The following is a 60,948-nucleotide window of genomic DNA, read 5'->3' as shown; positions in this document are numbered from 1 at the left end:
ATAGGTGGCTGGAAGCAGATTGGTCTAACTTCAGCCCTTAGCACTTCTAAATGGTTTTGGATATGTGGTTAGCCCAGACCTTTCTGTCTGTTTTTCTGGAAACTCCAATGAAATTTAACCAGGCACCATGGTATTTTTCTTTATGATAGCAGTCATGTAAGCAAGCAGTATTCAAGATCAATTCTAAATTTTTGTGTATACCAGTCAAGGATTTGGGTCTGTAGAGAACAGTTCTTTGGTGTGCAAGAGTTCTGAATCTTTTGCAGTGACTTTTCACTGCCAGTAGTACACAGGACTGTAAAATCTTCTTGCATTTGTTGTCCCCTTGTTACAAACAAAAAAGTAACGGGCAAGGAGGGTAAAGGGCACCAATCAATATTATCATCTTTAAAGGAACAACATTGTATTTCATTATATTCACTAATGTGTTACCACCATCTTGGTGTATTGATTATAGTTCTCCTTGGCTAGTAGTTATCAGATGACATTTTCAGTGTATGCTTGTATAACCCTTAGTTTAAAACTTGTAAGATATTTATTGATTAGTAATCACATACAAACAGTATGAAAATTAATGTCAATTGCTACTTTACATATTCAGTCAACATTTTGTTTCTCTGCACATGATTCCAGAGCATTGTGTTCAATGCCATATTTATATGGACATCAGATAATATGCAGTCACCCCTCTCTGCCTTTGTTTTCATCTCAAAAAATGTATTTATTCAATAGCACTTCAAGATCTCTTAGAAGAACTATACCATATGTTGGCAGTGTATTTCTGGCACACACTGCTCCCTCAGGCTACTAGCAGATTGAGGCGAGATGGTAGGTTGCCAGTGTCAAGCGATGATTTCCTAAGGCAGGGACCTAACAACCACCATTTAAAGGGAGGCTAAGGGCACCCTACAATCTCATAAGAACAATATTATTCATGTCACAACAAAGTACCTCACTGCTAGCACTGCTAGTAATTAAGGGCACTGGACTAGTAATAGACTCAGCCTGTCTTGAAATCCTATGCAGTTTCAGTACGTGCTGCATATACCAAATTTAGGTATCCAAACCACAGAGTTCTTAAGTTAAAATCTTGAATGTGGCCCACTGAACCAGTGTAACAATCCTTACAGAAATCCTTTTTCACCTCTTCTCTCACTGGAGCATGACGAAAACCAATATAGATACTAAGGAGTTCCTGACGCTCCAGCCAGCAGAGGGCACTGACGGCACAGGCAGACACTGGCGGGTGCATTGCATAGCTTTCACTGTAAAATTCAATCCAATCTCTCTATTCTCTTTGACAAAGCACCTGCTTGACTCTGGCCTACAAACAGAAAACACAACTAGACTCTCACTAATGCAGTGCCTCATTAGCAGAAAAGATATGTGGCTTATTCTACACGTTTTTTTTCCTCAAACACCTGGTATATTAGGACTGAAAATACCGGAGAGAGGCATCACCTCTTCTCATGATCTCCACTCGGAGGGGATTTCATTCAAGTGAAGGCTTCTTCTTGTTAAGATCTTCAGCTGTCACTGAAATCCCCGCTTAAACTACAGATAATGTGATCTGATCTCTTTGGTACCACTCCAAAGTAGAGACGTGGGTCCCAAACATCTTGTTTCTCTCCAAATGTGGAAATATCTGGATATTCAGTGTTGGTTCAGTCAAGCTTTGCTGAACATGTATTGCATCAACACCATCGTCACCTGAAATGTAAGATACATTGTTATACTTTTTCATAGCATAAATAAGCCTCTGCAATGGAGTATGCTGCCTTACTATCACTTCATCCACAAAGCGCTTGAAAGACTCAGTGACCCCATAACACTGCTGAAGTGTGTAAATCTCTGTAGACAAGACAGGAAAGTGAAATACTTGATCAACTGTCAAATGTTTCCCAGAGATTAAGGGGCTTGTCTACAGTCACACTGAATAGTTAATTGTGGCCTTCTGTGCTCCAGCTCAGGCTTTTAGCTACAAGAACATACATCCTTTGAGCTGCTAGTGGTAGCAAGGTAGCAATATTGTATTTTTACATACAATATTATCAAACTGTCTGCAAAGTAAAGAATTGTCCTTCATAATAATTTAGTTTTGCAAAGGATATATCAGATTTTAGATCAATTTAACAGATCTTTCAACTTGGACAAACCCTCCAAGACTTGTTCATATATTATATGTTGACCTCCTAGATACTGTAAGAGACTTCAGTCAGTGTACAGCTGAATTAATGGTTTAGATTTATCAGCCCATCTTCTGCCGGATACGACAGAAATGTATTTTTTCAGAATATGTTACTGTATCTGCAATATATTGTTTCTTTAAGCTCCCGCCACTAAGAGCCTTCTATTGAAGAATTAAAAACTCTTCAAAAAAGTCTTGCAAAAACAGAGACTGCTCAATTTCATACACGTTTTCCCCCGTTCAGTAATCTGAGCCACTTGATTCCCAGAAACCACTCTCACAAATTGACTGTCTTTATTCTGCACATTGCTATCTGGGTGATATGTGGAGATGGGAGAAATTATTTTATTTTTCATTTTTTAAGGCACCCAGAAACACTTCACCTATTCACTGAAAATCTATACTTGCTTTGGCTGAAACAAGCTTTTAAAAATAACAAGATTGACAAATAATACTGTTTTGCCAGTGAATTATTTCCTGGTCCTTTTACCCCTGCAACCAGAATAATTCATTTCCTCAATGTCAACCTTTTGACCCATGTCTCCAGTGAACCCCCAGTTATATTTACCATAAACAGTAACTGGTGGGTAAACTTGTGACCAGTGCCTGAGGATGTATGTATGTAATGAATGGCCATCTGGCTGCTACAAAGAGGCAAGTAAAAGAGCAGAGTTCTGCTACACTCTCTCTCAATGCAGGATCTGATCAGGTTCTTTTTTCACCATGCCACCCATTTGCAAGAAACTTTGAGAGCTGTACCATGCTCTGAAACTGCTGACGATACCCATCACTCCCTCAGTTTTAACACAGACATTCAAAATTCTGACTCTAACCCAAACCACCAATGCTAGGCTATAACGTTAGGACAAAAGGACTACCTGTGTCAAGAGCAGAATCTTATGAAACTAGGGAAAAAAAAACAACCACCCAATTCCTTTTGTTTGTTTGGGCCTGGCCACTTAGATGTGTCTGCTTTCCTCAAGACTTTGTATTAAGAGAAACAATGAAAAATAACTCCCTTACACTACCTACTGGGTAGCAGGGCCAACTCCAGTGTCCAATTTCCTTCTGGAAATGTTCAATTAAATTTACAAGAGTAAGTAAATGAGTATCTGTAAAAAAAAAAAAAAAATCTTAGCATTACCCTATGAGTCACTTTTACTGTATCTACAACCAGAGCATGAAAAAGCATATAGTTTTTCACCTTTGCAGCTAGCTCAGAACCAATTTCTCTTGACAGCAAAGTCACAAGAGCTTCCAGTTTTTGTGGCCTGACGTAACCAGCTAGGTTTAACACAAATTGCATTCTCCCAAATGCTGAATTATGTCTCTAAAAAGGGCATGAAAAACTAATTTCAAAATGTTTTGATGAATTTGCTTTGTTTCAATAGTACAAGTATCCATACTAAATTTTTGAAGTGCCTTGTTTACACCTCTGTGAAGGTCCTCCACCAAGCAATACCATCAGCATTGTAATCTTCTACAGCATCATGTATAATTTCAGTGATGGATCCAGGTTAAATGCTAGCTCTGCAGTTACAGAGAAACGCAGCCTTTCTCAATGATGTGTGGCAAGACTGTATGCTAAATGCTCTTTATCCAGTAGGTAGAAGATTCCTGGTGAAGTTGCATGTCCTGTCTATACAAAACCACTGTCACAACCATCTCTTGTTGAGGCAAGGAAGCATGCTAATAGAGACTTACCAAAAACTGTTGAAAAAGAACCCAAGTAAAACCACAGTAAACCTTGAATGAAACACTTCTCCTATGAGGAAAGGCTGAGAAAGCTGGGGTTGTTCAGCCTGGAGAAAACTACAGGGAGACCTCATTGTGACTTTTCAGTTCTTAAAAGGGGCCTATTTAGAAAGATGGGGAAAGACTTCTTAGCGGGGCCTGTTGTGACAGCATGAAGGGACAATGATTTTAAACTAGAAGAGGGGAGATTCAGGCTGGAAGAGAGGAAGAAATTTTTACAGTGAAGGGGGTAAAACACTGGAGCAGGTTGGCCAGAGAGGTGATGGATGCACCATTCCCGGAGGCATTCAGGGCCAGGCTGGATGTGGTTCTGGACAACCTGGTCTAGCACAAGATGTCCCTGCTCATTGCAGGCGGTTGGACCAGATGAGCTTTGAACTCCCTTCTGACGCAAACCACTCTGTGATTCTATGATGACCTGTCCCTACACGATAAAACAATTCAAGAGTGTCATAAGAAGAGTGGAGGTCCAGGAGTGTGGGAACGGCCACAACTACAGGTGAAGGACCTACAGCATCGATGCTGTCAAGATGTAAATCCCACCAACTCTCATAAGCCAGCGGTGCACATGTGGCCCTGGCCCACCCGTTGCGCGCATGGTGCTGGACGGACAGCCCACAGCGGCAGACCTATGCCGGGCCACCGCGTCCTGCCACACTCCCGCCAGGCACCAGCTCTTCACCTCACACCGCGCTGCCCTCGTCGCGCTACCGGGAGCCACCCTGCTGCTCCCCGGAGACTGCGGTGCCGCCATACGACCACCTCATGCCCGTAAGGCCCGTGGGATGCCTCAGCGCCCGCTATTCCGTGCGAGAGCTGCCTCACCCGTGAGCACCCCCGTCCCCCGCTGCGGACACGGCCCTATCTCCTCACCCTGCGGACACCGCCCCACCCGGCCCCGGCCACCTCCCGGCCCTGCCTCACGCTCCCCGCCCCCGGCCGGGCCAAACCCCTCCCCCGTCTGCAGCAAGTGGCAGCGGGAAGGGCGGCGGCGCCATCACGTGAGGGTCGTTCCTGCTCCCGGACCCGGCGCAGCCTCGCCGCCGTCGACCCCGGCCCGGTCCCCAGCTCCGCCGCGCCTCGCCCCGCGCTCCCATGCCCAGCAGTGAGGCGGTGCCGCTGGGGCTGGGCGCCTGCCGCAGGTCGGGGGCGCTGGGCGGGATGCTGGCGCTGGTGGCGCGGGTGCTGGAGTGGCTGCGGTCGCTGTTCTGGAAGGAGGAGATGGAGCTCACCCTGGTGGGGCTGCAGTACTCGGGCAAGACCACGCTGCTCACCGTGCTGGCGGTACGCGGCCCCCGGTCGCAGGGGCAAGGCGGGGGGCGCGCAGGGCGGCGGCCCGCGGCGGGGAAGCGGTGGCCGTGGGCGGTGAGGCAACGGCCCGGCGGTGTGGTCTGGCTGGAGGGGGCCGCCCCTCCCGCCTCGCTTCACCTCCCCCGGCAACAGGTGCGGGCTTTGCCCCCGCTGCGATGCTGCCGCCTGTCGTGAGGCCCCGCGGTGCGCTGCGGAGAGGGGGGCGGCGGGCGTGAGGCAGCTCCCGCATCGCTGGCAGCCTCGGGAATTTCACAGCAGGATCGGGTGCGTGTGAAATGGGAGAGACGGGGGGAGAAAGAAAATGTCTCCTCTGCTGACTGCAGAGCGTGCCCGTTCTGGGCATGGGCTCTTGCCTGTGATTGAATTGGCTTTTCACGGCCAGTGTATCCCGGAGTAACTCAGAATGTATCCTGCATCCAAGGCCACAACTCCCTTGTCAACTGAATTCTCCCCTCCCATCAGTTGCATCAAGGTTAATGCCACACACGGTTCCTTGATAGCTCTTTCCCAGCATTCCATGTCTGAATTTGGCATTCCCTACCCCCTGTGGTGATGGCCTTGCAGCCTTGTTCCCCTCTAATGCTGATGCTTGCTATGGCGTTTTCCACTTTATTGCCGTCTTTGTTTCTCATCTTTGTTTACTGTGCTCTCTGACCTTCATTTAGGTCCATCCTGAAGATTTACTTTCCATCGGGAAGTGGAAACAGCTATATATGTCAAGTATGGCTCCTGCTAGTCAGGAAGCTTAGCACCTACTCTTGCTGCACATCTTGTCTGGTGAGATTTGCAGCTTCACCTGCCATGAGATAAAGGTTTCCAGATGTTCTTTAGCCCTTATCCTGAAAAGTTGCTAGATCACAGATCAGACCAAACTGGGATGTGTATGACCTAAAGCCAAAGAGATTGAGGCAATGATGACATGAGTATATGGTATTTGTTGTTTGCTTTTGCAAACGATTCTGAGTTAAGGGAAAAAACAGAAGATTGTAACTCAGCGGGAGTGAAGAGGTGGAGGCAGAGTAGGAGATGAAGCGGAGTAGGGAAAGTGTACAGTAAAAGTATGTTCTGGGGAGCATCAGCAATCAATAAGCAGAAAATACCTGGATTTAGTATGTTAGTTTGTTAGACACTCAGCACAGGCCTCATCACTCTTTGCGCCCACTGGAAGCGTTCCTCTCCAAAGGACGGGCTTTGCTGAGTAAGGGGGAAAAGGCATGATAAGTTGCATTACTTCTTGGATTGATTTCATAAACGGAGCAAAAAATACAGCACTTCAGAGACCTTGGTTCAGTTGTGTGTGGTGTTAGATTTTGTGCCTATAACTGCTTGTCCACTCACTTATGCTAGACCACCAGTGGTATGGCATCGTATGTTTGTGTCTCTCTCATGCTAATACCTTTAATAGCAAAGCACTGCTGTTACTAGAGGTCTGATTTTGCCAGTATATGTATTGTTTAAGAGTATTCTGCCAGGCATCCATGTTCTGTGACTAGAGTGTCACAGACTGCAGGTTTTGTAGCTTTTGTATTTTTCAGTCTAGAGATGACACACCATGATAATCAACAAAGAAAGATGGTTAAAGAATTTGTGAGTAAACAGTTTAAGATATGGCAGATATTACGCTTGAATACAGTTTTACGGGGATGGCAAATTGACTGGGAAATCTGTGTTTGTGTCTATGTGGCTAGAATGTGACAAGATGAAACTAACCGTTACAAAACAGTGGATACTTAAAATGCAAACTGCAATGGATCATATAAACAAGTGTTAAGAAAATACTGTATTTTTCCACTTTGCAAGTGTATTCAGGGATCTTATCAGACTAACATTGAATAAATACCCTTTGAGACAGCCTCCTCTCTTAAGAATTTGAAGATTATGTAGTAATCCTTTGTTACTAGTGGAAACCTTGGATAATGTCCCTGTGTGGTACTATGGCTCTGCACTAATATAATTGAGTAGAATCTGGCCCATGGCTATGGATGTGGTAGGGGATAATGACAGTGTTCATTGTCAAATCAATATTCAGCAACATTGAAAGAGGACAGCATGTTGTAGCATCAGTTACTTTCATCTGTGTCAGGATGTAATCTTTTTTACTGAGATACAACCCTAAACTTGTTTGCACATCTTGGATATTCTCAAAATAGGTAATTTGTCATGTAAAACTTCCTTAGCAAGCAAAATGGAACAGATTTCTTACTTTATGGTGCTTATAGCACTTGAAACAAAACACAGTAATTAGAGCTTTTGTACTAATGTCGGCAAAAGATTTGACATATTACTTTGTTTCCTTCATTGTGTGAGGAAAATAAAGAACTGTAAACATAATACTTTCTTTGTTGCTGTTTTCATTCAACCAGAATGGAAAATTTGTAGAAGACTAAAGACCAGTAAAGGGGACACTAATTCTTTGCATTCTGTTGCTGATACCAGAGCAGTTATGAAGGATTTGGTTTTTTTTTTCTGATGTCTGTCTTCCAGTTTAGCATGTTACATATGGTGTATAATTTGCTGGCAAAGTGTAATCCTGACTTTCTATGAGTTTGTTTAAACAATAGCCTTCTGAGTTGACCGGCTGTTTTTTGAGGCATTCTTGTGCTTGAGTAATGATGCTACATTCTCAGGGTTTATGTATTTCTATGTGTTTATACATCCGGCCTTCACAAATAAACGTGCTTTATATTTTAAGAAATTAAACCAGTACGTGCTACAGGAGATAGTTACTGACTGTCTTTGTTTTACTCCATCCAATTAAGAAGTTGTGTCACTGATGGCTGCTTATATCTGTATGAGGCTGCAGGTGCATTTGTCTTCACTGTTTTTTTATATTGCTGTTGACAAGTCACTGAAGCAAGGAAAGAGGAAGGAAAAAAAAAAAAGACTTTCAGAAACAAAAGACGGGGAGTATTGTACAGAATAGCAAGAAGGTTCCCATAGGTGAGGTTGAACAAGTAACTGATGGAAGAATCTAATTCCAGACTCCAAAATCTTTGGGGGGGGGGGGGGGGGGGTAAGTACCTGTCAAAGGTTGTACAGCTTTTAAAATCCCAGATTAAAAATAATTAATCTTAGTTTGTGAAGACAAGCTAGAGGCATCGTGTGTTCTCACTCTGCCATGAACAGGGAAAATTTGCAGAAAGTATATAGCAATAGCACCAGGGCGAATTGGTGGCAGTGTGTGCTCTGTGAGGCACGTAGCTGCTGCAGTGCACTGTGAAGCTATGATCACCCACTCTCAGATGGGAGAGATGTATTGGAGCATGCCCATATTTTCTTCCAAGAAAACACAAAGCCATGGCATACGGGATGATGAGGTGGCTGAAGGGAATATGGCCAGATATAGATGGAAGAATGCACCGTGCCTGGGAGACACAATACTTTGTTAACAATACTTTTTGAAAAGAAAGAATGAATTATCCGCTAAGGTCTGAATTTCACCTTTCTTCTCAAAAGCTGTCTCCTGTAGTGGGTACATGTGTGTAAGGTTCCCGTTATCGTGATGACAAGCATCTGTCTTGTAAAAACATTTCTTGAAACTGGGGGAGGAGGTAGCAATTTGATTTTATCTTTTGGGTTTATGCTGTGCTGCGTTAGTACCTTGTATTTTTCTATCTTTATGGCATTCTCTTAGCTTCCACAGCAGGATTCCTCTGCTGGCATCTACTCAGAAGGAAAGGGTCTGCACGTAATACTTTCTACAAAGTACTCCTTTGTCGTTTATTACATTTGGAGTTGAACCATTCGTAACAGTAGTGAGAAACTGTAAGGAAAAATCCTGCTATAATCAGTTTTATCATGTTTTATCATACTGGGGGCTGGACTAGATGACCTTTAAAGTTCCTTTTCAAGCCAAACTATTCAATGGTTCTGTGATTCTCCGTTTTGACCATGCTGCTTTCTGGCTTGCTGAAGGAGCAGATGAATTATCCAAGGTCTTATGGTTTCTGGGCTGACCTTTGTCACTGAGGAGAATAAAAGATCATTTGAAGGGCTGATATGAACAGTCTTTCTTGGCGTGACAATGCATTAATGTCAGTGCTGGCCGGTGCTCTTGCAGAAAATTAATGTGATATTTTACAGTGTTGTAAGATAAAAATTCTAGATTGCAAATGAGAAACTTATCTGCTGTGTATCAACTGTTTTATAATACTTTGTTCTTTTTTTTGTTTGTTTGTTTGTTTGTATTCTAGTCAGGGCAGTTCACAGAAGATATGATTCCTACAGTAGGCTTCAATATGAGAAAAATAACGAAAGGAAACGTTACCATAAAGGTAGGTGTGCATGTTTGAAATAAATCCAGAGTGACTAACTAATAGAGAAAGTGATTTCAATTTGGAATGTGAAAGGACAGGAAATTTCTTTTAAGATGGTGGGATTCTTTATCTGTTTTTCTAGCTCAGAACTTTTAAATAGTTGTATATTTCTGTGTTACATGAATCTAGAAATAATGAATTTTGATTTCATTATATCCATGCCAGGCAGAAACTTTGTTGCACTCTTTTGGGTTAGAAAGGTCAGAACATTCTGGGATATTAAAGGGTTGGAGTTGACTCCTGCAAGTGCCTTCTTCTCTCTCTCCCCTTCACAACTCTTAACTGAAATCTGAAGCAGCTTCACTCCCAACTTACGCATCTCAGCAGAGAGTGCAGTTCAGCTCACGTAATGTTGGCTGTATGGGAATCGAACATCTAATGTAATTCGGTTGTCAGGGAACCATCTCTTAGGCGTCTAGAGAAAAGCAGATGATGCCAGTTTGATTGTGATTCATGCCATAGGCATCAAAATAGAGATAAGTAACTCCTGTAGTGTTAAGGCTCTGTGTTGTTTGGTTGTGAAGGGAGCCTGGTTGGTTAGTCCAGATCTTCATAACTTCTATCTAAAATGATGTAAAGGATATATAGGTTTTTGCCTCTACCTTGACTTTTCTCTCAAAAGGGAAAGTAATTTTCTCTTCTTTCTCTCTCAGTTCTAAAGATAGAATTTTTCGTCTGGTTTGGTGTGGCTCCTAAATCTAGGGAGGACTTTCTGAAATGACCTGTAATGTGAATATAAGCAGTTGTTAACTGTTTGTGCATTATCTCTAAAAACGTTAACAGGTAAAGGGTGGTAAAAGGGATCATTTACTTCTGTTGGTTGGGAGATGTTAAAGCTGAACTAGAAAACCCTAAACCTAAAGTTACCATAATGGTGTAAGTGCTGTGAGTGCCTGTTATTTCTGGTTTTAGTATCCTGCTATACTTTTTCAAACTCCCACATGACCATAGGGCCTTCCACTGTACATTCCAATTGTGTGTCTACTTCCTGTTACAAGCTTGCAGAGTAATCAATGGCTTCCTCTATGTCTGTTTGTATGTTACAGTGCCAAGCAGAATCTTCCTTGTAAGGGGCAATAAAACCAGCCCCTCTTACAAAAAAGTCGCAAAATAAACTTCTAATGCATCCACTTTTCTGCCTGTAGTAGCACTTCTAAACTTCCATATAATGTTCCTCATGTAAGGGGCATACTAGATTTACCTTCTGGGAAACCAAGAGAGAATCAGGCAAGTCTAATGCGGGTGGTAGAGACTTAAGGTCAGCTTTTACAATCGGCTGAAGTACATCATAGTGTGAGGTTTTACATTCTGCTTTGAACACCCTGCGCCCTTGCACCCCTTTTCTGTCTGCACCAGTGATCACATGGTAGATCAGCCAAATTATTTAGATGAAAGCAACGCCTAAATAAACTCACCCACCAACCAAACCAAACCTGCCCCCACCATGCTAGTTTCTCCGCAGTCAGTGCCCAAGTAGTGTGCTCCTCAAACAGCTGTGTGATTACTGGTGCCACCACTGTGTGGGAAAGTGGGATAAAGACATGGGCAGAATGATGCATTTTGGGGGCAGCCTGGATAGATTGACTTAGATAGCTGCAAACCACCATATTTAGAGTGCAAAATCTGGACAGGGAGAAAGCAGTCTCTCCATTTGGTGAGAAAAATTAAATTTTCCTTCATCCTTCCACTCTGGTAGCTGCAAACTCTTAGGCAGAACTAACACTGCATGTTGCTAGAGGGCTGCCAGAATTACATGGTCAGTACACACCACAGACTGCTTGTGGCTTCAGATGGATCAGTGACAGTATTTAAAAAAGATAAATATTTAGTGCTATATTGTTAGAATTTACAAATTTTGGATGGTGTTATGTGTTCTAGTCCTTATGGTTAATTAATGATTCGTATTAGTTATGAAAGAGAATTTATGGCATTGATATCAAAAGAGCATTCTGATTGATGTGGTAATTGTATAGGTATTCACCCCCAAGATTCTGTTTGTTACAACTAATTAACATGTACACTAGATATGACAGCAAATCAAATAGTGTATTTATAACAAGAATTTTAGAGGTACTGCCTCTGATAGTATAGCGCTCTACAAATGCAAATGCACCCTAAGGCCATCCCATGCTTTTTTGACCTCTTGCACATCAGCGGCAGATGTGTAGAACAGGAGCAGTGACAAATTTGTGATAGGACACCTCAAATGCAGACTTACAAGCAGAAGCTGTTTGTTTCACATTAAGTAGTCAAACTGTCTTAAGTTTCCACTTCTTCAAAGATGTATTTCTTTCCTACTGTTCTTTCAGGCATGCAGGTGTTCTTTGTTCTCCTACCTGAGCCTTACTGTCTCTTTCAGAGGAGTACATTTGTACTGAAGCAGTACCTTCCACTTGAGCTTTAGTAGTGCTTCCTAATTAATCAGGAGAGGATTCTATTTTAATTATTTCTAAATGTCAGTTTCATAAACTTTTCATCTCATCTGCCTTAGATCAAAGAAGATCTGTCAATGATCAAAGAAATCCATATATGCAACAGTCAATAAAAAGTTACTGCATTCAACCATAGCTAATAAATAATACACAGGAATAGGATTTTCCTTTCAGTTCCCTTGTTTTCTGTCTTGCATAGGAACAATAAGGCCATATAGAGGAAGCATAAGGCTAACTGATCGCTGTACTGATGCTGTGACAGAATTGTCAGATGTGGAAGAAAATGAGAAAGTTGTTAATGGTTCATTCGACTAGAGAAGCAAATCATTTACAAGTAGGCAGTATTCAAAATAAAGTAGTTTTTGAGCCAAGATAGTTCAGGTAAGTGAAGGAAATGACTAATAAGTTTGTACTCCAGTTGTCTGCGCAAATGGTACTTCAAGATCACATTCATATAGGGAGGAGGTATGTTAGTTTCTGTGGTACTGTGCTTTTTTATCCTTTGATCTCAAAAGTCATGTTACATATAGTTATTATAATAAGGTTGTAAGAATAAGGAAATAATACTAAAGTTATTTATATGTTTACTAGTTTCAAAAACGATACTTGGTTTGGAAGCCAGTCTGCACAGGAAACCAGTTCTTGTGATCTCTCTCCTATGACAGCATACAATGAAAGTAAGAGGTGTAGCAAGTATGGCTCTTATGTATACTTATTTCCTTAAAAGCCCGTCAAGATGAAGTACTTGCGCATTGCTATTCCAGTATCTAGGTAAGCTGTTAAAATCTTACAGCCAATTGCTAGATATGGTTTCCAAAATTATTTTACTGTGAGAATAATGACATCAGTTGTTGATAAGTTGATGGCTGAAGAATGGTGAGGGGGATGCCTCGTACTAGAATCATTTGATGAGCTATTTGCAGCCTATTCAACAAGGATTCAAGAATGGAATTTTCTTTAACCTGTTCATCCCAACAAAGCAGGTTACCTTTCTCATAAAAAATACTATGATATCCAACTGTCGGCTATTATTAAAATTCCTGGATAAAGCATTATGTTACTAACTCTATGAAGTCTTTCAAACATGGTAGGAAGGATCTTCATAGTAAGCAGATAGGCCTTGTGTCTGACTTTTTTCAAAGGTCTCAGGCGACACTGCAAAACAGAAACAATTAAACTTACTGTAACAGTGCGGCTGAGAAACCATCTGGTCAAAAAGTCATCAAGTGAAAAAAAAGGCATTCTGGAAATGTAAGACTGATCACGTTAGGCAAAGTGAGCTGCAACACCAACAAGTAAGCGATACTAGTTTCTAGCTGTTTGGTTGTTTTTTTTTTCTGTATTTTGGGGCAGGCCGCTAAGAGGAAGCACTGTGCTAATGCAGTGTCACTGCCTGGTTTCTTCACTACAGCTCTCTCTGTAGGTTCCATACCGTTTCGGCAGGCAACAAGAACTAAGGAGCCCCTGCTCTTTATTTTCTTATGATTTTGGCAGGCATTCCTGGAAGCCAGTAGATTTGTTCTCATACTTAGTCTCTAATCCTAGTGTGTGAAAATATGGTCACCGGCATGCCTGTATGTATGAGTAGTTATCTGAACCACACTGAAAGGAAAACGATTTATGCAAGGAGAAACATTTTGTCCGAAGATGCCAATTTCATGTGCATTTCAGTCCAAGCTGAGGATTAGCAGAAATGTAAAGCTGTCCGCTTTAACCATGAATTGTCAAATTTTGGCTTGTGTGTTTAATAAAACCTGTCGCCTGTTATTTCCAACAAAAGAAGAGGCAAAGAAGAAGGATTGTTGTACTGGCCAGTATTTGAAATCTAAACAGGAAGTTTTATGGATTTTGAGGTTGTGGTTGAGGTATTAAATTACGGGATGGTATCTAGCATTGAAATACCTAATGTACAACAGCTTAGAGATTTGTTAAAACTAATTTGATGAAGTTCATAACAAACCTAATGACTTACCACTTTTTTTCTGACCAAAAAAAAAAAAAATTATTACTGAATCAATTTGGGGGTTTAATTCCAAGCAGGTTTTTTTTTGCTGAGTGATTTGATTTTATGGAATCTGTTTTTTAATCAGCTCAGTTTCCCTAGTCTTTTTGCTTTGGTGGGATTTACTGTTCAATAACCTGGACAGTAGCTAAAAACTTTATTTGAACAAACTCAGATTTTGAGAGCCTGAGAAGATGTGCACGCAAACTGTTGTTTTAAATGACTGAAGCTCCAGCTAACCAATGTTTCATTCTTACAGTGATAGAGTAGACTCAGGTATAAAAAAGGAAGGGAGCAACACAAGCCATCTATACGCACAGGCAATGCAGCAGCTTCATTTTCAGTGTTCTTGCAGTTGGTTTTCTTGACGTAGCACCATCAGACAGTCTGTGTACCCCGTGGACATCGAGGCTGGAGCCGGCCGCCCTGGGCCGTGCTCGGGGGCTGGAGCTGCGGAGGGTGGCTGGACTGCGGTCCTCCAGCTGTCACCACTAGAGGCCAGCGTCCTTCCACGGGAGCTGCAGCCCTGTCTGCTGGAGGGCGAGGCCAAGTTTGCTGCTTGCTGTGTGCTCTGATGTCAGAGAGGGAGGAGGAGGATCCGTGCTCTGTGCGTTCTTCCAGCTTCCGTAGTTCCAGCACTCCTACGTTCTCTGGAGAGTTGCCAAGTGTCCAAACATCCTCACAGAAACAGAATCCTTCTGCTTTTCAGTAGCAATTAAAAACCACCTTACCTGTCATCATGTGTCATTCAGTATTACCAGCCTCTGTGTGTACTGCCTGTATAACGCTAGCAGTGTTGTACAGGCTATTCTGCATGGCTTGGGTAACTTTGGAAAGGCTGTGCTGTATCTGGGCTGATTTCAAGTCAAAATGGTCATTTCTATAAAGAAGAATTTCTGTGAGATGTCCCAGTGATTTGTGATAGTTGTGTGTAAGGAAAATGTACTGCTGGACTCAAAAGGGCTATGATCCACAGCAGAAAGCCCAGTTACTAGTGATACGTGCCAGGGATTGTTTAGCCTATTCCCTTGGATGATGGGGCAGGTGCTGATGATACAAAACTGGGAGGAGTGGCTGGATAACAGCAGAAAGTTATGCTGCCATCTAGAGGGATTTTAACAGGCATGGGCTGACGTGACCTATGTGAAGTTAGAGACATGAAAGTACAAAGTCCACCGCAGGCTGACTGACTGAAAAGCACCTTTGCAGAAAGGAACATGGAACAGGTTGCCCAAGGAAAATGTGAATGCTTCATCCCTGGCAGTGTTCAAGGCCGGGTTAGACAGGCCTTTGAATAATCTGGTCCAGTGGGAGGTGTCCCCCCCACAGCAGGGGGCTTGGAACTAAATGATCTTAAGATCCTTTCCAACCTAAACCATGCTATGACTCTGTGATCTGGGGGTCCTGGTGGATACCAAGTTGGCCATTGGCAAGCACTGTATCTTTGCAACAGAGACCAGCAAGCATCCTGGGCTACATTAGGAGAAGCTTTGACCACTGGTCAAGGGAGGTAATTAATCCCTCCCTTTTACTCAGCACTGATAAGGCCATACCTGAAGTACAAGAGGGATGTGGAGCTACTGGAGAGTACAGCAAAGAGCCATGAAGATAATTAAGGGACTGGATCATCTCTCATGTGGAGATGCTGAGACACCTGAAACTGTTTAGCCTAGAGGAAGAGAAGGTTCAGGGAGATCTCATCAATGCATCCAAAAAATGTAGTCAAACTTCTCAGTGGTGCTCAGTGACAGGACAAGTGGCAATGGGCACAAACTGAACTATGAAAAATTCAATTTAAACCATAAGAAAAAGTATTTTTACTGTGAGGGCAACCAAACACTGAAACAGGTTGACCAGCCAAGTTCTGGAATCTCCATCCTTGGAGCACTCTGTTGTAGGTGATGCTGCTTTGACCAGAGTGAGTTGGACTATACAGTCTCCAAAGGCCCCCGCTAGCCTCAATGGTGTTGTGATTCTGTGAAAAGGAGTTAAATAAGGGTTAGAAAGTGTCTCAGAGAATGAGTATGGAGCATACTCAGAATTACTCAGTGGTCAGCTAAGAAGGAAAAGTATGAAAGCACTGTTCCATCTCACAGTTTGGGAAGAGAAGCCTTGGAGACTGTATCTGTGCTGTGAGTTCTGTGCTGCAGAGTATGAGTCAGCATCATAACTTTGATAGGAACCTCTGCAGTGGTTGGGGCAAACACGTGGAGCCCCCAGACACGTGGGCAATGTCCTGAGTCAGAACAGGCAGTGATGAATGTCTCACCAGTGATTCAGAGTAACTGTTAGGACTGCTGAAAATGAGGACCAAAAGTTGATCTCAGGGAATCATCTAAACCAAACTTGTGTTTTGAGGTGAATCAGATATTTACCCAAATATCTTGGGTAACTGTTTCTTAAAATCTGTTCTTCCATGAAGAAGGTTGTACAATGTCGGTTGTTTTGTACAGTGTTCTTTCACTCTAAGTGTTGGAAAGCTTTTTTCTAATGTCTGATATGGGTTGCAGTCATCACAAATTGAGCTGTTTTTCTTCTTCTATATGTGGCAGCCATTTTCTGGAAAGCATGATGGGTTTGCTCCCCCATCCCCTCTTTATAGGTCATATTTTCAAAATCTTTTTTCACCCTTTCTTTTCTCATCTGGACTTTTATGTCTGCTCTATAGACTGATGCTCTGAGACACTGAGGACAGGGCAGTACATACTTCTAAAATCATACATAACATGCTTCTGCTCTAGTACAGGCTGATTTAAGGTTTGCAACACTGTTGAAAATCTAGTTTGTGAACAGCTTAAGCTTTTTCTCCTTCACCTCTGCTTGCCTGCTTCCACTTCGTGCTGGTGCACTTGGTTCCCTCTATCCAAATGGACAATTCTGAACTTGCGTGTGTTGAATTTCAGCCGCCTTATTTCAGACCACTCCTCTAGTTGCTCTGGATACTTCAGGATTCTGATATTTTCTTTTTATCCACTCTCAGCATAAAATTACCTGTAGTTCATATAAAGATATGTTCTATTCAACATCCTGTTAGGACACCTGGGAACCATAAATGCTGCCCCTGGTTAGCACTGTTCTCAGCAACTTTGTCTGATTAATGCTGGGAATCTGTCGGGATTCCTCAGACTTGAGAGGCAGCGGCAAGGAGAACACATGAGGAGAATGCCAGAAAGTTGCTCTGTGGGTTTAAATCTGTCATGAGAGAATGTCCTTCTACCAGTATGAAAGAATGTCTAATCTACCAGTATTAGATTAATTTTGCTTGTCCTTGAAGAACGTACAGCAATGAAAGCAAAAATTACTATTTGCTCAACAGCACAGAAAAGTCAGGAAGATGTGCAACAGTGTATATGCTGTGAAAAAGTAATCACTACATTAGTATTGATCATCTCTTTTGAGATATCAGAGTCCTTGCTTCTGGTCTCATTGCCATCAGTCTTCCAAGTGCAAGTTCTGCCTATAACTTACATGCCTACTTTCACCAGAATATCTTGGATTTCGGTGTCTGTAGACTATGTGAAAAGAGGGTACAAAGGACTGTACATGGTCATGCAGAATTAAGGCTTTCTGCTTTAGGGACAACACAATATTGAGGATAGGATGGGTTGGCTCTTCTGCTTAGATGTGTGCTACATCTTGATTGAGAGGATTGCAGTCTTCCCTCTAAAGCTGCATTCCCTGGAACTCTCCTGCCTTAGAACACAACATGGAAGTAAGCAGCATGAGGTTCAAAAAGCAGTTTCTGAGGACAGACTTTGCTTTTGTGTCCTGTTTAAAGTCCACATGTTGATCCTTCCAACATTGTATCTTGTATCTCTGATAAAATGTCAAATACACCCTGATCATTGAGAAATACCCCTTCCCATTAAAAATGCCTCCGTGCTTGTTCTCAGGAGTTGAAGATATTCAACCATTTTGTGTTGCAAGTCGAAGTCTATTTCCAGTTCTTCAGTGAAAGTGCTATGATTAAATTAACAAATTATAAGATGTGAAACATGCATATAGGGGTTTGTTTGGTTTTTATTTTTTGCTGTCTGATGCTACTAAAATAAAACACCCAGTTGAAAAAAAAAATGCTTAAAACTTGGACTTTATCACCAGTGAGGAGTAACAACAGGGTTCTTAAAGGACCAAGACTGATTTCAAAGAACACGGTATTCTGGGAACAATTGCCCACAGAAAATGTAGCCATGTGGCTTTTTTTTTTTTTTTTTTCAGCTTTAAGGGGAACTGTAAAGGCATTTCTGAAATACAAGGTAGTAGGTGGATGGTAAGTATTCTAAGGAAGTAAGGTATTCTAGCTTCCATAATAGGTTACATGGCTGGTACTCCTAGTAAGGCTCTAGAGTTATGTGTCCACAAGGCAATTTATTAAAAACTTTAGGGTTATTTGGTTTAGCTTTTTATTTTTTCCCTTTATTAGATGAGGAAGCTGAACATTACTGATTGAAGACTCTAGTCTAGTATAAATGACTGTTTCAGGTTTGTCTCCCTGGAATTTAGCCAGTTGAAAGAGGAGAATGCCAGCCTGAGCCAGATTATCTGAACTCAGTGGAGAGCAGTGGGTGCTTTGCAGGAATGCTTCATCTAGTAGGCAAGGTAAGACAGATGCAATCATTAGAATTTCCTCACTTCTTTGTTCAGGTTAGGTTTTATGGCTGATATTTTCTGAATACTTCCAAGCAGAAAGATACATGTGAGTTCCAAGTATTTGTAGTGTTGGATTCATCTTGTAAGTAAAGATGTCTGAATGTAAATAGCTATACATCTGCAGTGAGGGTTAAGCTCCTTTAACAGTAGTCAGAGGAGCTCTAGTCAGTACTGTCAAGCCTAGAGCGTAATTTTGTCATCCTAACAAAGATGTTGCGTCTGGTCAGCTGAATGGCTGTCTAGTCTTCACTGACTGCCATGAGATCCTGGGTACTGAACCCATTGAGATACATGTCGTTGTACACATCTCTGCCCATAAGAAATACCTACCCAGCATGGCTGAAAAAAGCTATGTGAACTGACATCTAGAAAATAATTTTTCCTGAAACTGTCTGATTAACCAACAAGCCTTCCCACAATATAAGCTGATTAGCAGAAACACAAACAGACTTTTAATGAGCCTCCCTGTAACTGCAAGCCTTCAAAAACCTTTGAACCTATTCCCCAACTGCATTTTTGCTCAACTGTCATGATACATCTCTGTACAAAGGAGAAGGATTTGCTCCTCAGTGTACTTGGTAGGTGTGGTCTTAAGAAAGAGCCTTCTAGCCACAGAAATAAATTGAAGAGACATATCCAGAGAGATTCCTGTTTTAGGAGAATTTGATTTAACAAGTATGTATAAACACTAAGGTAAATGATGATTCCAAAGTATGGTGATTAATCTAGTTTAAAAATTAAAACATTGCATTATTTTATGATAGTGTAGACCTGCAAGCACAATTAGAGGTACTACTTTATAGGAACAGACAGGAACAATAATTGTTGACAAAATGCAGTAGAAATGAGATGTATGCCTTTGAGACTGAGCCTAAACGGCAACAACTTGATATCTTAATTTCCTGTGAGACAGTGGGGCTGGGTATTAAGGAAACTTTTTCTCTCTTTAGTTTTGTCATTCTGTAGGTATTTTCTGATTCTTAAAATCATCTGATCTTCTAGGGATAAAATTGCCTCTTAAACATTATAAAAATCTTATTGCCGAGGGACCAATGAAAGCCATGGGAGAAATTTGAAGTCATGTCTCTTTTAAAAAACACCCAGACAAAATAAACTTATTTTTGTAGCTGTTTATTCTGCTTTTAAGGTGTAGTCACGTGCCTTTCCCAGTTCACACCCAGAATATACTTTTACCTGTGTATTAAATACTGAGATACAAAAATAGGTGATTTACAAAACATGAAAGGCTCACACAAGCTTTAACATTAAGGACTCTCCCCCTTCCTTCCTGGGTGCCACTTGTATTCTCACAGTTCTGGCTGTTCTGTGATGAACAGTGGAAATGGTTTCAGGCAGAGATTTGTGTTTTGAATAAATTAGTCAACTCTGTCGCTAGTTATGCAATGTTAGAAAGAGGATTAGAAAGTTGTTACTGTAACCATCATAATTTCATAGGCAAAGAGGTGAAAATTGTTTAAAATTTATTTCATGCATTTATTTTTTTCCTTTTTCAGATTATTGTCATTTAATATATTAAGGTAAACTGGGTTCCCAAGCACTGTTAAAAACACCTAGTCTATGTGGTGTCCTCCATGTTGTACTTTAACGAATAGCTGTAAGCCTTTTTAGGGAAACTGATTGGAAATGACTTACCTTTCCATTGTTTTGAGGTGACTTTTTCTGCTAATGATAATCATACTTGCAATTTAATGTAGTATAAATATTGCAATTTAATGTACTAGAAATATAGTATATCATCAAACAAGGGCAAAACCAGTATTTTTCTGTCTTATATTATTTATGGTGTGATTGGTCCAGGCTACATCATCTTGTAGATTTTTGTGGCTAACAGGAATAATTGTCATCAGTCTCCAAGAATCTAATCTTACTACTGGCCTTCCCTGTCCTCTTTCCCCTTCTTTCTTCTCTAATCTACCAAGAAAATAATTTAGTTTCTTTTTCCAGACACCCGGATGTGCAGCAGATGGTTACTGATAGTTTCAAGGTCCTGATGAGTTATTGGTATAGTGTTGGTGTGAGGTTTGTCATCTATCATAATGAACTGTGTACTCAAGTTTTTAAAATAAAAGGTTTATTTTATTAGTACTTTTAAAATAGCACTTTAAATGTCAGTGCAGTTAGTATTTGATACCCAGTTCATGGTCAGAAGTTCATGGTCAGAAGTTCACTCAAACCTCTTCCATATGTAAAATTCTTGATCTTATAAAGGGGATCAGAGGCAGTCTACATTTAGGTGACATACTAATTTTATGCCAGAAGGAACAGTAAGAGCAGTCAGGAAATTATTTTAATGGTGAACTGGGAAATACTTCTTTCTAAAATACAAACATAAGGTGTTGAAAATGATAGAGAAATTAATACCTAAATATGACTTAATTGTGGAATTAAAAATATAGTCCACAATTTTAGTTGAAAAAGGTCTTATCCCGAGAGTCTATTAAGTCTTTGTGCAAGTCTTTGTTGTCACAGCAGGTTTAATATGTATGGATTTATAAAGTAGAAATATGGAAACAACTCTTAAGAAAATTTTGCTTCTGTGTATGTTACTTCCAAATTTAGTTTGTACTGTAGTGGATATGCCTCCTAGATCTGCTGTATGGTACATAATGTTTTCCTAGCTAAATCTGATTAAAATAGGAAATGATTACTTATCTTTATCATTAATGTATGAACAGTTCAGTTCCTTCTGTTTTTCAGTGTTCATCACTATTTTGATAGGTGTGCCACTAGTAAAACAACTGTCTACATAATCATGTAGCCCTTGCCTGCATAGTTTAAATCCTTTCCCTGGTATTTTGATCTTGGAAGTAGTTTTGAAACCCAAAATACTGATTTTCTGCAAGCAAAGGAGAATAAGTAACTCCTGTACAGATAGATAATGTGTTAGCCTTTTAACCATAAAGGATTCAGTAGGATTGCCCGATACCAATAGCATGCTTAAGTATTGCAGGATTGAAGCTTTATAAAGTCTCAAGCAGAATGTGAGCTTTCTTAAGATTCACTGATTAATCTTTCAGACCTACCATATACTATTGTTTCCTTTCTGGTTCTGGTCAGTTAATCCATGTGTCTTTTAAAGCACATTTGATGAACAAATGTGAGATCTGTGGAGATATCGGAGCACCCTAGAGTATATTATCCTTTTCGTGGATTTAATTTGCTCTCTGACCAACTCTTTACTTAATATCTTTATTTACTTAATATTTTATAGGTCTCCCTAGACCCATAAAAAATGCAACTTCATAACTGTTTTCATACAATGGTACTATTCTTTCTGGGTTTTGAACTGTGTATTTGCAATAATTCACTTTGGTATCTGAGGAAGACTTTTCTTGGAGTGGGAAGGGCAGCATTCTCTAAATGGATATTTGGAGCTGCTATTGTCACAGGACTGACTTGCCCTGTGAATGTGCCTGTCCCACTCCATTGTCTGGAAGGGGCTGAGAAGACCAGTCTCTCGAGGAAGGTCGCTTGGGAAACTGCCTTCATCTAGGCATTGTCAATGGAATCTGCCTGCTGCATGTAAGAGTTCTGCTGTTACTACTGTGTAGTTCAAAAACATTGTGGGGTTGAGGTGTTCTTACCTTTTCCAGGTATGGGACATTGGAGGGCAGCCAAGGTTTCGAAGTATGTGGGAGCGTTACTGCAGAGGAGTCAATGCAGTTGTGTAAGTTTTCTTCTGTATGCCTATACAAAATATATTTTGAAATATGTATTATTTCTGTAACTATGCTTTTCTTTTTGTCCACGTCTGTCACATAGGAAGACCCAACATGATAAAAGTAGTGTGTTTTACACATCCAGCAACCCAGATGCATTAGTAATAGCGTGTTCCAGGCCTTTTTTTCCCCATGGCGTGTATTTGATTCTGTATCCTTGTGTTTTAATAAATCCAGGACTTATGCAACTTTGGACTGTTCTAATGCTATTGTGAATGTAACCATACTTGTCAAATTTCAGATGTTTTAATGCAACTTTCTTCAGGAAATGGTCATTATCATAAATAACTATATTCCCATTGCAGTTACATGGTGGATGCAGCAGACTTAGAAAAAGTAGAAGCTTCAAAGAATGAGCTACACAGTTTGATAGATAAACCACAATTGCATGGAATTCCAGTAAGTGTTTTGATTATTATTCTTACCTGAATGTAGACAATGTAGCCTAAATCCTCATGAATTGGTTCCTCTAGACTCTTAAAAATATTAGCCTGGATGTATTGAGTGCTGTTACAAAAATTATTGTGATATTTTTTCAGTCATCTAAGCCATCTTATCAGTGCTGCAGTGTGGTTGTAGGTTTTCTTCTCTAAAGGTCGGAATAGATTTGGGAAAAAATCATTTTCATATGTGGCATTATTGGACAGTAATTACTTCCAGTCAGTCCCCTTCTTGGCTGGGTTTGAACCAGTGACCCAGATATATTTCTGGCAGTATCTTAAGGCATATGAGGTTTGTCTTTCTGAAGGTTGGCAGATGCATTAGATAATGTCATCTGCTTCCAGAGACTGTGGAGGAGTTTGACTTTTTAAGTGTCTCGACTTTTTCTTGACTGTTTAGTTTTTCAAACCATGTGGAAAAAAATGCAAATATACATCTGTTCTCCAACAGGAAGTGTCAAAGAATAGTATATTCTGCTGAACTTCTAGTGAGGAACTATGAAGTTGGAAACTAGCTGATTAATTAAATATAATCTGCCAGTTTAGACTAGAAGGAATCCATCAGGTTAGCACTAATCTTTGCTGATATCACCAAGCAAGCGTTTGTAGCTTTGATTATAAGAAGGAAAACAATGGTACGTACAAATCAGGAAGAAGGTACAACTTGATGGCTGCTGCTTGGCCCCTTTTTTGTAAGCAAATATTGGGAGATTTGGCCACTGCATGTGATTAAAGTCAACTGAGAATGAGTAGACAGCCAGCCAACATGAAATCATTGTGAGAAAAAGGTTCTTGCACATCCATCCTTGAAAAAGAATTTTTCAAGTGACTCTCAATAATTTTTATAAGGCTTGCTGTTACTGTTGTGTTTCTGTATGCTAAGTGTATATTGAATATATCCTGCAGAAGTCTATAGTCACGCTATTCATGGTGAGTGACATTGTCCTTTGTGCTGTCTTCACATCCTGTTTTACTTCTCACTTTTCCTTCCTGAAATGATAGGTCTTTTGTATCTTCAGAAGTATTTAATTAAGTTCCTTTCCTTTTATATGTTATAATATCACATTCCAATTGCCCAGCCTGACCAGCACAGTAATTTCCAAGATGCAGTAATGTGTTTTTTACTTACTTCTATTTCATAGGTATTAACTAGTATTGAACTTCCTCCAATTTATTGTATGCAGGCTTTAGCATTATAGATTTTAAAGTAGCTTTATTAATCTGAGTCTGCAAGTAATGAGTTTTAATGTGTTCCAGATTCATGGAAAATAGTGGACAGTCTTGACTCAGAATTGTAACACATCTGGAAAACAATAATGCAATCATAATTAGAAAAGCCTTCCGTTGCTTACTTTATCTTACAGTGTGCTCAACCCATTTATCTGACCTTAATTTATACTTGAAGCCTTAAGCATTTTGTAGCAACTTTTAAGTTCTGACACCTATTCAGTAATTTTTCTGCATTTCTCAGACTTAATTCCAAATGGCTGCCTTTCTGATTTCTACCATGGATGCTCGAAGTGGAGGGCAAGTAATCAGTCATATTGCTGGTGCTTTGATGATACAGGGTTTGGTTGCCTGACTGTTTAGTATGTCAGTGTTAAGATTCTCTAGAGAGAATCCTGCCTGGGTCTCGAGGACCCAGCATCTATTGCTGGGGTCCTACTTTTTATTAACATTAGTCTGGTCTTGTGAATTGAATGTCTGTTGTTGGTTGAGTGCACCCAGGGCATGCTCTCTGCAAAGTTTAGTTGCATTCAATCTGACACCATCCCATAATGCCATTCAGAAAGGAGATTCACTTCCAGAGAAGACTTCTGGTACTGATACAGCCAGAAATAATTGGATCCAGAGGATGTGCATACAGTATCTGACCTGGATGAGGAGCAGGATTTCCATGATGCTTCCACAGTCATTAATCATTTTGAATGTGTGCTGTTGCAGAACTACTTAGATGCAAGATCCAAAATAATGCAAACAAATGGTTAAAGACAAAAATAAACTTTCATTGCTCTTGACTTTAACATGCATATGAATGATTTCTTTCAGGTGTTAGTCCTTGGAAATAAAAGAGACCTCCCAGGTGCACTGGATGAAAAGCAGTTAATTGAGAAATTGTAAGTAGCTGTAAAAAGCTGCAGCACTGTGAAATTTGATATGTAAGAGAAAATCACTAGTAGTATATGGCAATAACCAGCTATAACAGATTCCATTTTACATTCTCAGATACTCAAGCTCTCCTGGCAACTGAAATAGCAATCTAGGCTGATAACTGACTGCAGTAGATTTGAACCTCTCTTGATTATTATTTCATTTGTATAAAGTTGTTTCAGATAATCCTGTTTTCCCATCACTGAAGATACAGCTGCTATACATAGCAATAGGCTTACTTACACTTTTCAGAGTACATTGCTCAGTAATGCTCATATGGCATTAGAACAGAGTCATTTCAAACTACTGCCTGTAAATTTAAGCAATTCAAATATTTTGGGCTCATATCCAAAGCATATACGTATGAATTACTGAAACTAATTTAAATTGATGCATTGCAAGGGTAATTATAAAGGAAATACACAATTTTGTAAAAATGGCCAATATAGAACTAATTTTGCAGAATAGGGTTCTGCATCTCAAATCACAGAATTTTAATTAGTAGTCAGTGAAGTTGTATAGAAGGCTGGGGAGGCCTGTCAGAAATCTGGAGAGGGACTTCTTACAAGGACATGTAGTGATAGGACATGGGGTGATGTCTTTAAACCGAAAGAGGGGAGATTTAAATTGGATACTAGGAAGAAGTTATTTACTGCAAGGGTTGTGAGACACTGGCACAGGTCGCCCAGAGAGCCTGTGGCTGCCCTATGCCTGGCAGTGTTCAGGGCCAGGTTGGGTGAGGCTTTGAGTAACCTGGTCTAGCAGAAAGTGTCTCTGCTCATGGCAGGGGAGTTGGAACAAGACGATCTTTAAGGTCCCTTCCAACCTAAACCATTCTGTAATTCTGTGGTCCAAAGGCTAAGCAACTAAACTAGGACTTAGGAAACATAATGGCTAAGGTTGGAAGGAGCCTCCTTGTCGACCCACCTGCTCAAGCAGAGCCATCTAGAGCTGATTGCCCTGGACTGTGTCTGGACAGCTTTTGAGTATCTTAAAGCGTGGAGACTTTACAACCTCTGTGGGCAACCTGTGCTAGTGCTCGATCACCCTCAGAGGTAAAAAGTATTTCCTTATGTTCAGAGGGGGCCTCTTGTGTTTCAGTTTGCAACCATTGCCTCTTACCCTGTCACTGGGCTCCATCTTTACAGCCTTCTTTCAGATATTTGTACACATTAATAAGATCCCTCCTCAGCCTTTTCTTCTCTATGCTGGAGTCCCACTTCTCTTAGCCTTTCCTGATACATGAGATGCTCCACTGCCTCAGTGGTTTTAGTGGCCCTTCACAGGACTCTCTCCAGTAGCTTCACACCAGTCTTGTACTGGGTAGCTCAGAAGTGGATGCAGCACTCAATTATAACCTTACCAGAGCTAAGTAGAAGGGAAGGATCACCTTCCTTGACCTGCTGGCAACACTCCTCCTAATGCAACCCAAAATGCCATTAGCCTTTTTTGTCACATTGCTGGATCGTGTTCAACTTGGTGCCCACCCATCTTGCTTTCTGCAAAGCTGCTTTCCCAGACACTGCTCTCCCCTCATCTACCAAGCTGTAGATCTCATTGTAGAAGGTTATCAGGTTGGCCAAGCATGATATCCCCTTTGTGAATCCATGCTGACTACTCCTGATCACCACCTTACGTTTCACATGCCTGGATTAGTTGCTCCATCACCTTCCCAGAGATCAAGGTGAGGCAGACTGTCATGTAGTTCCCTGGGTCCTTTTTTCTGCTTTTTCTGAAGACAAGAGTGAAATTTGCTTTTCTCTACTCTTGAGGCATCTCTCCCAGTCATCATGATCATTCAGAGGTTATCAGGAGTGGCCTCACAAGGACATCAGCCAGCTCCCTCATTCCTCCTAGATATATCCCACCAGGGCCCACATAATTCTCTCTGTCTGGTTTGCTGTGTATTTCCTGACCTGATTTTCCGTCAAGAGTACAACTTCCTTGCTCCAGACTTTCCCTCTGGTTTCTGGAACATCTGATTCCTGAAGGCTAATCTTGCTAGCAAAAGCAGCATCCAGCACTTCTGCCTTTTCTGTGTCCTGTGTAACCAGGTTGCCTGTCTCTTTGAGCAGTGGGCCCATATTTTCTCTTCCATTTGTTGCTTATGTACTTACAGAAGTTGTTCGGGTTGCCTTTGACATTCCTCCAATTTCAGTTGGGCTTTGGCTGTCCTAACTGTGTCTCTGCATGCTTGGACAATGTTTCTGTGTTCTTCCTAGGTTGCCTCTCCCTGCTTCCACCTTCTGTATGTGTCCTTTTTGTAACAGGGTTTTGCCAGGAGCTCGTTGTTCATCCACTTATGCCTCCTGGCTGTTTTTTTCTGGACTTGCTAGGATGGGCTGCTTCTGAGTTTGGAGATGATCTTTGAATATTAACCAGCTTTCTTGAGCCCTTCTTTGCTACAGGGCCCTATCCCATGGGACTCTTCCAAGCAGGTTCCTGAAGAGGCCAGATCTGCTCTCCTGAAGTTCAGGGAGGTCACTAGCTCTTTAGAGCCTCTTGTGTGATCTCAAAACTCTTTCTTTTTTGGTGCCTCCACTCTACATCTCATTTGAGTGCTGTTGCTTGATTAAGAGTTATTGGAGATAAAAACACTGTATTCCAAGGGAAAAGAGTAGAAGATGAATGCTAAGTTAAAGAGATGTGGGGGGTTTTGTGTGCAGTAGCATATTTTAAAAATTTAATATCTGAGGATAGATTTGAACCTACTGAGTAAAAAGCAGGAAGCATGTAATTTAATGGAAATTTCTGTTGTCAGTTTTTGTGGAGTTGCAGTACCGCTTATTTTATTGTTTCTGTTTCTGCAGAAACCTTTCAGCAATTCAAGACAGAGAAATCTGCTGCTATTCCATTTCCTGTAAAGAGAAGGATAACATTGGTAAGCTTCAGTTTGTTTTTTTTTACAGCATCATTAGTGTATATTTTGTACTTTGGTTCAGATGTTAAATTTGTTGCAAATATTGCATGCAGTTGTATCTGTTTAGACATCGAATTATGCGTAATTTTAAAGTCACTTGTAGAACTATTTAGTTCCATGAGAAGTTAAGAAATTAATTTGACAGGAGCCTTGGAAAAGCACATCTAAACCCCAAAGTATTTGAATCCCTCACAAAATAGTAACTGGATATGAAGGCCTTCCAGTTCTTAGCTGATACCTAAAAGATTTTGTAATTGTTTTGTTCCATGTGTGGTTTTACTTTGTAAGTGGGTCTTAACATGCATGTGGCTGTATGGCAGTGTTCCTCAAACTGAGGGACTAGTGCTTTTGTCCTGTTGGAGACTCAAAGAGTGTATCCTGAAGTCAAGATGAGTGAAGGGCAGCAAAGGTGATTGAGATTTAGAAATGCAGTGCTTGATCCTCATTGAATTGGCAAGGCTGCAGTGAAGGATCTCAAGAGTTCTATTGAGACTAGAAGTTGGTAAAAACAGCTTAATTTCTGAAAGGATCCTGGAGAGAATAGGTTTTGATCCTGGTTCATTTATATGGATGGCCTTGAGGAGAAAAGCATGCAAAAAAGGCATGCTAAAATTTGCAAATAGGAAAATAGTGAAAAGAATGATTGCTAGTGCAGAGGGATGTTGATCACTTACTTGTGGAAGTCCTGGGACTGGTGATGAAAAAGACTCAAATCCTAATGGAGAATTACTCAAGTATCTTTCAGTGTAACATTGTGCCTAGAAAGGCTAACCTGGTTCCTGACAATTTGCCCGAAGAACTAACAGATGGGATCAGACTATATATATCACATGTGACTGGAACTGTGTGGGCATTACTGGAGCGCTTGTGTGCTGTCTTTTGAGAAAGACCTTGAGAAACTGAAAAGAGGTTGGGCAAAAACCTAGGGAGATCAAAAGACTGAAAAACGTATTTTATAGTGAAAAACTAGAATGAAAATGTTTAGCTTATTAGTGATGAAACTACTAGGCTGTTAAAAAGACTGGCAGCTGTCTTCTGCTGCATTTTTGATTGATGTTGTTGCAGTTGAATGAGATGATAGTGCAAATTGCAGGCTAATGGGTCTCATCAGGAAGTGTAGGTGTAAGACTGCCAGTTACTGTGTCCTGAGAGACAGAAACTGTATGAAGATGAGTATATAGTTATTAGCTTTGGTTTAGATTCTGCGGGGTGCTTCTCTCTGCAGTCTTGGTGCCTAAGCTGGTCTGCCAGAATATTCATGGAATGCTGTCTGGAATTTTGGACAGATGTGGCAACAAATTTAAATTTGGGGCTAGAGCTGTTGCTTCTCCCCTGGCATTCTTCCTACCTCCCTGACAGATGTTACTGCCTTGAGGCAAAAAACATTTAAGCTGCTCATGAATCAGTTTGTGAACTGCTGCCGTTTTCAGCCCAATGCATTAGATTGTATCAGGAGGGTTACCAATTTCAGCTATCAAATTTGAGTCCAGTATTGCATGTCTTTCAGAGACCTTGGACTCATACAACCTGCCTTAATGGCTTCTTAATGCTTTGTCAGATGTTTGTCCTTCTCTTCACTTCTGGTTGTGTATTTCTGCCTTTATTCCCACACTGCATCTCATTCTAGTCTGGATTTTACCATTCCTTTTATGGTAAATTTAAATCTTTGCTTTTCCAACAGTTCTTCATCTGTAGGTTAGAGAACTTAATGTCAGTCATTGTATTTCAAGAATACAAAATGCACATAATTTAAAAACAAACAACAAGATTAAAAAACCCTTACCTGGAGTTTTCAATACTGAATTTTTAATGAGGTGTAAATGAGGGCCTGTGGTTTCTGGAGTTTTGTTTGTTTGTATTAACGTGCTGGTTTTCTGTTGTCCTTTTACATTCTGCAAACAGGCTGTTGAGTTTTTTCATTTTGTTTTATCTATCCTGGCAGACATAACACTACAATGGCTTATTCAGCACTCCAAATCAAGACACTGTTGAAGAAACTTTTTCCTGAGGATAACTCCCAATCACTTTGACTCCTGTCACCTACACACAACTGAAAAGATAAAGAATACAACTGTGTATTACCAGGGCTCACCGTGGTCGTATTTGTTAACAGAAGTAAAACTGAGTTATAGCTTGTCTCTCTATTTTGGTTCTTTTTATTGTTTTTTGTTTTTATTTTTGTTTTTTTTTTAAATCCAGATATTTGTTTGTCTAGGTGAAACTCCTGAATGCCTTAATACAAGACTGAAAGAAATCAATACTTTTCGGGGCTGAAATGTTTAAGTTTATGCATGTGAATTGTCAAATACTTAGTAATTTTTTCTAATTTGAAACTGAATAAACTGCACAGTGGAAACATATGACTGGTTTTTTTTGAACACATCATGTAATTATTCATACACATTTTGCCTGCCAACATCTGTACTTAAGTATCAATAATAAATTAAAACCACTATTAAAAATATCTTATTCATAAAAATACTGTTAATCAGAACACTTTCAAATACTCTCATTGGTAAGAAGTTATTTCCAAAGTTGGGTATCTGTAGTTATATAATTTTTCAGGTTAATAATGTGAATTATTTGTATGAATAGTTTTTTTTTAATTGACACATAAACCAAACTCTAGGCTATTCTGTTCTCTATTGGTGGAAGAAAGAGTCTAGAACTGCAGCGGATATTTTTCTCTCCTAAATACGGAATGAAACACAGAGAGAGAGCAGATCATAGAATCATAGAATGGATAGGAGGAAAGGATCTTAAGATCATCTAGTTCCAACCCCCTGCCATGGGCAGGGACACCTCACACTAAACCGTGTCACCCAAGGCTCTGTCCACTCTGATCTTGAACACAGCCAGGGATGGAGCTTTTACCACTTCTTTGGGCAACTTGTAGTGCCTTACCACCCTGACAGTAAAGAACTTCTTTCTTATGTCTGACCTAATGATAGGTCATATGTATCTTTTCTGAAATTATTACCCCCCCCAAATTAATGGATTTTCTAAGCATTTTTTACTGTGAATGAAATAATTTTCACAGTGCTTCTGTACTACTCTTTCCATTCCTCAGCTATGCAGAATTTCTGAGCATATACCATAGCATAGCTGGGCTCTGAAGTAGGATTATTTTGAAACAGATTGAAGAAGTAATTCACTTTATAAATCTTGATGCTTTGCTAATATCTTATAGGTACTTGCTTCCAAGTGCTTCACTAATATCTTATAGGTACCTGCTTCCAAGTGCTTCACTTAGAGGCGCTGTGATAGGAATTCTGCAAGCTTGGAAATTCTTTTAAATATGGAAAGTTCATGTCAAGAAGCAGTAGAGAAAACTTTCACAGGATAGATACTCAGTGGCCAAGTGTTTCAAGGACACTTGCAGATCTAGGAGGGAGAAGTTCTGGGATGCTGGTCTAAAGATATGGTAAATAAGGTGATTGCTGCAGTATTAAAAAGGGTATTAATCATTTATGCAATTCTTGCACTTAAGTACATGAACTGTGAAAACAGCAGCATTTTTTGTCATGTCTAAGGATGCTTTTAGGCTAGTGGCTCTGATAAGCTGCTTAAAACATGTACTGCACAGATATGATAAAGTCTTTCTTGAGTGTCACAGGAATGCTACTACAAGCATGGTAGTCAGGTGGCTCTTGTTCAGAAATGTTTGCAGAAATTGTCTACAGAAGTCTGGCCCCAAATTTTCTATGGTTACATAAAAATAATTTGACTATGTGGTGAGTGCTCAGTAAATAACTAAATTAAATAGTGGATGTTCCTGAAATGGGATGTTGGAAATGACCCTCCAAAATCTGCCATTTAATCCGTCTAGTGATATTTTGTATGCTGAAAATCCAGCATTAGTTGGCTAAGGTGATGAATTTTGAACACTCTTGTTGCTCATGGACTTCTGAAGTAGTAGAGCTGTTGCAAAATGCACTGGAATTGCAAGTGTTATGCATACAACAGAAGAGCCATTTCTATACCGGTGGTCTCAATACCCTTCCTGTAGTTGTGCTTTTTGACGGCGGTGCCTCATCCTTCCAACCTACTGTCCCGGCATGCAAGGCCGTGTTTCTGGCATAGGAGCTCCATAGCTTATCTTACTGCATCAGTCCTTGATCCAGACCGTTCTTGCCCCTTTGCTGCAGAAGGTTTGTGGCAGTTGACACAACCTCTTTGCAGATTGATTGGAACCAGACAGTTTTCCACCGCTGCTTTGATAAGAAAAACGGTGTTGGCTCCTATCCTTCCCTCACTTTACTCAGTGTAGTGTTTCCTTGGGGAATGACCAAAGAAGTTAACTTCCAGTATGTAGTACACACATCACCAAGTACCAAAGCAAGCTAAAGATAACCTGTTGCAGGAGGACATTAGGTTCTAGGTTGGCTGAATAAACCTCTCTTAATGAGACATGGGAATGAGCAATTTTGTTATTATCTCATTATGCAGCATATGCTGATTTTTTTCTCATTTCTCCTACTGTGTGACCTTGTGTCTGAACCTAAGGTGAATCAGCATAGGTACTGGCCTCACTGCTCCCATTTGAAACAGCCTGTCTGTGCTTCAGCATCTTGCCCTCAAGTAATTTTTCAAAATGGGCTTAGCCGAAGATGAGTGTTTACTGTCACACTCTGCAGCGTTGTGGGAAAGATTAATTGTAGCTGACTGACAGCTCTGACATAGTATTTCTGAGGCTCTGTATGGCCATGAACTGTTAGATCTAGACCGCTGGAGACAGTATTGCAGCAACGTTGTTTGGAGAGGTCACAGGCTTTCTCTGTGAAGGAGCCTCTGTGCAGGGAGTATCTCCTTGCTCAGACAGCAGCACATAATGCAGCGCCTTGCATGAATCCACATCAGGTGTGTTTCAGAAGCAGGGAGGACCTGGAGATAGGTGGGGTGGCCACACTGTGATTGCTTTCTGCTTCTCAGCACACCCGAGAAGCTGACTGCAAGGCAGAGCAGTAGAGGCTGCTCTGGCTTTGCCTGGGAGGTGGTCAGTGCCATCCTGTGCTCAGAGGTCCTGATCCCTAGGCATGCATGAATCATGGTGGTCATCTGGCCTACAGGCACAACATCCTCCAGGCTATGGGAAAGAGCAGTGTTGGAGAATGTAGGCAGCTGAGGAACTAGGGCTAACCTTCAGTCCAATCACTGCTTGTAACCCCAGACACCACAGCATCAAGATCCCTAAAATAGCACAAGTGCAACAGTGATACAGACTTGTTTTCCTTCCCTTTTTTCCTTCTCCAGGCATAGGAGCGGCTTAGCTGCCACCCAGGGCCATACAGAACCACCAGGTGCTGACCATCTGTTTTACTTGCAGCACATTTTATTATTTTTTTTTTGCTGCCAGCCATGTATTTTTCCCCATATTTTTCTCCTCCATTTGCATTGTGTATTGTAGAAAGAAATCACAAGCATAAAATTTTAGTTAAATGAGATAAAAAACCCAAATCAAAGTCCAATTTTTTATCGAATGTGCTATAAAACTTTCTACATTTATTGCAGAGAGCGCTGATGTATGTAATTTGCTCCTGAGTTACCTCTTTTGTAAAGGCAGGTACCTCAGTCACCTGAGAAGCATACAAAATGGAATGTCTGCTCTGTGCTTTAGGACAGGGTGTATGTACTGGCTGTCAGGAGACTTTTGAACAGAATGGTGGAACATACACAAGAATTATGTATAGAGGCCCCAAAATTTTAAAGTAGAACAGGCCATACCCTTGGCTGGCATCTCCAGCAAGGCCCTTCTGCCTCTTGCTATGACAGTCTGGTCTGTGGCACTCACACTGTGATCCTGCGAGGGCCTGCTTCCAAACTGCCTAGTTCAGGCCACATTATCATAGCTTAAAAGGGACCTGAGGGTCCTGGTGGACAACAAGCTTTGAATGAACAGTGTGCTGCTGCAGCAAAAAAAGCCAACAGGATGCTACATGACATCAAGGGCATAGCCAGCAGAAATAAAGATGTCGTTATCCCGCTCTGCTTGTCAGGCCACACCTGGAATACTGTGTCCAGTTTTAGTTCCCACTGTACAAAAGAAAGATATGGACAGGCTGGAGAGGGTCCAGAGAAGGGCCACAGAGATGATTCAAGGACTGGGAAGCCTCTGGTATGAGTAAAGGCTGAGAGAATAGGGTAGGCTCATACTAAAGAAGACTCAGGGGAAACCTTATCACTATGTTCCAGCATTTAAAGGGTGGCTACAGAGAAGGTGGGAGATTCCCTTTTTATAAGGAGTCACATGGAAAAGACAAGGGGTGATGAGTACAAGTTACTCCTAGGGAGGTTCTGGTTGGAGACAAGAGGAAAATGAGAACAATCTCACAATGAGAACAATCAGCCACTGGAGTAACCTCTGCATGGAAGTGGTGGTTCCCTAACACTGGGTACTTTTCAGACTCAGCTGGACAGGGGACTGGGCCATCTTGTACAGACTGTGCTTTTGCCAGGAAAAGTTGGACCAGATGATCCTTGAGATCCCTTCCAACCTCATATTCGATGCTTATGTAAGGGCAGTGGGATATGGGTGAAGGGTTGATTTTTAGCTATTACTTTTGTGCACCATGGTTTCCAGACCAGTTCATGCCTTGGAGTCAGTATGTGGCAGCCCATAGAATATGTAGTACTTCTTCCTATGGGTTTGTCTTACTCAAATGCCTTCAAAGAACAAGACACATTTATACTTTTGCCTTCAAAGATTCTGGGGTACACTGACAGGAGCCATGGTATCTCTGCATTATAGTTTTGTGCTTGGGACATAGGACATGAACACACTCTCTTATGTGGAGTGCTTACAAACCTGTCTGAAAGCCAGAGGTCATCAGCATGGAGTGATGCAGGACAACATACTGAAAGCGAAGAAGTGTGAGGAGAGCTGTCCTTGCATCCTCCTCACTTACAGAGAAGGATGGTTTTAAGATCTGTGCGGCAATGAATGAAAACAAGATCATGTGTCACCTTCTCTTGCAACTCAGGCAAGCAACCTCACACTTGCCTGTTCTGGCCTCACGCTTCAGCCCTTGTCAGGAGCTGTTTGCAGTGCTGGCAGTAGCCAGTATATTTCACATGGCTTGGCTTGTGGTATACCAGCAGAGATATTACTTTTACCAGCCCCTAGTTTTGCCAGGACTATTGATCTGTCTCATGGCATGGCCTGCAGCATTTTTGCCCTCTCCCAGAACGTGACCGTTGTGCTGGAAAGGTCATTACATGAGCATCTTGCAGATAGACCTACCATAGAATAATGTCAAGACTGGACAGGCAACAAATGCTGTTTTGATAGCACTGTTCTGTCACAACAATCTCAGGATGGATGAACAGGAGCAATGCAGCTGACCCATGACATAAACTGATGATTATGGATGTTCTTAGCCTGAACATAGAGCACTTCTTCATCTGTTTTGCTTTGGTCAGCATGGTCAGTTGAGTTAGAAAGTACATTTCAAGAGCTATCCATGCAATAAGAGCATTTGAAAGCTGAGTGTCCAAATGTTCCTGTCATGGTTTAAACCCAGTCAGGTAACTCGTTCACTCACTCCCCCAACTTCTTTCCCTCCCCCTACTCCCGGAGGGACGGAGAGGAGAATAGAAAAGAATGCAACTCCCACGGGTTGAGATAAGAACAGTTTAGTAACTAAGGTATAACACAAATCACTGCTGCTACCACCAATGATAATAATGATAAAGGAAATAACAAGGGAAGAGAATACAACACCTCACCACCAGCTGACCGATAACTCCCCCCCCCCAGCCCGACCAAGCACTGACCCATACCTCCTCCAACCCCGCAGTCCCAGCCCTTCCAGCTCACTCCCAGTTACCTCCTGGGCATGACATGCTGTGGTATGGAATACCTCTTTGGTCAGTTTGGGTCAGGTGTCCTGTCTCTGCTTCCTCCCGGCTTCCCCTCCTCCCTGGCAGAGCATGAGGCTCACAAAGTCCTTGGCCAAACCAAAACATCATTGTTATCAGCTCTGTTCCCGAGCCGAAAGTCAAAACACAGCACTGCACCAGCTACCAAGAAGGGGAAAAATGACTGCTGAACCCAGGACAGTTCCTTAGAAAGTAGACTTTCTATGGAGAAAGAGTCTCATAAATCAGTCTGGGGTGTGGATAAGTGAGGTGTGAGGTAGGTGCAAGGCAGCAGGCAGAATGTTTGAGGTGAAGCAGTGTCTTGCGCTGATTCCCATCTCCTGAGTTCCTTTAAAAAAGGGGCATAAAGCCATTCCTGATGACCCAAACTGTTCTTCCCTCTTTTTCTGATATGGTCTGAAGTAGCACTTCTGTGGGTGCTGTTCATGGTCATGGTCTTTGGAGCCAGTGCTCAGCACGTCAGCAGCTTTGGCTTGAAGGAGAACAGTGGCTCTGGCAAATGCTGCCTCTCTTGCCTTTCCAGGTGTGGATGCCAAGCTGGTCTCTGCTGGTTGGAGAGGAAGGGAAGAAAGCTCATGCCACCACAGCCATATGGCAGCTAAGAGGACAGGGGCCAGTTGGCCCTCCAAGGGTCAATGCTTTGCCAAGCCTGAATGATTTTCAAGACATCAATGCTTTTTCAAGACTCTATGGCTTGAAAAGGCAAAAGGAGAGATGCGCAGCTCACAGCAGCCATCTCTGCTCTTCACTTGGGATGGGGGGAGCATGACAAAGAAACCCCCATGTATATTTCCCTCTGGCCCCACGGAAAGCTGGATGCCAGGCTCTCTGTGGCATTGTCTGGTTGTTCTCCTTGCAGGCATCTGTTGCTGGATGGGAGCACACTTGGGGTGATGAAAGAAGGGGCTGGGATCACTGCTTGTGCCCAAGAGATTTTGAAGAAGCACAGGTTTTAAGAGAGGGGCAAACAGTTCTGTTCATCCAGTGGTACAGGCTCTGCCCTACTGCTGCTGGGTGTGACTCGTGGCCTTGGCCCCTTTGGAGGGGGCTATGTCTGCTTCAGCATTTAAATTTGCTTTGAGAAAACCATTGAGAAGGTTTGGCCACCCCTGTGTAGATTTTCTAAGTGTGGACAATGGGGCCTTGGAGCAGCTCAAGTATTTCTGGGCACCTAAGCCCTTGACTGAGGACTGGATGATTCTGCTTTTCATGGGCTTGTCACGTGGTGTCCAGCACATCCTGGGAAGGAGTCAAAGCTCTGCACTCAGGAATTGTAGAAAGAGGGAGGTGATTTCTCTGTCATGTCTGTAAACCTAATCCTTGCTGGTGACAACTCATCCCTAGGGCCCACAGATAGGCATTTACAAAATGCTTCTGTTTTATGACTGAGTGGACCAGATTGCACCTAGTGCATATAATTTTGCAAAATGGTCCCCAAGGAGAGTAGCTCATCTGCCTTCCAGTTTCACAAATTGAAGCACTATGATACATCTATGTAGGCAGTGCAGTTTTTCAGGAGCAAGGTATTTACAGATAAGTGCACTTAAAATAAGTGGGTTTGTTAAGCAGCGTTGCCTGACTCTTTGCTCATTGTTATCTATAGATTGCATGGCAACTGTTCTCACTGAAGTAGAAAAGAGTCAATACATTTCCCTAATTCATCCTCCAGTGTAAAAGCAGGCACATGCGCTGCTGGTGTTCAAAGGTATTTACTGATTAAAGGACAAGAAATGCAAATTTGCAGCATGACACTTGATTTGGAGACTGACATATTGGACCAAGAACCTCATTACATAGATTCAAGAATAGAAGACCTTCCATGTTTTGAATCAGATTTTCCCTCCAATGCTGATAGCATTGCAAGTAATTCCTAAACAAGGCTGTCCCCCTCATATGCTATGGACAGGTTGTCCTCCAGTCTGAAATAGAAACCAGAGTGCATGCCAAGGCAGTCAGGACCATTTCTGCAGCATCTTGTATACCTTCCTTAATCTATCATCTTCTCCCTCAAGTTTATGGCAGTAGAACTTGAATGTAGTCTTTGAAAATACTCATGTAGCTGCATTTCGGTTTTAGCAGATGTGGTGAAGCCTGGTGGAGTGGTACTGTATGTCAGCTTTTCTTCCCCATTTTACTTGCACGTGGATACAGAAATCCTAAGGATTAGTAGATTTCACATAGAGTAAAGAGCTGCTTCTGTATCTAGAAATACAACTTTCTGGCTAATAAAGAGGTGATTTGATGCCTCTACAGTTCAGAAGACAGCATAGACAGGTGTATATTAGAGCATGAAATGGCAGAATGTGTATCAGTTATGGATGAAAAGGATTTCTTGACAACTGTTGGACAATATGTAAGTGTATTCTTCAAGAAAGAGCTAAAATGAGACCTTTAGGAAAGCAGTCATTCATTTTCAGTCCCTAGAGAGCAGTAAACTGGGTTTTATAGACATACAATTTATCTTTTTTTAACAGCCTTTAAACCAAACACACGCACACACCAGGTTTTGATCCATGCTCAACCCCAAACACACATGCAGCTACTTTGATCTGATGTACAAGTGTACATCTGTGTACTTTACATTCAGTTGTACATGCAGATGGCTAGTTGGCTACCTTCTTATTTGAATAAGATAAAAATTAGTGACATTTTTAGAAGGATATGTCATCAGTCACAGAAAGAAAGAGCTCAAAATGACCTCTCTTTTGTAGAGATTAGTGAGGATTAAGTGTAAGTATTTTTGCTGTACTCATGCTGCGCGGATGTCTGTAAGTGCTCCACAAAGAACCTATCAAGATGGTCCAAGTAAATGTCAATATTTATTATACACTGTGCCACAAAATTCAGCTTCCAGATCAGATTAAGAGCCTGTGATACCATGCCACAGACTTCAGTATGTGCCATCTTGAACAGAAGTTCCATTCCTCAGCACTCCAAAGCTCAGCCTCCAAACCATCACTCTACCCATTTCCTTAGTGCTTGGTATGCAGCAGATAGAAGATGCCTTGAGGACCCTGGGGCTGAATGCTAATCTGAAGACTGCCACGTTAAGGCACATTTCATGCTCCTGCAACCTCAGCTTCCATACTGAGTGAAAGAAAAGTTTTATGATGCATCTGTTTATCAGCCAGTTTATTCCCTTGTGCTATACAGAAAACTCCTCTGGAGGACCTCCTGAGGTGTGGAGAAATGACTTGGTCAAAGCGTAAAAAGTTTGTACTTGCCGTACAAAACTGTATCGTTTTTGAGAAAGGTGAATTACTGGCACTGTAAAGCAAATCTGCCATGAAATGAAATAGAAGAAAATATGTTTTCATTATAAACTACTCAGGAGGGCTGTCTTCTATTTCTAGGACCTGAGAGCTTGATTTTGTTAGTTTTGCTTGCAAGGAAGTCAGATATTCCAGGCAGCAAACCTTTTAACCTTTTTATTACCTCAGGGCTAACCTCTTTGACTCCACACAGTCATCCCTGCACTCTGAAATTATCTATGTTTATGGCCCAACCTTGTACTATATTTCTGCAACCTTATGAATTGTGAGTTTCAGCCTTAGGTTTTAACAGCTGCCTCTTTTGTAAGTGCACTAAATGAAAAAGAAATGGATAGAACATAAAATAAGGATACTCTTTTAGTCAATATTGTGATTCCTTAATGTGCGCCTAACACCCAGGAGCGTTTTGTGTTTTGCCTACAACCATCAGCAAATGCACGTGACCCTCACTGTAATGTCCCTTGTCCCTACCCTCCCTTTAATCCTGATCTTGGAGCCCTTGGTTGGCTCCTCATCCATCCCCAGGCAGCTCTCTGCACTCCAGCTGTTGACTGACATAAAGGGTGACACTTCTCCTCATCTCTCTGCCTTGTCCTTCCTAAAGAGCCTGTATCCTTCTATTGCAACTCTCCAGTCGCAGGAGCCACCACATTTGAGAAATGAGACTCAGAAGTCACATGTAAGAAGTCTGAGAATCAGGTGTTCTCAGTTTACTGAAGCTGTACGCTAATAAATCAATGTCTTTAAAACAAGAGATGAAAGATGGGGGAACAGCAAAAGAGATTTTCACACTGTACAGAACAGAATGTATTGGTAATTGTGGTGGATAGTTTTAATTACTTTTAGTACTTTAAGTCTTTAACAGAAGATTTTTAACGGGCACTGTAAAATCTTTGCCGCTAGTTTTTGATGCAATAAAATTCAACGCCTGATGCTGAGCTGTCATAAATCAGTGAAATGTCACAGAGATCAGAGAGTCAGAGACGCACTGTTTGAACCTCAAGTCCCTTATTTTGCATCAAGTGCAGCCAATCTGCTCTCTTGCACAGTGTAAACAACAGGACATGCTGTGTAAAACCTGAAATGTGGGAATGTCACCTTTTGGGGAGGAGAATTGGAGGTCATCATTGATGGCTGAGGTTTGCTCGTTCAGGGACTAATGAAAACTGACAGATTACTCCTCAGGAAAAAAATATTTCCTTACAAAAATAACAACCATGCAAATTAATATGATACACAAAGAGGGTGAAGATTTATGTGACTGTTTCCCCTATCTCTTTTATCTGGCTTCCTTTTTTTGGTGCTGTTCCCTAATGACGCTTACTTGTCTGCTCCACTTATCACTGCCTGAGCTTTCCTCCCATGCCAGTCCTGTATGCAGGGCTCCAGAAGTGTTGGGGCACACAGGGCTGCAACTTCCTGGCTCCTAATTCATAATCCCCACTTTTATCTTCCTTCTTACTGTCCTTCTCTATCATCTGTGCTCTGCTGCATCTGCAAACAAGATTCAGGCTTCTTAGAACAGATTCTCTGGTTTTCCATTTAGAGTGCAAGATATTAGCATTTTTTAATGTTGGGAGGTGATAAATATGCCATGGAAAATGTCTTTTCTGCACTTAACTGGGGAGTAATTAATCCTAGAGCTTTTTCCTTCTTCCTGGGAACAGTACTATCAGCTACTTCCTGAGGATGAGAGGCAATTGGCAACAGCCAGTCTACTTGATGAAGTGAGATGGATGGTGTATTTCTCTGAAGATATTGATATTGGTCAGGGGCTGTTTGAGAAAAGAATGAAGCAGAAGGGAGGGAAAGGCAGGAGAAATGAGGAAAACCAGGCCCTTGCCCCGTTGTCCCTCAATGACAGGGTTCAGAGACAGCTCACCCCGAATTTTCCAAAATTGAGTGATCTCAATATAAAGCAGCAGAGCCTACATAAAAAATACACATGTGGGTGCACACATAAACACACAGGTATATATATATTGTATGATAGTTGGTGCAATTTTTATTTACATATATGATATTATGTATTAATGAGCTTCAGCCTGAAGTTTGAGCTTTTACAGCACAGTGTGAAGGGCTGCTGTGGTGAAAAACATTAGCATTAAATAACTTGCTCAATTCCTTACTCAACTATGGGATAAATATTGCAAATAAGTGCTCACTACTTCTGCATATTGGTCTCTTTGTATTTTGAAAATTGTGTTTTCTGCTTCGTGTTTATCAAATAAACACATTTATTTGCTTTTGCCTTAACCTGCCATGAAATAAGACTATTTTTAAGGTCACTTTCAGATGTCATCCGCAGCATATATTACCAACTTTTGAAGTAGGAGGCTGGGAAACCTAATAACCCCATGACTCCCCAGAACATTGCTCCAGGCTGGGGAATGTTTAAGAGTGATGGACATGTTTTCATATCAGCTGCACAGGTTGATTTCAAAATTATTGATATGGGATTCTGAGAGGCAGATGTGTCTTCCTGTGACTGGTAGATTGCAGGGAAGCTTGCTGACCTATAGTAGGGGATGAAATACGCATGTAAAGTGCAAGAGTTTTCAAGGCGTTATGGTAATCACAGTATTAAATGTTTGAGGAGGGAGGTGAAATCTGCTGTTGAATAAACTCGAAGAGCTTGACCATGTTGACTAAAAATTTGGGCATGTGAAAAATATTTTTAGCAAATGTCACCACAGCCCCCAGTAAAGACCTCCAAACTCTGCCGTGGACTTGTGTCCACTCTCTTTGCAAAGACTTCAGTAAAATAATGAGTAGGTGAGGAAAGAATACAACATACCAGTCCACAGAAAAAAGCTCTTACTCAATCTCACCAAATCCATAGGTTTTTGTCATAGAAGTGGAAATGTTAAAAATCTACGTGTATAGAATGACTTTTGCCTGTGTCCTTGGCAGATCTACTTCCAGGAAAAAGACTTCTGCAGATTACAAACCCAAAACGTACATAAATTGCACATGTTTTTTACAGTTGAACAACAAATTGGTTTTGGAAGTTTCAGCAACTCAGCATAAACTGTTATTCATACCTTTGGGGTTGTTATCCCACAGTCCCTTGAGTATTATTCACTTGATTCAGTCTCTTTCAAAAAGTGATGATCCTCTTAACATACATATAACATGGAGTTGATATAGCCAAGAAGAACTCTGCTGTCTGTTGGAGAAACTTCTTTTCTTTGGCATCTAGAGACATTTGTGCCCTGCTGTGTTTATTAAACTGTTGGCCTAGATATTGCAGAAATAGATAGCTTTGGGGTAACGAGGGCCTGTGTATATACCAGAGATATTTTTTACCACTCATTTGCTCTAGCTGAGGTTACACATAGAGACAGCAGATCAAAGAAAACTCAGGAGATATTATATTGCAGTCACAGAGAAATGAAACTTGCTTTGTAAGTCAATAGACTGCTAGCTCTGTTGTGTGTTTTTCTTTTCTGCTATTACAAGCTGAATATTTAAAAAATGTACTGCAAAACTTAATCTGAAGAAATTCTGATAAATGCACTATACCAAAAGCAATAAGTGATGCAGTGTATGCCCTGTTCTTTCAGCAAGAGAAAAATAAACTAAGGTTTATATACATACATGCATATATATATATATATACACATGCATATATATGTATGTGTCAAAATATAGTAATCATGCAAAACAGACTTCATCCTGCTTTTGATGATGCAGTTGGCATTGGGTATGGATACTACAGCTATATACTTACAGCTATGAGGGTTGAGTGGCAGAAAGATAAATTGGTTATCCAGGATCATTCACTTGTTCGTTTGCCACCAGCTGATGTACCTTCATCATTCTCCCCTGAAACTAATAGCGAGATTTGCCATTGCCTTTGTGCTTGTGAAAGACCCTGAGCTGAATTTCATGTATTGCAACAAGATAAATCTATTCAAAACAACATAAATCTCTAGTAAGGCTTAGGGCTACTATTTTTCCTGTAGGCTTTCCTGGGCTTTGCTTGGCAGTTCCTTAGTGTGTACACTATGACCATTATTGGGCTGAGTCCATTGCAGTAAGTATGCTGAAATGCCGCTTCTTCAGTGGAAAGAATAGGAACCATCACTCTGTAGCTCTGTATTTAAAATTTGAGAGAAACAAAGAAAAGTTGGACCTTTTTGTACACTATGGGAAGTCTATTCCTATCTTCACTGAATTGGATAAAAGTGGTGAAAACAGGCACTTTGTTAGTTCTTCATAGTTCCTTGAAAATATTAGACTAATTTTTTATACATAAACTTAGAGTACTGGCTTTAGCAAATACTTTTATAAAATGCAAGTGAACTAAGATCATGCAATACTCAAAGAAGGGGAAAAAGAATAGCTTTCAATAGAGGTGACTTTGCAGTGTGACAGTGACACATAAGTTTGGTGTAGGATGTAATTGCTTGTGAGGCAGACTTTATAGAGCAGGTTTCAGGCAGATCCTACTGGCGCTGTAGGCATAGTGGGATGAAAGAGCCCACAGATTTGGGATGGATCAATACTGTCTCTGCTCATGCCATTTCAGAGAAAGCAGTAAATCATTTATTTACCATACCTCCAGCACATTTTGGATAAACACAAGTAAAAACTGTTGTGTATCTTTATTGCCATTTTGCAGACTATAATCACTGGTGTATTCAAGATAATAACCTTCCTTCCACCTGTTGTATCATGATAAAAGTGATAACCTTTAGTGAGAAAGAAGCTGGATGAAGATTAATTTTTCTTTTAAATTCCATTGGTGGGGGATTTTTTTGTTGCTTGTTTTTTTTATTTTGTTTGTTTGTTTGTTTTTGTTTTTGTTTTTGTTTTTTTTTAATTTCAGCTTCACACCCTGGAGCCCCATGTATTTTATTTTATTTTTTTGAATACCCACAGAGAGCTGTAAATTCTCTGAAGAACTGTCAAGACTGTAGTTGGGATTTTGGAGGCCATGGGCACAATAATCCTGGAGATGTCTCCATCATCCCAGACAGGCACCATCTATGTGCACAGGCCGGCTGTATGACATGTACAGTAAAATCCAGTCAGAATCTTAGAGCATATGGCATAGCAACAACTGTCTGCCTGCACAGATGGAGCGAATGGGGTGATTTATCTGTTTACGTGCAGTGGCAGCTTCTGAGATGCACCATAGCCAGTATGGCCATAGAACTACATGTAAGATGCTAGCTGGGATGAACAGCCTTTCCGGTACTGATTAATGTGTCCTGGTGACCATTCTGAGCAGGCATTCAGCCTTATACCAAAAGATAACATTAGCACTCTGTAATCTGCGTATATGATGTCTAGCATAATAGGGACCCTGAACCAGGTTCACAGGTGTTAATATGATAGAGGGAAATACTAGCTTATATTCAAACAGTCTTGAAAGTTACCTGGTCATGGGAGCCTGGCCTCAGTGTCTCTTTCTACAAATCTTCTGAGGATCATTGTCATATTAAGAGACTGAGGAAGAGAGGGAACTCAGCTATCTTTCTTTTGTTGCTTCAGTCAACCATTTTCCATTTACTTGGTGATCTCCCCTGCAAGTCAAGAGCTTTTGCATCTCTTTAATTTTTTATATCAGAATAGAAATTAAAATATATTATTAGGAATAATAATGATAACCATGTTATTTTCATGTATCAGGAGACCAGTACATATTTCAAATCTATGTGTTTTCAATGTGTTGCTTCAAGAAACCAGTGAAGGATATTAAATCTCAAAGGGGTAAGGACAATAAAGATGTAGGTAAATGATTGCTGCAGATTTAAATTCTGATTCTTTTTCCGTTTACAATCCTTCCAGTTGCACAGATTTTCAAGAAGATGCAGTGAAACACAGCATTATGCTGTGGTCAAATAATCAAGATTCTTTGTAATCCACAACCTGAAACCTTAGATTCTTCCAAACCTTTTTTTATTTAACTAAAATAATATGGATGTTCATAACATCTTTACACGTATTTGGTAATTTCCTAAAGTTCAGCAAAGCCTTGTAAGATTAAGGTCCACAAACTAACCGTGCGTTGTGGAAGGGCCCTTAAAAACCTGTACATCTCTCTCCTGTCATGGGGAGCTTTGCCTCAAAAGCTACTTCATGGTTCAAAGACCTGGACTATTGAGTAGGGGAGGAGATTTCTCTCTGATGGGAGAAATGAACTGCTTTAGTTTTGCTATAAAGCTCCAGGCATTATAGTCAGCCAGGTAATATCCTGACTCTGCTTAAATCACTGGCAAAATGCCTGCTGAATTCAATAAGGCCAGGATTTAATTCACAACATCTTTAATAATCTGTGTCAAAATGAGATCAATTCTTTGCTGTGGGTGGGAAGATGTGAAATTGTTCTGAAATGGAAAATGGACAAGTTGCCAATAACTAAGAGACATCAGAGAGTTTGAGAAGCTTCCATCTGGGACACATCTTCGGTTAGCCTTTCATATATATTAAAAATATGTTTCCTGTTTTCTACAGCTAATTAACTAGGAAAAAAAATATTCTTCTGGTGGGTATATCCAGTGATGAACCTATGAGATAAAATCAGCAAGTCTACCAGTGCCAGAAATGCTGCTGAAATGTTGACTTGTATTGAAGTACCATGATACCTCCTTTTTCATTAATCTGCACACCAGTCTGTGTGCATTGAAGTGAAACCTAATCTGCTACTTAGAATTGATTCATATAATGTAATATTACAGCAAGAAACTTTATACAACAGTTAAGGATAGAAGTTAGGACTTGCGTCTTCCTAGGCTTCCAATACCTTGAGCTCCAATCCAGAAAATACAGTATTTACCACTGATAATTTTGGCCCAGATGAACTGTCAGTGAAGTACAAACAGAGAGAATACGAGATTTTAAAGTCCTGAGAGTGAGGAATCAATTTTTCTGCCTTCTGTGAGAACTCAGTGATACTAAGTTAATGTTGCAAGAGGGAAGAAGTCTCAGTTCAAAAAAGTATTCTCAAAAGTTCACAGTTCTGCCATTAATTATGTAAACTAATATCAAAGAACTACAAGGAAAAATGAAGATCTCCAGTCTTACTGTATGAATCAAATTATTCTTATTTTATCAATAAATTTTTAATCTGTCAGGCTCTAGTAAGTTTTTGCCATTCTGTGGACTTCTAAATGCACACATATATATGTGTATATATATATATATATATATATATATATATATATATGTATGAGGCCCTTAGTGACATGGTTTAGTGGTGAACTTGGCAGTCCTGGGGTAACGGTTGGACTTGATGATCTTGAAGGTCTTTTCCAACCTAGTTGATTCTATGATTCTATAGTTAACCCCAAAGTTAAAATATGATGACTTTGTTGTGAAAACCAACCAGATTCGCTCTCAACTCATGTTCAAGATTTGCCCAGGAATTTTTTTTTTACATCTTTACTTCTTAAGCAATAGCTGATTATCCTTCTGTACTCCTTGCAATAATCACAGCTGTCTTTTTTTCTCTGTTTAATGGCAATGACTATAAGAAAGCAACTGTTTGCTTTATCAAAGTGGCTTTCTTTTCAATTCCCTCTTCAGTAGAGCTTTTAAAAAGCCAAGTCAAACACCCTCTTGCATGAAAGAAATATTTCCAGTGAGCCCTTCTAGCTACAGGTTAAACAGAGAGCATCCTCTGCTAAAACTGGAGTTCTTCTGAAGCAATACAGTGTGTAAAAGAAGAAAAATAGCTCAATCAATATAGCCTCTGAAAGAGATTAATTGCTCTCTGATGTGTAGTAAAGGGAAGAAAACAATGCTACTGTAGTCTAAGAGAAAGGAATGAAGTGTTGGTTTCCTTTATATGCCCATTTATTGGGGTAATCCCCTCAGCAGGAGAACCACAATGTTCAAAAGAGGACAAACAGCATCTGCACCCACTATTTTTATAATAGCTTCTAATATAGTCACATTTAAAGTCATACAAATGTCTCATTTAGACACACAGGCCCAGATACTGTAAATATACAACCAATGGAATAATGTTATATGTCAAGAAGTCATATTATCAAATGACTAGGAAGAAGCTATTGAACATGCTTGTAGGTCAGTCATACCTACCTGCAAGAGTGTTTATGCATCTGACATCTGTAGGCAAAAAGCAGAAATAACCCAAAAAGTATAAGACATCACATGGCTTTGCCATCTTTCAATAAGAGCATAATCCTCTAAGTAAAAATCAGATTCTCTCAAGTTGCCATTCTCCCAGCACAAGTTGTATTCTGCAGCTTTACAGTGGTCTTACTGAGCAGAGAATGGAGGAGCATTCCCACCATGAATGCCTCACCTTCCTACACATGGATACCCTCCTTGGACCAGGGACATCTGCCAGAAAATCTTCCAGGCTGCAGGCTCACCTTTGCTCAGCAAAGGTTCCTAGAGAGCAGGCTGCCATGCAGGAAGACAGGCAGCGGCACTGCTGCATTTCATATGGTAAGAGAAGAGCTGAGGGCCTGTACTTAGTGCTTGCTATCGATCGACTCTAGCTGTCTGACTGCTCAGCCATGCGGGGACAAGTGGCACTAGGAGTTTTTATGTACACTAAGAAGTTGAGAAGCAAACTCCTTATTTAGGCTAAATTGTTCTCTGAAGGTGTTCAGAGCTGTCTCGTCCTGTCTGTTGTGCATTTAAAACAGTTGGGCATGTTTTCTGCACAGCTTGCGTTACATTTAAAAGGACAGTTGCCTGATTTTAAGATGAACTTAGTTTGGACACAAGCTTGGGGTGGGTGCAATCCAATTAAGGCTCACTGTGCCTATGTTCTCTACCTGTGAAATGGAAATGACAACGCTCTGCATGGAAGTTCTCTAGTTTTGTATACATTAAGCAGCTGATGTACCTCTGAATATGCTGATTTCTACAGCTGGAAGATTGAACCCCTCCATGCTCATAGCTCACCTGGGCTCTATCCTTCTGTTAATTTTAATGCCCAAAGTAGATTTGTTCAACTACATCTTTAAGGAAATGTTACAGGGGTACGATTGCAAATCTATGGCTACTAGTGGAATGTAAAATCTGTGGAAATGAGCCACTCTATTCAGGCTGTATTCACTGAAATCTTTTCCTGGAGAAACATCACAGATGCCACTTAGCAATTGTTAATAGGAACCAGAAGCCTAATTGGCAGCTCACCAGATGAGCAAAGAATAAAAAAAGATACCAATTTCCCAAGGATATGCCTAGGTATCTAGGAATAAGAAAACACATTCTGCAGCTCAGTTTTTGTAAATACTGAATTTGTAGCTGGATTCAGCAGCTCCTGTGGTCAGTAGCTCTTCAATGCGGGGCCCAAGCAGGAGCATATATCAAAGTTACAGCACATAATCTTGCAGTTTACTTTAGCACTAAGTTGCACTGTGCCACACCGCATAAAACATAATGTTGAACACAACATAATGATGGACACAACATGACCACACTTAACTGCACGCATGTAATAATGCTCAGGGTTCATGATTTTTCTTCTTTATGCTTCTCAGTATTGTCTGAGACAGAGACAGATCAGCTGGAAGTATTTCAGACTCAAGGTAATGTTACAGGTAATTAGCGCTCCAGATGGATAATAAAAGTCTAATGAAGGGTTAAGGGTCAAACATTGTAACTGTTAAGAAATGCTCATCATTAAAATACTTCACAGTCTCCGGGATTGTCTTTTATCTTTCTCCTGTCACTGATGACAGAATGAGATCTCCTACCCCTCCCGTATGTATTTGGCATTGGCTTTTATTAGTCTGTGTATGCTTTCAATCACATATGGAAGTCTTTTCAAGGTCTGTATGGTGTGTTTCAGTTAAAAAAAAAAAAAAAGGTTTTCTGGTTGTTCTTTTGTAAGGAAAAACATTTCAAGAAGCTGGGCAGTTAAGTCCAAAAAGGGTTTGGGAGGGAGTGACCATTTTTAAAAAGAGGTGAAAGCACCGATGTTAAGAAACTCCCTGTTGTAGGAAGAGAGGAACTGCTGAAATGGTAATCAGGAAGGGTCTTGCTTCATTAAGGGTCAATTCATTAAGGGTGTTAATGAATAGAGGAATGCAATGATGAGTCTAGACAACTTCCACTCAGATTTAGTATGAAACAGTTGGTGTGCTGACTAAATAGCTCTCCTGGAAAACGTATATCTCCTGCCTGTGTCCCTTTGTGATAATTAAATACACCCACCAAAAGCTGCAGTTGTTTTTATTACCAAACTATCTTCAGAACACTTGTGTCACTAGTCATTCCTTACTATCTTAAACAAAATACTGCCAAATCTCTGCTGGGTCCAGGTTTATGCTTTTCTTCCCTTCTGCCACATCTATGTAGACATGGTGAGTGCTATTATTGTGGGACAGTAGAGCTCAGAGGCCTCAGTTTGCAAGCCCTGCTGTGATAATGTACACTGTAGGTCATACCAGGTACCAAGGTGAACCCCTACAGCCTGATAATATGTAAACTGACTTTGTTTCAGATATGTAAACTGAAGGAAAATCTCAATGAAGTACTTGTGCTTCAGAGTGAATGACCTGCAGTGGTTGGCATTTCATTCTGGGGATGATTTCAAACAGTCAGTCAAAAGATATTGTTACATGAAAAAAAAAGGTAATATTGAAAATAGGTGGCTTTTGGCACAGCTTAAAACAACCCCATCATACATGGCAGGTGGCTGTGTGTGCATAGTGCAGCACTCAGTGATGGTTCTGGCATGCACTGTCTATCTTACCTGCCACCTCTTTGTTCAGATATATTATCCAAAATGATCCTATTCTTTAACAGGTGCCCATGATGTTAAAATGCAAGTAGACCTACAACAGATGTCCACATTCGTTTATTGTTGCTGTTTATCTACATTTTCTTTTATTTGCCATGAAGACATTTATTGTGAATGATGAAAGAACAGGCTTCCTACCTCAGCTGATGCATGCTGATAGATGGGCGGTCTCTTGGAGTGGCTTTTAACATGGGGTACCAGAAATTTGTTACTGGAATCCAGTCAGCCTGGCTCTAATATTATAGATTCATTCCTTCATTGTAACTTGGGAATATATGTGCCTGTGTGGATCATCTTCAGTGAACAGAGGCAGCATTCCTTTCATCTTCAAAGGGGAATGGGTTCTGGCTTGCTATATCTGCTTTAGCTGACAGAGCACCATCTCTTCCAGATGCTGTTTGCTGACAGATTGTATTTGCAACAAGATATGTCATCTCAGTATTCTATTTATGAATATATTTAATTAAAATCCATTCATGCAGATGTAAAAGCATTTACCATTTAAGGAGGCTATGACAAGGACGTAGGGAGGACTTCTATTCCTGTAACTTCTTTGCCCTTTACTTAGGGCTTTTCAGTTCCTATCTGAATTTTCCAGGATATTCTTAGATTACCTGTTTGACTAAAGTGGCTTGCAAATATAGATGCTACAAATGGAAACGCTCACACAGAAACCATTCAATAATCAAAGTCTTTCATTTCCAAACTCTCAGCTTACTGCTGCTTTTGAAATGCAGCCTCATGAGTCTGACAAGGGCTCCATGCCTAATTGCCAACATTGAAATTGATGCACCTGCTGCAAAAACTAAACCATCACTCCACTAAAGATTTAAAGATATTTAAATAACTACAGTATCTCACAAAAAAAGCCTCCTCAAGGGTTGTATCCAAATTGATCTAATCGTACAAGACAAAGCATACTCTAATAGTGTTAAGCTACAAAACTAAGCACTCCAAACTAGCTAGTGTCAGGGGTACACTGCCAGTTGTTCAGGGATGTCATGGCTCAGTCTTTGCTTACAGGAGCACATACTATTTTTAGAGGACCTTTATGTATGCTGCACTGGGAATGGCTTATGATGTCTGGATCTGTTAATCTTTCTTATGCCAGTCAGAGATATCCCCATGGTATTAATGGTGCAGAAGGCCAGGAAGATGGAAATGGATATCTGCAGCCAGCCAGCAGATTTGTGATGTATAGGAAGTCTTCCCAAACGTGCACTAGATTTTCAGCAAATTAGAAAGAAGTCCAGAACTGCAAAACCTTCATCATGCCAACTATCTTCACTATTTGGTGCAGGGTGGCTTCAGTGGGCAGCTATGAAGAGAACACTTTTTAAATGTATAATACAGCTTGAGAGCAAGTTTTGATCTGGTAATAAGCAGAGATACAAAAAAAAAAAACCAAACCCCAAAACAACCCACCTTCTATCTGTCTGACTCACTGGAAAATGCCCAAACGACCAGAGCAAGTCATTATTTAATTAAAATTAAGAATATCTGTCTCTGAATGCCTGCACAGTGAGCATGCATGCATAGGCACAGAGGAAAAAGCTGCGGTTCTTTAAACTGAAAGGAAGAGATGGCATCTGGCTCTTCTGCTGCCACAGTTGCAAAAACACATTAAAAAGACAAAGAAGGTCAGAGAAGTCCTTGGAACCAAGATGAAAAACATTTGGGATTCTAGTAGCAAAACAGATAATGGCATTAAAGAAATGTAAAACTGTCCAGAATAATAGCAATTTGCTACTGCTGCTGTTGAGTAAACACAGCAGATTCTTCTGCCTGTGACAGTTCTGCCATTAGCACAAGAGAATCATTCATACCGCAGCATTGAAGAAAACAAACAGGATCTGTACTTAATTTGCAGTGAAACCCTGAGCCAGCAGCCTCAAGAAGATGAGGACAAGGGACGCTGACAACACCCTTCACAAGCTGAACCTATAATATGAGTGAAAAGAATGTGTGTGTGATGAGAAAATCAGTGAAACAGCATCTGGATCTGCAATAAATTGTCAAACAGAAGCAGAGCATATAGAGCATGTGTGCACTGTGTGGGCTCGCAGCACATTCAGGATAAAGGAGGTAAAGCACTTGCAGGACTGAGGAAAAGTTGCAATACACAGGGTATGCTACAGGGGATGGAGGTTTAATAATCCAAAGAATTATTGGAGAAAATCAGATTGAAGAGTATTTGGAGAGGTCACTAAATCCACCCTCTAGCCCATGGCACAATCAAGCTTTCCTCTCACCATCTTCCAGAATAAGCAAAGAAGTCTCCATTGTAGATGGGTGCAAGGATGCTGAAATCCACATGAGATCCCAACTCCTTCATTGAACCAAGTGTGATCATTTTGCAGTACTGTAGAGGCTAGTTGGTATTTTAAAATGTCAAACAATCACTGAAGTCCTTTTCTTTATTAAGACCTTTCACTTTGTGAATTATCAATTCAGCTCCAGCCCCAAGGTCAGACAAAGTAACTACTCGTCAGACAGATGTCCATTCCTAACGCAGGCAAGCTCATGTGCACAGCCCCACTGTGACTGACATGAACTGATGCCTTCTGTCAGAGGACCTTGCAAGTGATCAGAGGACAAGCTGTTCATCTTGGGTGAGCTCTCCATCGATCCATGAAGCACGCTGAAAGGACAAAGCAGGGAAAAAAGCCTGTGCCACATCTTTTTCTGCTCAAATAAGACTTTACTCACCAAAGCTCCAAAGCTGGAACTTTTGACAACCACTTGAATTCATCTGTGAAAATGTATGATATCAGTGAGACAACTGATGTCAGTACTACTGGGGCTTGTCTTTTCTCATAGACTAGCTAGTTGGTAATGAGCAGCAGATATTTTGCGTCTTGTCTGTAATTAATTGCTGCATCTGCAGTTGCCCTGACATATAAGGGCTGTCTAATGGAAATAGCTTCAAAGTGCTGGAGGAAGCTGAGCTTAGAGATGAAAGATGATGAAAATTCAGTCAGCGACTCTCCACCTTTCAAAAAATGTCCTTTTTCTACTGGAAGTGGATAATGGTCATGATTTTACTTGAGTAGTACTGGGTGGAGATGCATTTTATTTAAAAAAAAGAAGTCTGTTTCTAATCACTTTGACACCAACTGGGAGTGCATCATAGAAGGCAATGAGTTAACCATTTCACTCTAAACAAAATCTAAGAGCTACAAGGAAAATTCAATTGCAAGAAAAGCCCTTTGACAGTAAATAAAAATTTATAGCAGATGTAAATAACAGTTCAAGTGACTCAATTTAACAATGATAAAAGCTGTTTTCAATGCAGAGTAATTGTTCAAATTGCCCCCTTTCACAAAAAAATCAACAGTTAAAATGAGCCAATTTATGTAGCATTGACAAGAATTGTTTTCAACTGTAGGCATTCTGTTAAAGCTGTTTAAAATTAAGTAGATGGTTGCCAAATTGATGCAATTACTTAGACATCATAAAAAGGGTTTTAAAACTATAAATGCATCTGCTAAAAGTATTAAATTGAGGCAATTAGCCAACAGGAGTTTTAACCTTCATCTAGCCACTGGGAATCTCTCTGGACATAAGAAGTACTTTCATATATGTCTTACTGTACTTGTATTAGTAATTAAGGAGGTGATTTACCTGGAGATATGAGCTTCCAGAGAAGTGCCTATCTGCAGCCTACATTAAACTATGTTTTGTGGATGCTGTTTCACATTAATTGATGCTGCATGAACTGTACTGGTATTATTCACCATTATGTTTAATCTATGTACATTTTGCTATTTAGTCAATAAGTCTTATACTGGAAAGCATCTGGAAGCAAAACAAAGGCCATTAACTGAGAGCAATTGTATGAAAGGAGGCCTATGAAATTCTTCCAGTTGTCAATCTCTGGAGGAAAGCTTGGTGCCATACAGACCAGGACTCTGTCTGGCTGTAAGCAGCCCCTTGCAGTTATACTGCTGACTCGAGAGGTGCTGTGTCTGTGGCAGCTCTTACAATGTTCCCAGAAAGAGGTGTCCGGTGTTAACTGATGGTGGGCTGTTGCTGGTCTTACAATGCTTGTTTCAATCCTTTCTAGGTTGTGCTGTGTGGCATTGGGTTAATCACATACACCCAGAAAGTCCAAGTTACATCAGTGCCACTGACACTAATACAAGGTTCTTTAATCCTCAATATTAATTGAAGAGTGTGACCCAAAAAATATTCAGGTAAACCCTCGGAAGTGCAGATTTCAGTTACTAAGTTTCCCAAGCTCCTGCAGTCCTGCTCTGTCTGGTGCATACCACAAACCACTGGGGTCCCTTGATGGGGGTCATCAAATCCATGTCTTCCTGTTCTTATCTCTTGGAAGACACCTCCAGATCCAAGATGCTGTTCTGACATAGATACTTTAGTTTGGAGGGACTTGGAGTCCTTGTCCTGAGCCTGGAGAAAGAAAGTTGGACAGAGATGGAGTTTAGATAAACCTTTCTCTTTAGCATTTCCTAATGGCTATCTTAGGGAGCTCCAAGATACATTATTCAGTGCAGTGGGTCTTGTCAACCCTATTTGGAGATCCTTGACTTTCCCCCCATGCTGCTCAGGTACTTCTGAGCAGCAAATTCCTGTTCAGGCTCCAGGCATCTTCTAAGAGCCTTGCAGCTTTCAGCATTGCTACACCTAAGCCCATTTCCAGATAGTTATCTCAGTTCCCATCTGTTAGTGGGAGCAACAGCATTGTCTTATCTTAGAGAAGTAGTGTCAGATGGGTAAAAAAGGATATACGGTTGTCAGATGTTGCAGTGAAGGAAGCCATATGAAGGAAAAGAAGAAACAGCTGGGTAGGCTTGTAATTGGATTAGCCTGATCCTGATCAGTTTTGTTCAGCCATACTCTCTCCTAGGGGTAAAAAAAAACCTCACAGAAGAATAATACATGCTCAGAAAAAAGAAACAGTCATCAGAATTGCATTTTCCTATAGGCTTTTTCTGTGCATCTTGATGAAAGTTTTGAAGTCCAAACTTCTGACAGTCTGAGTGGGATGTTAGACTGGCGAGAAGAGGGATACCTAGCAGCGCTTGACTTTGGGACTTATGGAAATAACTGCCTTCTGGGTCTGAGTGCTTTCTACTGGTACTAAATGGTTTTCAGCAAGCCTTTTTTGTGTCCACCATTTTAGTATCCTTCCATTTTTTTTATTGTCCACCCATTCTGTTTTCTCCAGTTCGTCAAACCACAACAAGCAGGGAGATTCCCTTATGATTTAGAGAGCCAGATGTGGGCTGTGGCTATGCAGAGATCACTGTCTCAAAAAAGTGAAGTTCCTAGAGCATACTCTTATTACAATCTTCTAAATGACCTGTGAGAGTTGCACCCTGTGGCACAGATTATAGCTTAGACATGGAGGACAGTAACAGGCAGCCATTGCTCTCAGCAGAGCTGAACCCACCAAAGAAAGGGTAATTAATCAAAAAAGCCTGTTTATCATACTGTCCTGGGTTCAGCAGTAGCAGTCATTTTTTCTCCTTAGTAGCTGGTGCAGTGCTGTGTTTTTGACTTTCGGCCTGGGAACAGGACTGATAACACCGATGTTTTTAGTTACTGCTCAAATGTTTGGTCTGACCATGGACTTTCTGAGCCTCATGCTCTGCCAGGGAGGGGGGGAAACCAGGAGGAAGCAGAGGCATGACACCTGACCCAAACTAGCCAAAGAGGTACTCCATACCACGGCACGTCATGCCCAGGATATAACTGAGAGTTACCTGGTTCACTGTGGGGCTGGTTCACTGCGGGGTTGGACTAGGTATCAGTCGGTGCTTGGTCAGGCTGGGTATTATCGGTCGGCAGGTGGTATTGTATTCTCTTCCCTTGTTATTTCCTTTATCATTATTATTATTGGTGGCAGCAGCAGTGGTTTGTGTTATACCTTAGTTATTGGACTGTTCTTATCTCAACCCATGGGAGTTGCATTCTTTCAATTCTCCTTCCCATCCCTTCGGGAGTGGGGGGAAGAAAAGGGGGTGAGTGAGGGAGGGAGACTGCATGGCTGACTGGGTTTTAAACCACTACACATACATACAATGTGCAAATGCATAAAAAATAAGGTAGTTTAATGACATTTCAGACATTGTATTTCAGAGTGCTATTTATTAACTGTAATGCAAAGAAGACATCTTAGAGATGTAAAATGAGAATTAGAGAACATTCTATATAACAATTCATGTTCCTTATTAAAACTTTCTTTCTGTATCTCTAAAATTGGGGGTATTTCAGGGCAAGACAAACATGGAAAACGTAGATCAGATTTCAGAGGAAATCATCAGAAAAATCAGGAAACAAAACTTGTGAGCACCAAATGAAGAACATAGGTTTGTTTAATATGGAGAAACTATGGACTAACTTGGGAGACATAGCTACAGACTGAAAATATTCAAATGGTTTTGCAAAGGGGAAGCAAATGAACTGTTCTCATGCACACTGGAGGTAGGGCAAGGTCTGTGAAGCTTAGACTGGAGCAAAGAAAATTTAGGGTAGATACTGAGCAAAATCGAGCAAGCAGGAGAGTTAAGAACTCAACACACTGTGTAAGGAGGCTGTGAAATCACTGTTGAGGGTTTTAAAGACCAGATTAAACCAATCTCTCTGAGAAATGAGATACTGGAGACCCTTGGTACCCTGTCACTGGGCATGACAGAGGGAAAATTAAATGACTGCCCAGGGTCCTTTCCAGTGTTTTCTGTAATTCTTCACTCAAGGGCACCCTTAGTAAAAACTTCAGGCAAGAAGTCTTTCAGCCTCAGATGGGACTTCCCAAATGCTAGACTGTGCAGACTCTGCTCATATTGACTGCCTTCCATTTTCAAAAGAAACTTGACTTTGCTAAGAACCTAATTACTTTATTTGCTGCATTTCTACTATTGATCAGTTACTGCTGGCTGATTCAGCATGAGACACACAATTCTGCAGCAAAAATACATTTGGAGTTCACAGACTTCCAATTTACCTAAATATGTTTTCATCAATGGACAGTGTGCAAGAAAACCTCTTTTCTCTTAGTCTTTTAGTCTTTGATTTTTATTCTTTTCCCACTTTCACCTCTTGTGGTATCACAGTTCAATGCATTTTTTATGAAGGTTTACTCTGGCTTTGTGTCTCCAGAGCCTGTTCCTGTATTCCTCAGGCAGGCAAGCTGAGCCACTAGGATTTCACAACATAATGTTTTGCTTATTTCTTCTCTTCTGGAAAGAAACAGCTTGCTGCCTTCCTTCCTTCCTTGCTTTCTGTGCATTCATTTTGTTGTTGTACTCTCTCAGTTTGGGGAGGTCAGTATATGAGGCAAAGCTATGTTAGCCAGTGTTTATTTCACAAAGGAGTTTCTCATGTCTTGACGGTACAGATGATTATCAGTGTTAATTTAAACAATCAGCTTCAACAAAAATGTTTTCTAGACGTTTTTTCACACTGTCTGCTTATCACTGGATGCTCTTTAAGTGGTCTGTGGCTGTCCTGTGCCCAGGAATGGTGCAGTCCACTCTGAACGAGAGAGTGCTCCAGATGAAACCTTAGCTTTCTTTTTCAAGAAAGGACCACATTACGTGCTACAGTTTGTTCTTACTTCTCCCCACCCCCCCCAAAGGTAAAGTTTGAGGCATTCAAGTTTTGAGGTTCTTAATGGCAGAATTTCTGACTATTGATATTTTTTTCTAAAGTAGGAAATAAAAATCAAAACTACAGCAGTTCAATAGATCACAGAAGTACTCAAAAGTTGGTGTCTCCATGACTTCATGCTGCCTGAGCTCATAAGAGTCTTTGTTATTTCTTTTTGCCAGGCCTGATTGTGTCATACTTTAGTGATGGAATTTTTTACATTCCTCTTTATATTGCAATCTCTTCAGTGGAACAATTGTGTTCTGTATCTGTGCTATGCCTAGCACAGTAGGATTACGCCCGATTTCAAGCCTTGAGAACTTATTGTACTATAGATAATGGATGAAAAGAGATTGTGCTACTTGTATGACCCAGATGCAATGTAAAAAATAACCATGGAAATGACAACAGCTCTTTCTTGTGATCTCCATTTTTCTTCTCCTGTGCAAGAAAAACTCTTATTAATGAGAGTTTTCAAGGAAGAAGTATGGTGTTCTACTACTGATATTTTCATTCATAGTATTCACTGATCTGAAAAGTTTCAAAAGGTAGGTGAAGTACTGAAGCAGAGTAACACTTCCTAGAAAGGCCAAGAAACATGTTTTCCCTAAGAAGTAGCTGGGACTGCAGTTTTCACTATTATGGTATGATCCTGGTGCCCCCCTAAGTTTGTGGCTTTTTGTGGGATCATGTGCCCCATTGTGCATAATTTCACTGTGACTAGAGTCTATTGTATGCAAATGTCTGTGAATCCTTCAAACATTTCAGTGTTATTTTTCTGTTAGTGATTGCAATCTTGGACTTATGCCTGTCATTCATTATTCATTATTCAACGTGAAAAAAGTTTGGTCACAGGCAAGAAAACAAGAACAAGAGGATTGGGTAGCATAATGTATAATTAAAATGAATAATTTCAGTCAACAAATTCAAAACCTAGTCCCTTAGCAATTCTTCTAAATAAGTCACTGGTGCTGAGAAGAGATGGCATTGCAAATTTTTAGCAAATAGAAAATCAAAAGTGAAATAAACCTCAAGATTTTTAATAAGAAATTTAACTATTTGGTTGCTCATCACCCCAGCTTTTAAGCATTTGTAATATTGAAAGTATTGTATGCTTTAGGAACAAGTTCAACAACTGGAAACATTATATTTGTTTTTCCAAAACTCTTATAAGTCTACATGAATGAATATTAACTAATTCATTAATTGCACACAATTGTACTTCTGACGGTTTTTTGCAAAGGTAGTTAAACTTGTCATTTTCAACATGTTAATGCAGGGACAGCACTATTCAGTAAAATGAAAGGTCCAAGAATTTTTCTGTAAGAAGGAAGACGGAATAAGACAGTTCAGTGATTCCACTAAATATGAACTCTTAGAAAAGATACTACCTAGAACTGAATTTTCCATTGACAAATACAAATGAAGAGAACTTACTACTTGTGAATGCTGAAGGATCATATATTAATTTCATATCTTTACTTGAATACTCAATATTAGAATTTGAAACACAAGTAGCCTGAGATGATCTATTGCTTTAAGTCATAACACTGTCACTGACAGGATGTCTTTGTATATTGACCTACTTTTATACCCTGTTACCCAGAAGCATCCCTTACTTTTAGCATACTAATGTCTTAAGCAAAATGCAGCAGCTGACATGATCTGAACAAATTTGGTAAAAACAGACTGACATCTAGCTTCCCTCAATGTTTCCTGAATGCAATTAAAATAAAAGATTAAAAATATCAGCTTTTCTGTGACACATCAAACGTATTTTTGAGTTTTGATAATCCCAATTATGTGTGGCAGTTCACAAATTACAAATTCAGGGTATATCACAGAAAACTCAAGGTAGCTGCAATGAAGGCCAAAACTTTTATGGTTACCTAGAAAAAAAGAGCCAAGGGTGATTAGCAATGTTTGGACATGTAACTGCTAGATTTCAGTTAGGACTAATGGATCCCAAACAAAGATTTTTTGCTTAACTACTAAACTTCTTAAAATTGGAGATGCCAACTCTGCAGGAGTTTTCTTGGCAGACTTAGTGTCTATGCACAGTAGGTCACTAAGTTTTGCTTTGGGTTGTGATGGGGGCAGTGATGCTCATCTAAAGATAATTAGTCAAGGTGCAGAACACAGTTTACATAAGGAGAGAAAGCTGTGAAATAATAGCAGTGGTTTTAGGCAGAGCTCATGAAAGTGGCTAGAAGGGAACATAGAATCATAGAATCATAGAATAGTTAGGGTTGGAAAGGACCTTAAGATCATCTAGTTCCAACCACCCTGCCATGGGCAGGGGCACCTCACATTAAACCATGTCACCCAAGGCTCTGTCGATAGAATCATAGAATAGTTAGGGTTGGAAAGGACCTTAAGATCATCTAGTTCACACCCCCCATTTTCCTCTAGCTGATGCCACCATATCTCTTAGACAACCAGTTCTTTCCACTTTTAGGTGTAAATAGGCATATAATAGTATATTCTTTCTAGCTCTGTCTTCTTTCTCTAAGTAGTTTTCTGTAATTGCAGAATTCATGAGAATTTTGTATTTCATATGTCACACAAACAAAAACTGCAGACTTACCTGTTTGGAGATACCAATTACTGAGAAATTCTAGAAGGCCACATGAAAGGAAGAAAGAGACAGGAGGAATTGTGTGGTTAAAGCCCTGGATCGCTTTTTGGCTTTGTGATCAAAAGAAAACCCCAGAAAAGTGACAGAAATATGAGGTTTCAGTTTTAGGGGTTTAGTTGGTTGGTTGGTTGGTTTGGTTTGGTTTTTGTTTGGTTTATTTTTTAAGAAATTAAACTATGACACATGCTGATGTCAAAATGTTTAACTCAGGATTTCTTGAAAAAAGGTATTTCAACTCCCTCCTCTGATTTTTGTAACCCAAACTATTTGTTAATTCAATCCTAGTAGGTTCAGTCTCTCTGATTTTTTTAAATAAATTATAAGTCCAAGCAATGTTGCCCAGCTTTTTATTTTTTTTTTCTTCAGATCAAGACTAGTTGTTTATTTCACATGAGGTAAATCATCTAAACTTAGGACATGACCCTGTATATTTCATTGCCCTATTAGAACTGCAAACCAAATGGTGTGTCTGTGACTTCCCAAAGAATTCCTAAAGCTGCAACAAGCACATCCATGCAGGGAGAACTGCAGGGCTATAGCCTTATTTATTAAATGACATTTCAGAAGACTTTTTCTGTACTTTTGCTACTCAGCTGTTGTGTTCAGGCTCCTGAGTAAATCATAAGACAGCCCTGTGAATAGTGAAGAAAAATCTCTGGTGATTTTGGTCTTCGGACATTTACAGCTATATAAGAAAGACAGAGCAAGCACTGGCTAATGAATAGAGTAGTAGTTTGCATTCATTTGCATCAGACCGTTTGTCTGCAGGGATGTAAGACAATAGGGAATCCAAATAAGAGATGAAAATATTAATAAAACAGAACAAGGAGAATACTGAAAACTTTATATTGACTTTACCATAGTGAATTTCGGGAGCTTTCATGCTGCTTAAAATGCATCCAC

At 40.5% G+C, this 60,948-nt stretch overlaps 1 protein-coding gene and 1 long non-coding RNA gene across 2 annotated transcripts; one reads left to right on the top strand and one right to left on the bottom strand.

The window, feature by feature from the left end:
* Window positions 1-999: 999 nt before the first annotated feature.
* LOC133276604 (uncharacterized) lies at window positions 1,000-4,043 on the bottom strand. Its single transcript, XR_009745928.1, has 3 exons — window positions 3,622-4,043; window positions 3,393-3,537; window positions 1,000-3,300 (listed from the first exon to the last, which is right to left on the bottom strand). It is a non-coding gene; the product is annotated as an uncharacterized LOC133276604 (long non-coding RNA).
* An 854-nt stretch (window positions 4,044-4,897) lies between these two features.
* On the top strand, window positions 4,898-30,263 carry LOC133276602 (ADP-ribosylation factor-like protein 8B). Its single transcript, XM_061467566.1, has 7 exons — window positions 4,898-5,227; window positions 9,448-9,528; window positions 22,269-22,342; window positions 22,700-22,793; window positions 24,884-24,951; window positions 27,796-27,866; window positions 29,848-30,263. Exons 1-7 carry the CDS (start codon window positions 5,039-5,041, stop codon window positions 29,895-29,897), a joined length of 627 nt encoding a protein of 208 aa, XP_061323550.1. The 5' UTR covers window positions 4,898-5,038; the 3' UTR covers window positions 29,898-30,263.
* The last annotated feature ends 30,685 nt before the right edge of the window (window positions 30,264-60,948 follow it).

The sequence above is a fragment of the Pezoporus flaviventris genome, unplaced genomic scaffold, assembly GCF_033815535.1.
Source record: "Pezoporus flaviventris isolate CSIRO_AGI_PZ_B2104156 unplaced genomic scaffold, CSIRO_AGI_Pfla_v1 ptg000045l, whole genome shotgun sequence".
Classification (NCBI taxonomy): domain Eukaryota; kingdom Metazoa; phylum Chordata; class Aves; order Psittaciformes; family Psittacidae; genus Pezoporus; species Pezoporus flaviventris.
This window is presented reverse-complemented; position numbering and strand designations above follow the sequence as displayed.

Excerpts from the sequence above, each read along its gene's own strand:
- LOC133276602 (XM_061467566.1), top strand. The coding sequence starts at position 5,039 with ATGCCCAGCAGTGAGGCGGTGCCGCTGGGGCTGGGCGCCTGCCGCAGG. Across the intron at positions 5,228-9,447 it reads CGCTGCTCACCGTGCTGGCG|TCAGGGCAGTTCACAGAAGA; the intron begins GTACGCGGCCCC and ends TTTGTATTCTAG. Across the intron at positions 27,867-29,847 it reads TAAAGAGAAGGATAACATTG|ACATAACACTACAATGGCTT; the intron begins GTAAGCTTCAGT and ends CTATCCTGGCAG.